At 44.5% G+C, this 72,089-nt stretch overlaps 1 protein-coding gene across 1 annotated transcript; it reads right to left on the bottom strand.

Annotated features, from left to right (window-relative positions):
- Window positions 1-43,238: 43,238 nt before the first annotated feature.
- On the bottom strand, window positions 43,239-71,409 carry SPP2 (secreted phosphoprotein 2). The gene is made up of 8 exons (XM_006053727.3): window positions 71,201-71,409; window positions 70,976-71,100; window positions 62,972-63,094; window positions 61,766-61,873; window positions 54,999-55,053; window positions 53,742-53,792; window positions 51,276-51,368; window positions 43,239-43,346 (listed from the first exon to the last, which is right to left on the bottom strand). Exons 1-7 carry the CDS (start codon window positions 71,265-71,267, stop codon window positions 51,286-51,288), a joined length of 612 nt encoding a protein of 203 aa, XP_006053789.1. The 5' UTR covers window positions 71,268-71,409; the 3' UTR covers window positions 43,239-43,346; window positions 51,276-51,285.
- Between the last annotated feature and the right edge of the window lie 680 nt (window positions 71,410-72,089).

The raw sequence follows: 72,089 nt of genomic DNA, 5'->3' as shown, positions 1-72,089 counted from the left end.
CTGGAGAAGGGAATGGCAACCCACTCCAGTGTTCTTGCCTGGAGAATTCCATGGACAGAGGAGCCTGGCAGGCTACAGTCCACGGGGTCACAAAGAGTCAGACACGACTGAGAGACTGAACAACAACAAATCATTAAAGCATCCTTAAAAACCGTCTGGGGGATGCAGGGTAGCCCACTTGGAGCTCAATGCCTCATCAGGGTTCGCAAGCCCTTCATCTCCCAGGCTAGCGAGACCGATGCTGATGGCTGCAGAGGCGGGCGTAGACCGGCTCCTCCAATCCCGGCAGCACGCAGAGCCCCTGCCCTCGCCTGGTTCCCAGCCCTGCTCACGGGTTGGATGCGGGCTAAGAGCCATGAGGTCCTCATGCGACCCCGCTGACCCTCTCTGGTCTCCTGCCCACGGTCAGGATGACAATGCCCACCTCTCCGGGGTCATCGTGGGGGCGGCCCCAGCCAAACTGAGGCTGTAGATCCCAAGCCTTTATTGTTGGGCCCTAATTGTTGCCTGGACGCCATCTAGTGTCTAGAAGAGGAACTGAGGGACTCAACAGCTCCGGTCACAGGAGCCTGAGGACCCTGGAACGTAGGCCTGGAAGATTCCACGAAAATTGTCCTTCCAGGGGCCACTCATTGTAGGAATCCCTTCTCCAGATCCAGCCTCCAAGGGACTCCTGGTGCGTTTTTTGAGCAACTATTGCACAATTGTCCCATTCCTTATATTTTTTAAACTTGCTCTTTGACCTCAAATTTTCCAAATATGAATAGCAGTAGGAGGTAGAAAGCGTAAGATTTAGCTGATCCTGACTCTTGATATATATATATCCCTGTTTCCAAGCTTCCATTTTATTTTCATTTCTTTCTCCTGGTTATTAAGCACTTTAACTGTTCCCTATCCAGCTTCCAGGGTGGCTCTGTGGTAAAGAATCTGCCTGCCAATTCAGGAAATGCAGGTTCGATCCCTGGGTCCCAAAGATCCCTTGGAGAAGGAAATGGTAACCCACTCCGGTATTCTTGCCTGGGGAATCGCATGGACAGAGGAGCCTGGCGGGCCACAGTCCATGTGTACCTACTAAGTCGTGTTCGACTCTTTGCAACCCTATGGACAATAGCCTACCAGGCTCCTTTGTCCATGGGATTCTCCAGGCAAGAATACTGGAGTGGGTTGCCATGCCCTCCTCCAGGGGACCTTCCAGACTCAGGGATTGGACCTGCGTCTTCTGAATTGACAGGCAGATTCTTTACCACTAGCACCACCTGGGAAGCCTGGGCCATAGTCCATGGGGTCGCAAATGAGTCAAACATGATTTAGTGACTAAATAATTGTTCTCTACGTGATACTAAGGTCTAGGAAGAGAAAGTAACAAATACACACAGCCTCTGCCCTCATGGTGTTGAGGCAAGTCTGGCTAGGAGCCAAGTGCACTCAGTGGACAGGAGGTGAGGAGGGCTTGGACCGGGGTCCTCATCCCTACTGCCAATCACCATTGCCTGGGAGGCCTGGAAACTCACAGCCAGGCAGCCACAGACGCTCACATTCCACTCTTCCCAGTCAGACATTGTGCTTTAAAGGTCTTTGGGGTGTGGTTGCCCCATGGAAGGTGGGCTCAACTCCCATTCTAAGTTGGTTAGGATAATAAGACTCGGACCCAAGAGGACAGGGAAGAGTGTATTGCTCACATCATAAGACTTTGGGGAGATCGGGTTGGTTGCAAGCCAGCCTAGGGGCTGGGGGGATATAGGTGGTCACTTTGGTTGAGGGAGTCAGCAGACTGGGGTTCCCGCACATGGGCTAGGATTTGAACATCCCCACTGTGCCAAGCGGGTTTCCCTCATAGCTCAATTGGTAAAGAATCCACCTGCAATGCAGGAGACCCCGGTTTGATTCCTGGGTTGGGAAGATTCACTGGAGAAGGGATAGGCTACCCAATCCAGTATTCATGGGCTTTCCTTGTGGCTCAGCTGGTAAAGAATCTGCTTGCAATGCAGGAGACCTGGGTTCAATCGCTGGGTTGGGAAGATCCTCCGGAGAAGGTAAAAGCTACCCACTCCAGTATCCTCGCCTGGAGAATTCCCTGGACTATACAGTCCATGGGGTTGCAAATAGTCGGACATGACTGAGTGACTTTCACTTTCACTGTGCCAAGGGGAGGTGGAGGGCTCAACCTTCTTGCCAGCCTGCCCAGATGTTGGCAGAGGAGGAAGGAGCAGATGGTGTCCGAAGGTGGTCAGTGACCAAACATCACCAACAGAGGCTTCCTTTATTTCATTCCCCCAGGCAGCCAAGGCTGATCACACTGCCTGTGACCACCTGTGTTTCTCCACTCCCCAAAGAGAAGACTCATGGAGGGCACTTGTTTAAACACTGATTCCTAGGCCCCCACCCAAGAATTCCCAGGAAAGAGGCTGGTAGTCTGAGCCTCTATCTGAGGTGCAAGAAAGCTGAGCTAGATGCTGGCCCCAGATTATGCAAGCTGTGTCACTTGACCTTCACACCAGCCCTGAGATAGGGATTCATCTTTTTATTCCCCAAAGCAGACCTTGTGGTTTCTGTCAGGAAGTTCAGTTCAATTCAGTTCAGTTCAGTCGCTCAGTCATGTTTGACTATTTGTGACCGCATGGACTGCAGCATGCCAGGCCTCCCTGTCCATCACCAGCTTCTGGAGTTTGCTCAAACTCATGTCCATTGAGTTGGTGATGTCATCCAACCATCTCATCCTCTGTCGTCCCCTTCTCCTCCTGACCCTCAATCTTTCTTTCCCAGCATCAGAGTCTGCTCCAGTGAGTCAGCTCTTCGCATCAAGTGGCCAAAGTATTGGAGCTTCAGTTTCAGCATCAGTCCTTGCGATGAATATTCAGGACTGATTTCCTTTAGGATTCACTGTTTGATCTCCTTGCAGTCCAAGGGACTCTCAAGAGTCTTCTCCAACACCACAGTTCAAATGCATCAATTCTTTGGCTCTCAGTAATGTCTCTGCTTTTTAATAAGCTGTCTAGGTTGGTCATAGCTTTTCTTCCAAAGAGCAAGCATCTTTTAATTTCCTGGCTGTAGTCACTACCTGCAGTGATTTTGGAGCCCCAAAAAATAAAGTCTGTCACTGTTTCCACTGTTTCCGCATCTATTTGCCATGAAGTGATGGGACGGGATGCCATGATCTTAGTTTTTTGAATGTTGAATTTTAAGCCAGCTTTTGTACTCTCCTCTTTCACTTTCATCAAGAGGCTCTTTAGTTCTTCTTCACTTTCTGCCATAAGGGTGGTGTCATCTGCATATCTGAGGTTATTGATATTTCTCCCGGCAATCCGGATTCCAGCTTGTGCTTCCTCCAGCCCAGAGTTTCTCATGATGTACTCTGCATATAAGTTAAATAAGCAGGATGACAGTATACTGCCTTGTCATACTCCTTTCCTAACTTTGAACCAGTTATTTATTCCTATATGGTTTAAGTCCCCATGAATCAAAAGTCATTTACCTTGGACTTAATTAGAAAGAGATAGGATTGGGAACTGAGAATGTGGTAGAGTTGATAGCTGAGACATAGTGGAGAGGTTTACAAAGAGCCTTGGAGAAGATGAGGGAAATGAATCCAAGCTTTGGGCACATTCCTGAGCAGTCTACAAACGGTGCCCTTAGCCTGCCTTGCCATGAAGCTCTCTAATGAGCACAAAAGGAGCATACAACCCTTTACCTGCTGGGCTGCTCTGAGAAATACCAAAGGGGGGCCAGAAAAACTCATTGCTGAGCTGTTCACTTCAGTGAGGACCCTTACACCTCTCTGTGCTGTGCTTAATCATTTAGTCATGTCTGACGCTTTGCAACCCCATGGACTGTAGCCCACCAGGCTCCTCCGTCCATGGAACTCTCCAAGCAAGAATACTGGAGTGGGTAGCTGCTCCTTTCTCCAAGGGATCTTCCCAACCCAGGAATCAAATTAGGGTCTCCTGCATTGCAGGTGGATTCTTTACTAGCTGAGCTACCAGGGAAGCCCCCGACTCACCATGGCCAACCTTAACTCATATTCTCACTCTCAAACCTGTTCCTCCTCATCTTGTGAATGACTTACCACCAATCCATTTGCTAAGCACAGACCCACAACCCATCCGTGACTCTTCTCTTGCCCTTATGTTCAGTCAGTTGCTGAATCCCTTTGGGTCTGCTCTTCAGATCTCTAGAGTCTTCTTCACCTCTCTTTACCCACCCCATGATCACTGCATTAACTCAGGGTCCCATTTTCTTTCTCCTGGATAACTGCCCCAATAATCCCTCCTCCTGCCTCCCTTCTTCCCCCAAGATCCATCCTCCACCCAGCCAAAGGTTTCCAAAATGCAAATGTGATCACGATGTTTCTCTGCTTAAAACATTTTAATGACTCTCATTGCCTAGAGTAAAATTCAAATTCTACACCATGGATTACAAGGTCATTCATAATGGAACAGGGATAAAATAAAACACACTAGGTAAGTATTTACATTCCTTCTCCCTTGTGAGCCCGCCTGCTGTCCTCCACATGCACGCACACCTTCTAATGAAGGAGGCTACCGTGATCTGAGCTTTAATTCACTGCTCCGGGTGATGAATGAGCCGCAGAACTGAAGGAAACCCAGGACTCCTAGACCGATTTGAAAAAGAGCAAGTTGCTAAGGATTTCAAAGATGTGCCCCTGGTACCCAGGGAAGCTGGGTTTGGACCTCTGGCTTTAGGTTCCCCGGGAAGAGCAGCCCATCACATTGCAGGACTTTCGATCCAAGGGCAACACTGAAAGAGGCACCGTTCCAACGAGAACCCATTACCACACATACCAAAACCAAGCCAAAACCACTGCCCGGAGAGCTTGCATACTCATTTTAGATGTGAAAGAAAGCACATGTGAGGGCCCTAAATGTTTAATAAACATATTTCCTTGAAATCTGTACCTGTATTCTCACCTTTCCTTTTGGAGATAATATAAACAGCTAAATATCTCAGACACTTTCTCTATGATGTACATTATGCATACCCTCTCTCTTTAGTTCTCTTACCTGTATGGCCCTTTTGTGCTTAGTCACTCAGTCGTGTCTGACTCTGCAAACCCATGGGCTATAGCCTACCAGGCTCCTCTGTCCATGGGATTTTCCAGGCATGAATACTGGAGTGAGTTGTCATTTCCTTCTTCAAGGGATCTTCCCAACCCAGGGATCAAATCCGGGTCTCCTTCATTGACAGGTGGATTCTTTATCATCAGCTCCACCAGGGAAGCCCAGTGAAACTTTTAAAAGAACTAACTCTTAAACCTCAGGGTTAGAACAACAAAGGTAAATTGGCTGAATTTTAAATGGCTTTGTCCTTGTTGTTCATTTGCCCAGTCATGTCTGACTCTTTGTGACCCCATGAACTGCAGCATCTCAGGCCTCCCCATTCTTCTCCATCTCCCAGAGTTTGCCCAAATTGCATTGGTGATGCCATCCAGCCCTCTCACCCTCTGACACCCTCCTCTCCTTCTGCCCTCAATCTTTCCCAGTATCAGGGACTTTTCCAATGAATCAGCTATTCGCATCAGATGACCAAAATACTGGAGTTTCAGCTACAGTATCAGTCCTTCCAATGAGTGTTCAGGGTTGACTTCCCATAAGATTGACTGGTTTGATCTCCTTGCTGTCCAGGGGACTCTCATGAGTCTTCTCCAGCACCACAGTTTGAAGATATCAACTCTTTGGCATTCTGCCTTCTTTAAGGTCCAACACTCACAACCATATGTGACCACTGGGAAGACCATAGCCTTGACTATACGGACCTTTATTGGCAGAGTAATGCCTCTGCTTTACAATACACTGTTGAGAAAACGTCTTGTTATTTCATGGCTGCAGTCACCATCCTCAGTGATTCTCATTTTAAAAACTCACAAAGGTAGTCAAATATAGAGACAAAAAGCCAAAGATCAATTTCAAGGTGAAGTTTCTGCCATAGGATAGACTATGTTCATGGATTGCTTCTCAGTATCTTGGCTAAGGGCAAGTGTAGTATGGGGGTTTCCCTGGTGGCTCAGTGGTAAAGAATTCGTATGCCAATGCAATAGATGCAAGAGATGCACGATTGATCCCTGGGTCGGGAAGATCCCCTGGGGGAGGAAATGGCAACCCACTCTAGTATCCTTGCCTGGGAAATCCCATAGACAGAGGAGCCTGAAGGGTTACAGTCCATGGGGCCACAGACAATTGGATATGACTGAGTGACTGAGAACACACACATGTAGATGAATTAGAAAGATACACTCCATCTTCTGAACTCAAAAAAAAAAAAAAGAAAGAAAAGATTCTCCACAATTTCCTGCTGCTTTTTTTTTTTTTTAACCAGAAAAACAAAGAGAAGCCAAAAAGCCAGAGAGGCATCAGCCAGCTCAGGAGAAACTGTCTCCTGGACCAGGTAGGTCCAGATCCCATCACTCCCCACCAAGCCTTCACCACATCGCTTACTCTCTCCACCTCCTGTCTCAGACTGGAGCTCTCAGCAGGCAGCAGGGACAGCAAGAGAGGGGATGTGCTGAGGCTCCTGTGGCCTGGGAGGCCCCAGCCTGTGAGGAAGGGGTAGCTCCAAGCAGAAGAAGCCAAGGCTGACATTCACTGAACTCGTCAAAGAACTTCAACTCAGCACCAGTGTAAGTAGGAGAAAAAGAGTGACTGATGGAGCAGGCCAGGAGTCAACCTTAGCCCCGCACTAGCAGCAACAGGAACTTGTCTTTACTGAAGCTTATTCTGACCTGGTAGTGGTGTGTGCTCAGTCGTGTCCGACTCTTTGCGACCCCATGGATTGTGACCCATCAGGCCCCTCTGTCCATGGGATCGTCCAGGCAAGAATACTGGAGCGGGCTGCCATTTCCTCCTCCAGGGGATCTTGCTGACACAGGGATTGAACCCAAGTCTCCTGTGTCTCTTGCATTGGCAGGCGTGTTCTTTACCACTGCTCTGGACCTGGAGCTATGCTCTTCTGGCTAAGTCACGGTCTGACTCCACAGCCCGGACACCTAACCTGGGGGCCCAAAGAACTGGAAGTACCTAGCTGCTAAGTCACTTCAGTCGTGTCTGACTGTGCGACCCCATAGACGGCAGCCCACCAGGCTCCCCCGTCCCTGGGATTCTCTAGGCAAGAACACTGGAGTGGGTTACCATTTCCTTCTCCAAAGCATGAAAGTGAAAAGTGAAAGTTAAGTCACTCAGTCATGTCTGACTCTTAGCGACCCCATGACTGCAGCCTACCAGGCTCCTCTGTCCATGGGATTTTCCAGGCAAGAGTACTGGAGTGGGTTGCCATTACCTAGAAGGCTTTGCAAATTGGCCATGGGGATAGATAGATACTTAGATAGATAATAGATAAATTCATAAAGGGACAGATGAATAGATGGATGAACAGATGGGTAGATTGATAGATAGATGATCAATAGATAGATAGATTGACAGATAGACAGACATAGACATAAATCAAGCTGCGTTTATGTTGAGATCTGAGAGCTAGAAGCTGCCAGCCTCCCAAAGAAGTGGGAGAGGGGCAAAGCCTACTCCAGCCATCCTGTCTATTGGCAAACGCATAGCCTGTATGGCAGTCTCCTCATTCCCGAATGAATGAGAGAAAAAAAAACCCAACAGCCTCAGCCCTCTGCAGTGTCTGCCTCATAATGGTATGCAAATGATGATGCAAGTAATTAGCATCAGTAATTAGAAAATGTGTTGGAGATACTGACGACCTCTCCCAGAGACGCAGTTCGCATCCAGAGCAGCAAAAAGATTTGTTCGCAAATTACTTCCCACCAAGTCTATTAGAATTTCATTTCTGGGCCATTTATTTATTTATTTACACCGCACAGGATATTCAGGAATCAGCTCATTGCTCTCTGGAGATGACTTCCACTGATGAGGACAAAGACATCTCCCTGTCACTCCTCACACCTTCATTAGCATCCGTCCACATCCCCCTGTGGCTCTCCCTGTTGTGTGATTTCCAAATTTCACCTTTGCATCTAAGATCTCACAGCCTCTCCCCAGGAAGGGCCTGGGAGACCTGCCAGGAGAGCCTCTGGTAACAAGGCACATCTTCTCTTGCCCACATCACCTCTGGGGTCAGGGAATCTCGACCCCATCTCTGCAGCCAACATGCTCCTCGATTCCTGAATGATCCAGAGAACAGTTCTGGGTGTTAGGACCCTTTTCTTTTCAATTATTAATGGTGTCCTTCAACCACACTCACAGTAATTCATGCCCTGGAATCCTAGTTCTGGAGCCTTGCAGAACATGCCTGGGCAACAACTGGAGAAGCAAAAAGGGGATACAACTTGAATTCGGAGGCCAGTTGAATTATTTGGTACAAGTCACATTCTCTCTGAACACATTTCTTTCTCTGTGAGGACACCGTCTAGTTAATATCACAATCATTTTAGAAAATTCTGTCTCTCAATTTTGTCTAAATGCTCTCCCTTCCAAAGGGAAAACTAAATCACATGCTTTTATTATAATATTTCTTTTAAATATGCAAGTAGAAGGGAGACACTAGCTTGTTATGTACAGTATCTTCCTATCCTTTACAACCAAAACAAATAGACAATATGATGAAGGGAATGTCCTGAAAACCTGGTCACACAGCCTGGTGTGGAGGCTGGAGGAGGGACATGGGGGAACCAGCAAGTGGCCAGCAGTGTGAAGAGCCTTCCTTCCTGAGCCAGGGACCCCAAACACAGACGGGGATGCACAAGGTGCTAGACACCCACCCAAGGCTCTAAAAGCAGCAGCAGGACCATGTGAGACCCACTTTCTGTTCCTACCATGGACTCCAAGGAGGAGTGATTGGGCAAGAAAACATCACAAAGAGACTGCTAATCCAGCAGGTGGGGGTTCAGAGTATAGCAATTGATGAGTGCCTGCGTGCTCAGTCGCTCGGTCGTGTCCAACTCTTTGGGACCCCATGGACTATCGCCCGCCAGGCTCCTCTGTCCATGGGATTCTCAGGCAAGAATACTGAAATACTGGAGTTGGTTGCCATTTCCTCCTCCAGAGGATCTTCCTGGACCAGGGCTCAAACCCGTGTCTCCTGAGTCTCCTGCATTGGCAGGCAGGTGGATTCTTTACCACTGAGCCACCTGGGAAGCCCATCACTATTGATGGGATTTCCCTAAAGTGTTACCTCTGATGGGTGCAGCTGAAAAACTAGCGGCCTCCCTTCTTACTAATTACTCATAGTTTCAAAAAGATAAGCCTTCAAGTACGGAAGAGTTAGTTTTGAGTCCTGTGATCTTTGTTTTATAGAACGATCTAATATATGCTGTTATGTAAAGTGAGAATTAAAATACTCCTGCTGTATCAGTAAACAAAGGCTGTGCAGCCATTAAGCCATCGCATTATAGCCGCTGCAGCTATACAGTTCCCAACAGTGAACCTGAGAAAACTCGGGCGAGAAAAGACGACAGGGCCCCAGATAGCTGGGGTACATATCAGAGGAAAGATTTCAGTGAGCTCAGACTGTTGAATCTTCCCATGCACAGAGAAGCACTACATTCCTTATCTTGAGATACCTGTGTTTTTTCCATTAACAGTAATCTTTTGATGTTTCAACTACTTGGCCTTTGTTGCAAAAACGCCTACTTATCCTGGCTTCCTGCCCTCTCTTCAGAGCAATCTCTCAGCCTTATTTGAGATGCTATCTCCCATGCTTGAAGCCCTAAGAGTGTCCCCCAAATAAAACACAACTGTCAACATTTAGGGGGTGAATTTTGTTTTCAGTTGACAAAAGGCTTTTAAAATGTATTATTAATTTCCTTCCCCCTCCTAACTCAATCAAAAAAGGTGGCCTTCGCTCCTTTCTACTTCTCACTCAGAGGAATATGGGTCCTTGGCAAATACTTGTTCAATGGATAAATGAGGGATTTAATAAAACTCCCGGCTTGCAAATAAAAACATAAAATCCAGCTAGCACAAATTACCGCTTTGTAGGCTTTAAATTAATCAGATTTGACTGCAGAAAGCTGCCTACTCCAATCAGGAAATGAAAGAAATGAGACTGGAATAGGACTCAGAGGGGTGCTTCAGATTCTTTTTTCTCCTCCTTTTCTGGTTCCAGCTTTTCCCAGGCTCTTGCTGTTTATCGGGGCATGTGTGTGTATGTATGTGTTTAGCAGTCAGATACAATGAACCAAACAGTATTAGAAAGAATTCCGTATGATGAAGCATGGATGCTGTTTTCTATACCAGTCACAGCCAGCTCTCCATCATGACAAAAGATGAGGTTTCTCAGCTACAGCTTGATTCTTTTTCCCATTTTTATGCTCCTGGTTTTCCATCTCTCCCTTTCTCCAGGGATCCTCTGATTGTTTATGTAATTCCAGGATCGCTTTGCAACATTCACATTACTGAACATCACGGGAAGGGGTGTCTCTGAGGAACATCTTCCATCAGAGCTCTGAATTGTGATCTTTTGTTTCCCGACTTGTAAATCATGGGGATGTGTTCACACACATAAACTAAGAGGAAGGCATATCTGATCTTTTATTTCATAACATTGTTTGCACAATTCATTAGAGAGTACCCATGCCTTCAGCATTTCATATGGATGTTACAGAAAATAATTCATATGTCCATCTTTTTAATATTCAAAACAAGCTTCCCATGGGCACTTTTCCACTTTAAGATTTAAGCCAAAAGTCAGGATAAAAGCGGAAGAAGGCTAAGAGTGAGAAATAGAGCAGAATTTGCTGCTTGGGTTGTCCTTTGTTGAGGGGCTTTCTTTATAGTCCAACTCTCACATCCATGCATGACCACTGGAAAAACCATAGCTTTGACCCCACGGACCTCTGTCAGTGCAGTAATGTCGCTGCTTTTTAATATGCTCTCCTTTGGTCATAGCTTTTCTTCCAAGGAGAAAGCATCTTTTAATTTCATGGCTTCAGTCACCATTTGCAGTGATTTTGGAGCCCAAAAAATAAAGTCTGTCACTGTTTCCATTGTTTCCCCATCTGTTTGCCATGAAGTGATGGAACTGGATGCCATGATGTTAGTTTTCTGAATGTTTAGTTTTAAGCCAGTTTTTTTCACTCGACTTAGTAGTAAACAGTAATTCCTGGCAGGTGTTAATGGTCTAAAACTAAAATAATGGAAAATAGCCATTGTTGCCATTCCTAAGCCCCTTCCTCATTCTAGACACTATGCTAAATGCTTTGCAGCTATTAGCCTAATTTATTCTCTATTCTGTGGACGTTTATACTCTGTGCTGCCCAGGAGGAAACTGTGACCCAGGGAAGCCACCCAAGTTTTCCTGAGGTCACACAGACACCAGCACCAAAGCACAGAGGCCAAGCAGCACTGTGGGACCCTTGGGCCAGGGCCCACAAGGAAGGTGGCTCGTGGCCGACGGATGGTCGGAGGGGTTCCCACCCTAGAATGGGGCACAGGCTGGCTCCACTGACTCGGGAGTGTGTCTTGAAGCTGCTAATTTTGAAGAAAACCAAACTTCTCCCACTTAATGTCTTTTTAGTCTAATAGTGCCCTTCTGAAATTGTCCTTTATATTAAAATGTCCTCTCTTTGGTCAGTTGATGATGCTAAGACAAGGTGGTGTGTTTCTTTTACTGTCATTAAAAAAAATAAAAATCTGTCAACATATATGGTCTCCCAAATACATGCTGATAAGCCATTGTGAACCACGTCCTCCAAGGGTCTGTGAGGGACCCGTCCAGCATCTGCCTCTATCACATGCTGGCAGAGGAAGGGTGGAGTCAGGACCTGGGTCAGGGCAAGGGGGAGATGTCCACTGCTGTCCTGGCCTCTAGGCTGTTCTCAGCCAGTCCTTCTCTATTGTCACCTGGTCAGAGGGTGAGGTTTACACTTCACAGGCCATTCCTGGGGCCAGGTGGACGGATTCCACCCTCTACTCAGAGGTGGGATTAAGAGGGCCCTACCTGTAGGACCAGAAGTTGTGTCAGTGGGGTCTGTCCTGAAGAAGGCTACCTGGCCACTGCATCCCTTCCACTCTGCCCTCTGGATGCCTGCTGGTCCTCCTTCCTCCACACTGGGAAGATTCTGTCCCTTCCTCCTCTTTCCACCCCTTTCCAGCATCTTCCACTCCCCCAGCTGACCTTTCTAGTCCTCACAGTGGTACACTGGTTCTACAAAAACCGTGTGGGTTTGTGCCTAGGTTACTCTCTTCAGAGGTTTCATTGAGTCTGTCTCTCATCTTGGTGTAGACTGGGTTGGCCAGGGTGCTGGAGAAATAGCGGAGGAGAGGATTAAGAGTCCAGTGTGCTGTGGATGGAATTTCTGTGTCCTGCCCTCTAAATTATATGTTGAAGCTTAAATCTCCAATGTAATGGTATTTGAAGGTGATGCCTTTGCAGGGGTGATATGTCATGAGAATTAAGCCCTCATAAATGGGACTAGTGTTCTTATATATAGAGGAGGAGATTTGGGGTCTCTCTCTCTCTCTCTCTCTGCTCTCTGCTATGTGAGGAGACCTTGAGAAGATGGCCATCTACAAACCAGGAAGCAGTTCCTCACCAGACCCCAGATCTGGGGCCTTGAACTTGGACTTCCAGCCTCCAGAACCGTGAGAAGGAAATGTTGGTGTATAAGTCCCCTTGTATGTGGTAACTCATTATAATAACCTGAGCTGACTGAGGCATCTCCCTGCCACAATCCAGATGCACATCGCTCTTCTCTGGGTGGTTGGAGTATTTGCTGGCAGATTCTCAGTGCTCACCCAGCACTGAGTGAAGCTCTGGACTTCCACTCCTCCATTTGATCCTGATAACAACTCTTTGTGGGAAGTTTTATTGTCCTGACTTTGCAGATGAGAAGGCTGAGATATAATGACTTTGAGTCAGTTTGTCCAAAGGGTCATATAGTTGGTGGATCGGGGTCAAGTCCCAGGTCCATCTAACTCCAAAGTCAGCTGGTCTCTCTGTCCACACCAACACCTGTGCAAGGCAGGGCACTGTGCCAAGTCCTGTGGTGTCAGCCCTCCTCCTTCTACCTGGAGGCACTTCCCTATGCAGAACACGTGCCTCTCTTCAAGGCTAGCTGAGCAAGTTCAGCTCTGCCCCCTCTTATCCAGAGCCCTTCCAGAGGGGATGTTTCCATGGTGAGAAAAGAGGAGGTTTTCTCTCTCTTTCTTAGGAGGAGGCCAAGGGTCGGCCATCCAGACTGGGGTCACAGCTTCATGATGTTCAAGGTCCCAAGCCCCTTCTCTCTTCTTCTTCTATCTCCCTAATCCCTGGCTTCCATTTTATTTTTGTTTCATAGTCTGAGACGGACAACTACCAGAGCTCCGTCAGTCTCAATTCCAGGCTATCATGAAGAAGGACAAGCAGAAGCAAAAACTGCCGCGTACCTCCCCGTGGAGCATCTTGTAAGTCCCCAGCGATGCTTCTGTTCATATCACATTGACCAGGGCTTAGTCCCATAGCTGTGTCTACCTGCAAAAAGAGTTGGGAAATGTAATATTTATCCTAAGTGACTAAAATCAGGGTTATTTCTCTGATTTTCTAAAGAAAGGCAGAAGAATAGATATTGCTCAGGAAAATAGCAGTCTCTACCACAATTGGCAATCTTTATAAGGCATGATGTATGCACTTACAAAAAAGATTGGCAAATTAAAAATATCAAAAAAGCAAAAATGTATCATACTAGGACTACCTAATATTCCCAAACGTGTTGGTTTGTTTATTATAGTAAGGACTGATTAAAAGTCCTTATTAAACAGAAAACTTTTTAATAGTTGAAATATTTAAGCTTATTAAATAGGTTTTCAATGATACAAGTGGCCATTGAGTGAAGTGGTTTATAAACATTGGTATAAATTAAGATTGTCATGTTTTTACCAAACACTGTGTTAAACTTTGAAAATATGATTCAAAGAGAAATAATAGATAATAGACATTTTCATTGTTTTTGAAAGGAAAAGAAATGCTGTGTTTATGATTTGAGCGAGATAATAAAATTTCAAAGTAACTTGGGGAGAATAAAAGAGTTACACAAAAGTTAATTTCTAAAGGATTTTGAAGTCATAAAAGCCTTTTCTTTAAAAGGGATGAAATATTGGGGAAGGATGAATGAGGATTATAGTACAATGTGCTTAGTGGATTAAGAGAACAGCATGAAATTAGTGTCCGACTTTGCAACCCCATGGACTGGGGCTCGCCAGGCTCTTCTGTCCATGGGATTCTCCAGGCAAGAATACTGGAGTGGGTTGCCATTTCCTTCTCCAGGAGATCTTCCTGACCCAGGGATAGAACCCAGGTCTCCTGCATTGCAGGTAGACTCTTTACAATCTGAGCCACCAGGGAAATTCTCTCAGAAAATTTCACCAAGTCCTCTCTAGCTTCCCTTGCAGGGCTTAGGCACAGGGCCTTTTGAGTTCTCAGTGAAGCCAAGTCAGAAGGGTAAGAGAAAATGGAAAATGTTCATGGAGAGGGTTGTACCCAGATAGTGGAGGCAACTCAAAATATTTGAAATCAGTACACACTTCAATACAATCAGTACCAATGTTTGGATACTTACTGTAAAACTAAAATTTACATTTTAAGCTAACTTTCTGAAAAAAGAAAAACAGTTATAATTATATTTAAACAAAAGCAGCCAATAAATGAGGCATAAAATAACGTATGTGCAAAAATTTTACAAATTCATTGTGAAATACAATGCCAGAAATTCAATATACATAGAATTCTCTAATCACTTCTCTGTTGCTATCTAAGTATTAATAATATTAGCTGTTTGTTATATGGTCTTCAAAAGAAAGTTACTGGGTTGTCAGCACTATTAGATTTGGGGTTGACCTAGTCCATCACTACAGTAAGGACAAAGGGCTCATTTTCAATTCTACTTCCTAAAAATAAATTTACACAGCTCAGGGAGGAACAGAGGCTAGAAGCTTACTGATCTGACAGATTCCTATGGAGTGGAAATTATAACCAAGTTCATGGAGCTTGAAGGATTCACTGTTGGTGCACAAAACTGAGAAAAGGTGATGGTTTATTAACTTAATTTCCCCATGAGAGTTTTATACTTCAGTTACTGTGAGTTAAAGTTAGAAATGTAAACTAGAATTCTAAGATTACTCATGTAGTTGTAATTATGTCTTTATTTCTTTGAAGTAAAAAATTTAAAAAATTAAAAATTCATTTTATAAAATATTTTTATACTACCCAGAACAACTGCTGGACATTTCTAGCCAAGATGTATTAACAGAGACCTTCCTGCCTTAAATAGCTAAAGGATGGTCAGAATATATGACATAATGTACTTTTAGAGAGTAGGTAATTGAAAACACAGTTTCCCTGAGAGGAAGAAAACAAATGAAATAAGCCCTAAGATTGTCCCAACTTATGAGCTAGGAACAGTTTCTAGGCTGCAGGACAGAAGTGAAAGTTGCTCAGTTGTGTCCGACTCTTTGCAACCCCATGGACTATACAGTCCATGGAATTTTACAGGCCAGAATACTGGAGTGGGTAGCCACTCCCTTCTCCAGAAGATCTTCCCAACCCAGGGATTGAACCAGAGTCTCCTGCATTGCAGGCAGATTCTTCACCAGCTGAACCACCAGGGAAACCCAGGAATACTGGAGTGGGTAGCTTATCCCTTCTCCAGGTGATCTTCCTGACCTAGGAATCGAACTAGGGTCTCCTGCATTACAGGCAGATTCTTTTCCAGCTGAGCTACCAGCAGGATCAAAGGGGAAATCCCAATGGAGTCCAATGGTCTCCCTGAGTTGAGGAAAAAGACATCGAAGCTTGGAAAGGCAAAAAAAGTGACTAGAATTTTCCTGGTAAAATACTAGAAGGGAAAGAGCTACTGAGAGAAAGAGAATTCTGGAGACTGCCAAAGGAGAGCCTTCAAACCTTGGGCTGAATGTTGACCAGTGGGGGCTTTGCAGGTGGCGCTAGTGGTAAGAACCTGCCTGATGTGGGAGATGTAAAAGACGTGGGTTCCATCCCTGGGTTGGGAAGGTCCCTTGGAGGAAGGCATGGCAACCCACTCCAGTATTCTTGCCTGGAGAATCCCATGGACAGAGGAGCCTGGTGGGCTACAGTCCATAAGGGCACAAAGAGTTGAACACGACTGAAGTGTTCAACACTCGCACGTTGACCTGTGAATATGTGAGAAGAAACTGTGTCCAGGATAAGAATCACCAAAAGTGGAGGCAGGAGGATTCCCCAAGTCCACAGAGTTGGGACTAGCTTTGTTCCCCTCCCCACCCCACCCCCCACCATGCAGAATGGAAAGACTTTGTGACGTATGGGGCCTTGGGTAAAATCTTCAGAGTGTTGCTTTAGTATTTAGTAAAGTTTATACTTTACTAAAGTATATACTTTAGTATTTAGTAAAGTTTCCTGGATGACCCCTAACAAAGCTTAAAAGCAGGCTCAGAAATATCTAACCAATCCCAAGCAATCTAATCAACTGATAGAATAAAACGCAGCACTAATAATAGAATACAGAAAAAAATCTAGCACTCAAGAACAAAAAAATGATAATGCCCTGTGTCCATCAGAAGCTAACAGACAAAGAGCATGAGAAAACGTAATCAGTAGAAACTGAGCCAGAAATGAGAGCCATATTAAAACTAGCAAAAAGGATGATAACATGGCTATCATCAATAGTCTACACATGTTCAAGAAGGTATTAGAAAACAAGAGTGTGATGAGGCAAGAACTATAACGTATCAAAATACCCAAATAGAACATCTGGAGATGAAAAATAAAATATCTGAAACGAAAAATGCACTAGACAGAATTAATATCAAATAGGTGCTACAGAAGAAAGGATAAATGAATGTGAATACAAAGCAACAAAAACTATTCAAAGTGAAACAAAAAGAAAAGGGACAGGAAAAAAAAGTTCAGGCCATCATTTACTATGGAACAAATTAGCTGGTTTAATACACAGGCATGGAATCCCAATAGAAAATGGCAGAGGGCAGAAAAGATATTTGAAGAAAAAATGGCTATCTATAATGTTTTCCAAATTTGATGAATATTATAAACCTTCAAATTGATAAAAGCCAAGCAAAATTAACTTGAAGAAAATCATAACAAGGTACATAATAATAAAATTTCTAATGACAAAGAAAAATACATATTAAAAAACTGCCTAAGAGAAAAGATAGGACTTCCCAGGGGGCCCAGTGTTAAAGAATCTGCCTGCCGATGCAGGAAACACAAGAGACACAGGTTCAATCCCTGGGTCAGGAAGATCCTCTGGAGGAGGAAATGGCAACCCACTCCGGTATTCTTGCCTGTAAAATTTCATGGACAGCAGAGCCTGGCAGGCTACAGACCATGGGGTCACAAAGAGTCAGACACAACTGAGCAACTGAGCTCTACCACCAAGTGGAAAGATACTTTATGATCAGAGAGAAACAGATAATAATGACATCAGACTTCCCATCTGAAGTTATACAAGCCAAATGACAGCGAGGCAGTATTTTTATAAAGCACTGTAAGAAAAAAACTCTCAACCCAGAATTTTTCACTCAGTAAAAGAATAAATAAAAAAATATTTTCAGAAAAACAAATACTAAGTGAATATATTTCTATCAGAATTCTATTGCAAGAAATATTAAAGGAAGTCGTTTGTGCAGAAGGTACCAGGTGAACACTTGGTTTTATCAAAAGGAGGACAGAGCACTGAATATGATCATTACTTGAGTAAGCAGAAAAGGCATTTTTCTATCTTTAAAATATAATTACCCATTTATTAAAATTAATAGCATGCTATTGGCTTGATAGCATATCTGAAAGTAAAGTGGATGGAAATAACACAAAGTGTAAGAGAGGGACTTCCCTGGTGGTCCACAGTGCCTAAGAATCCGTCTTCTCATGTAGGAGACATGAGTTCTATCCCTGGATGGGGAACTAGGATCCCACGTGCCACTAGGGAACTAAGCCTGTGCCCCACAACTACAGAGAAGCCTGCACACCGCAACTGGAGGAGCCCAGGCCCTGCAACAAGAGCATGCGTAGCAAAACAAAATATCTCACAGGACGCAACGAGATCCTTCATGCCGCAGCTAAGACCCAACGCAGCCAAATAAATCCGTATTTTTAAATGATAAAAAAAAAGTGCAAGAGACAATGGAAATATACTGTTGTAAGTTCCTGCATTATATGTAAAGAGCATGAGCGCATGCTAAGTAGCTTCAGTTGTGTCCGACTCTACGACCCCATGGACTGTAGCCTGTCGGGCTCCTCTCTGTCCATGGGGATTCTCCCAGCAAGAACAGTGGAATGGTTGTCATGCCCTCCTCCAGGGGACGTTCCCGACCTAGGGATCGAACCAAGGTCTCCCACGTTGGCAGGCAGGTTCTTTAAAACTAGCGCCACCTGGGAAGCCTCATATGTAAAGAGGTATAATATTATACATATTTGCCAATATTACATATTTTTATATGTGTATAAATGTATACATATATATTTTTACATAAGAGAGTAGGCATGTGTATCAGAGTTCATCAGAAAGGGAGAACTACTGCAAGTCTATATATCTGCATGTCTGTATTTGTTTCCATGTATTTCTAAGGATGCTATCTTTGTGTTTGGTACTGAAGGCTGAGTCAGAAAGGTCAACTGACTTAAAATTGAGGTGATCAAGGCTGCAACCCCACAAAGGTAGACAGACGGCAAGTCTTCAGAGAGCAGCGGAAGTCTGCAAGTCATAGACTCACAACATTCTTGATGCCACCAACCTCGTTAGAAGCAGGAATCCTGCAAAAACCAGAGCCCTAACTGAACACGCACCCAGCCAAGGGGTCAGAGAAGCCGAAGGAGGATCTTGGGGAAGGTGAAGGGCTTGCAGCCCAGCATCCCTCATGCGGACAAAGTGAGAGGTGAGCCTACTGCTCAGGGAGGACACACAGGACCTACAGGATGACTGCTGCATCCTTCTGCCTTCAGAGCCTCCCAAGAACGTCCTCTGTGGTCCTCTCTAATCAGAAACCTGTAGGAAAGGGAATTCTGGGAAATATAGATCAACCTAGCCAAGTTGACACGTTACAAAGCCCCAGCTCCAAATTGTTTTTAAAATTTTACCTTTTTACCTCTAAATACTTCAACTTTTATCCCAAATTCCATTCCTAAATGGTAAGAGAAAACAGCCATATGAGGAATTATCATGACAAATGCTCAGCTTCCCTGTGTCATATGGATTTAAATGTCTGAAACAAGCCCCCATGAACTGATGCAGTCTGATTTTACTCTTATTTAATAAAATATCTGTGCTTTTAAAAAAAGAGTTTGTTCAATTTATCTGGCCCAGTCTAGCATTGATTTTTATTTTGCTCCATCAAACACAGATTAAGATTATCAGGCCCATTTTGACAACAGCTAACCTTTTTTCTTCAGGAAAAAAAAAAAAAAAACAAGTTAACATATAATTTCCAATGGGGAGACTGCCACCCAGCTAACAGCTTGAGTTTTAAAATGAATCCATTGACAAATGGCTTTTTCTTTCACTCTCAAGCTGTTACGACAAAAATTTCCATCCCTTACACAGAAAGCATTCCAAATCATTCTTCTTAAAGATCTGTGTTGGTGTACATACGAGATAACTCTGTTTCCAGTTTTGTTTTCATCTCTTGGCACTCCTTGGGTAGGCCCTGCTATAGTGAAGATTAAAACCATTAAAAAAATTTTCGTATGGTCGCCTTGTCTCTCAGTAAAGTCAGAATATCCCTTCAGCCTCTGAAATTTCAGCTGAATTAGGAGCAGCAGATGAAGAATTTATAAGCAAGCAAAACTTCATAGCAACAAGTAATTAAAGTTGGTTCTAATTGTAGGACATTTACTTGGTGATTGTTGTTGTTCTTAAGAAAAATACAGCATGAAAGAATGTCTCAGAGTTTGGAGGCACCCAAGGTGGCGATAAGTAAGACACATTCATGCTACATTCAGTCATTCAAAAAGTGGGTGCATGTGTTATATTTGATTAAAAACTTTGCTTTGAGAATGACAGCAGAATCAGCTCTTTGGTTAAGCCTGGGTTGAACTCCACACATGTGCATCTAATCTGCAAGCACCCCGGGTGGATTCTTCCCTAATGATCCTCTCTATCCCTGGTGGTGTGGTTTCTGGAATAGATCACAAAAGCTTGTTTTACCCCCAAACATCCAAATTACAGCTGTAATCATACTGTTACAACTACATTTAGCTGTGTTGTTTTGCAGAAAGTGAATTCTGAATTTCAAGTTTGATGCCAAGAACACATCTTCCCCAAACCCAAAAGCCAAACAGGCAACTGTAGAGGGTTTAAATTTTACTTAGTAAAATATAACTCTAGGTTGCTGCTGCTGCTGCTGCTAAGTCGCTTCAGTTGTGTCCGACTCTGTGCGACCCCAGAGACGGCCCACCAGGCTCCCCTGTCCCTGGGATTCTCCAGGCAAGAACACTGGAGTGGGTTGCCATTTCCTTCTCTAGGTTAGCACTTCCCAAACCTTCCTCTGTGAAGCCTCGCAAATGAGTGGGGGAAGGTGAAGACTGACCAGATAAACTTGGGAAATTGCAGAGAAGGAAAAATCATTTCTCCTCTACTCATCTGAATTGAGACCCCTGTAATAAAAGACAGATTACAAGGGAAGAACAAACTGAAGTCTATTAACATATGTATCTCATATACATTGGGTTGGCCAAAAAGTTGGGGTTTTTCCATCAGTTCAGTTCACTCACTCAGTCGTGTCTGACTCTTTGTGACCCCAAGGACTGCAGCACACCTGGCTTCCCTGTCCATCACCAACTACCAGAGCCTGCTCAAAGTCATGTCCATTGAGTCAGTGATGCCATCCAACCACCTCATCCTCTGTCGTCTCCTCCTACTGCCTTCAATCTTTCCCAGCGTCAGGGTCTTTTCAAATGAGTCAGTTCTTCACATCAGGTGACCAAACTATTAGAGCTTCAGAATCAGTCCTTCCAATGAGTATTCAAGACTGATTTCATTTAGGATGGACTGGTTGGATCTCCTTGCAGTCCAAGGGACTCTCAAGAGTCTTCTCTAACACCACAGTTCAAAAGCATCAATTCTTCAGCACTCAGCTTTCTTTAGAGTCCAACTCTCCCATACATACATGACTACAGGAAAAACCACAGCTTTGACTAGACAGACCTTTGTCAGCAAAATAATGTCTCTGCTTTTTAACATGCTATCTGGGTTGGTCATAACTTCTTCCAAGGTACAAACGTCTTTTAATTTCATGGCTGCAATCACCATCTGCAGTGATTTTGGAGCCCAAGAAAATAAAGTCTTTCACTGTTTCCATTGTTTCCCCATCTATTTGCCATGAAGTGATGGGATCGGATGCCATGATCCTTGTTTTCTGAATGTTGAGTTTTAAGCCAACTTTTTCACTCTCCTCTTTCACTTTCATCAAGAGGCCCTTTTGTTCCTCTTCACTTTCTGCCATATGAGTGGTGTTATCTGCATATCTGAGGTTACTGATATTTTTCCCGGCAATCTTGATTCCAGCTTGTGTTTCATCCAGCCCCGCGTTTCTCATGGTGTACTCTGCATATAAGTTAAATAAGCAGGGTGACAATATACAGCCTCAACATACTCCTTTCCCAATTTGGAAACAGTCTGTTGTTCCATGTCCGGTTCTAGCTGTTGCTTCTTGACCTGCATACAGATTTCTCAGGAGCCAGCTAAGGTGGTCTGGTATTCCTATCTCTTTAAGAATTTTCCTGTTTGTTGTGATCCACACAGTCAAAGACTTTAGTGTAGTCAATGAAGCAGAAGTAGATGTTTTTCTGGAATTCTCTTGCTTTTCCTATGATCCAACAGATGTTGGCAATTTGCTCTCTGGTTCCTCTGCTTTTTCTAAATCCAGCTTGAACATCTTCAAGTTCTCAGTTCATGTACTGTTGAAGCCTAGTTTGGAGAATTTTGAGCATTACTTTGCTAGCATGTGAGATGAGTGTAATTGTGTGGTAGGTTGAATATTCTTTGGCATTGCCTTTCTTTGAGACTGGAATGAAAACTGACCTTTTCCAGTCCTGTGGCCACTGCTGAGTTTTCCAAATTTGCTGGCATATTGAGTTCAGCACTTTCACAGCATAAGCTGTTGCAGAAATATAGATGTATATATGAGATGTGCGTGTGCTCGGTCGCTCAGCTGTGTCCAACTCTTTGCAACCCCAGGAACTCTAGCCCACCAGGCGCCTCTGTCCATGAGATTTTTCAGGCAAGAATACTGGAGCAGGTTGCTGTTTCCTCCTCCAGGGGATCTTCCCAAACCAGGGATCAAGCCCGAATCTCCTGCATCTTCTGCATTGGCAGGTGGATTCTTTACCGCTGAGCCACCTGGGAAGCCTCATAGGTGAGATTTTTGTTCTTGTTGTTCAGTCTCAAAGTCATGTCTGACTCTCTGCAGCCCCATGTACTACACCAGGCCTCCTTGTCCCTCACTATCTCCTGGAGTTTGCTCAATGTTCATTGAGTCAGTGACACTATCTAACCATCTCATCCTCTGCCACCTTCTTCCCCCTCTGCCCTCAATCTTTCTCAGCATCAGGGAATAAATCAGCTGTTCACATCAGGTTGCCAAATATTGGAGCTTCAGCTTCAGCATCAGTCCTTCCAATGAATATTCAGGGTTGATTTCATTTAGGAGTATGAGATATACATGTTACATATACACACTCAGGGAAAAGTAAGTAATTTCTGAAGGTGGCCTAAGCCACCAGCTTAAATACCATCTGTAGCTAAAGAGAGTGTATGTGGGGTGGGAAAGGCTAGTTACAGAGAAGATCCTAGTTATTTTGAATATTCGGCTCAGAGTCTTCTCCACTGATAGAAGTTTCCTGTGAAAGATTTAAAGCCATCTCTCTCTTCCTGGTAGAGAAAGCGAGACAAATTTATAAATAGCAATTTCCTTTATACATGGAAATTTCCCTTTCAAAAGGATAACTTCCATTCCATTTTCAGAACTTCTGCTGTATCTGCTCTTTCTCAAAATACTCAACTCAAAATAATCCTTATGCCAAAGAGGAATATTTTGGGGTAGAATATTTTGCTACTCTTCAAAATGCTGCATACCCTCTCAGGAAATTTCAGTTCATATTAGTAAGTGGTAAAAAGTAATTAAAGAGGACAGTTATGTGATACCAGCAAACTTTATTCATGATGTGGACAGTTTCCTTTTGGAGAACTGGAAAATGAGCAGAAGGCAGGAAGCTTTTATGGGATAAATGATAAAGAACAAGAAAGAGGAAATTAGATAATATCTGATTGATGAAGACCATATAGTAACCTTGTCTGAGGTAAGAAGGTACAAGAAAATTAGAGCTAAGAATGTGCTTGGCTTTGGAGGAATACTGACCAGATACATTGCTCTCTGGTCCAGTGGGGGGACTTATAGAGACGCTAAACTTATCAAAATTTCGGTTTGCTGATGTGGCACCCTGGACTGGAGTGGCTGTATCTTGGACCTAGAAATTTATTTCAACAAATATCAATTCTCCCAGGCATGCCAAAATAAAGGCAACTGCTTTACTTTTATTTTTATGTTTCCCGAATATATTTGACTCCAGAATCCCTTTTTTATAGGGAAAATCTTTCAACGAGCCTTGGCAAGGTCAAAGTTTGAGGAACCAGGGCTCCGTGGAGTGAACCCTGTGAAACAAGGCCCTACAGTCACTCCCTGGGGGAAACTGAACCACTGGGTCTCAAACTTGGACGCACCTTGAAATCATGAAGGGAATTTTCAACACCCAGCTGATGCCCACGAGTCCTGGCTGCCTGGGCATGGGTGTGGTCTGGGTATCAGGACTTGTTCTGGCTCCCAGGCCATTCTTAGGAACAGCAAGCCCTCTAACTTGCTCCACGGGGCAGACTTGAGGCCAGAGTTGTTGACTTTGGTTCTGACCATCAGTGTTGACAGCCCATGGCCTGTGCCTAAGTCCGTCCAGGCTACATAAGATGCCTGTCGGGGTTACGAGCAACACTGGCAGATGGTGATTCATAAACCAAGTCTTTGCTGTTGCTTAGTCACTAAGTCTTGTCAGACTCTTTGAGACCCCACAGACTGTAGCCCACCAGGCTCCTCTGTCCATGGGATTCTCCAGGCCAGAATATTGGCCTGAGTTGCCATTTCCTTCTCCAGGGGATCTTCCCAACCCAGGGATCACACCACATCTTCAGCATCAGCAGGCAGTTTCTTTACTACTGAGCCCCCAGGAAGCACAAAACCAACTCTGTCAACCAACAAAGTTTTAAATCTCACAAAAAGTACCATCGTTTTGCTTTCTATGATGTCATCTACTAATTCATGACCTTTAGAATGTGACCAAGGCCACATTATGATTTTCATTGGCCTTTACTCCATTAAAGTATTAAAATTCATATTTTACAGCTCCACTGAAATGTGTTAGTCACTCAGTTGTGTCTGACTCTGTGACCCCATGGACAGTAGTCCGCAAGGCTCCTCTGTCCTTGGGGTTTCCTCCAGGCAAGAATACTAGAGTGGATTGTCATGCCCTCCTCCAGGGGATCTTCCCAACCGAGAGATCGAACCCAGGTCTCCTGCATCTCAGGTGGGTTCTTTACCATCTGAGCTACCAGGGAAGCCCCCGATATATTTGAAGTGTTTATTTAATGCTGGAAATTCACCCTAGGGGACAGAAGGATGTGAGAGGAAAAGGCACTGCAATTAAGCCGATCTTGGAAATGATGAGGTTTCTGTTTTTTTTCCTCTCTCTCTCAAATACCTTTACTTTAATGTAACTGAACAGTCTGGTGGCTATGAAGGACGAGAGGCAGGATGCGCCCAGGAGGAGCGGGGCCCTGGGGTCTGGCCACTCCACTGACTATAGCAAGGCCTCCAACACGAGAGCCCGAAGCAGCTAGAAGGCAAAGGTCTCCTGAGGTTCCCACATGAAGGCACCATGTGTGTCTAAAGGGCTCCCCTGAAAGCATCTCTGAACAGGGCTGGGCAGAGCCACTCCAGAGTCTGGCTCAAGACAGTGACCCAGAGAAGCAGTGTCCAGGTCTCGAGGCCACAGGGGTCCCTCTCGCCCAGCCCAGCACTGACTCCACACAAGTAAGACACGTGGTCGGTCTCAGAGAAAGAGGGACTTGCCACTGAAATAAAGACAACCGCTAATACAATTGCAACTGAATTAAAAACTAAAACATTTTATCCAACACTAAAAGTTCTTTTTAAATATTTTTTTTCTTCTGCTTTTAACAGAAATGTAAACATTTTCCTGGGTCCCTAAAGTGCAACGTGCCCTATGCCCTCTATTGTCTAATGAAGAAACCAAGCCTGATACAGCTTCATTAAAGGAATGGGGAAACCACATGTTAGATTATGCGTGGTACATTGGTAATGTGTAACCAGATGCGTAACAGCTTACCATTAGGTTTGAGTAAACAGGACTCAAAGTCACCATCAATCTGAATTGCAGACTCATCCACTGACCCAAAGGAGGGGCAGAAGACCAGAGCAGTACGAACTGGTGTCTTAAATACTAAGAAGTAGAGGCCTTGTTTGGCTTTAGGTGAAGTCATTTAATGAGGTTTTTGCTACTGTTGCAGCAGCGTTAGTGCTTCTCTCGTGTCCAGCTCTTTGCGACCCCCATGGACTGTAGCCCACCAGGCTCCTCCGTCCATGGGATTCTCCAGGCAAGAATACTAGAGTGGGTTGCCGTTTCCTTCTCCAGGGCATCTTCCTGAGCCAGGGATGGAAACTGCCTCTCTCGTGTCCCCTGCGTTGCCAGGCGGATTCTTTACCACAAGTGCCACCTGGTGGAAGGGTAGAGATTCCTGTCACTCAAAATGTGGTTTTCCTCCCAGGAGTACCTGGACTCATCATTTGGAAACTTGTCAAAAGTGCAGATTGATGGGGTGAAGGACACGCTACCCTCAAATATGGAACCTTGGCATATTGAGTTTTTATTTTTTAGCTGGAGGAGCTTGAGAAAGCAGCAGAAATGGCAAGGTCACTTTGACCTTCCCTCTCACCCATCTGCCCTGGACACAGAACCTTCATGTGAGAGATGATTTCCCTATGTCTGGAGCAAAGAGCATACTTGTCTCCAAAGGCACAGAAACACTGAGAAGAATCTGAACCAACAGACTTTGCCAAGTTTCTCCTAGTTTGTGTCGTGGTCTGTGTGCGGCTTGGAAAAGAACGTCCAGACAGGAGACAGAATGAAAGGAGAATAAAGCTTATTAGAGTGGAGGAGGGGACAGTCACTGCCAGTATCGTGGGCCAGCTTCCTGACACTCAGGGAGAACCGACCTTGGACGTGGGTTCTTGGTTTGTTTCTATTGCCAGGGGATAAGGAGTGGGGTAGGGGTCTTGCGAGTCATTTGCTGATTGGAGGAGCTATGTGCACTGGGCGGGAGAAGAGTAAGGCAAATACCTTTCCCTTATATGGGGATCTGGGGTAGAAGGGGAGACAGGCCATACTACTCAGATCAGATCAGTCACTCAGTCGTGTCTGACTCTTTGCGACCCCATGAACCGCAGCATGCCAGGCCTCCCTGTCCATCACCAACTCCCGGAGTTCACTGAGACTCACGTCCATCAGTGATGCCATCCAGCCATCTCATCCTCTGGCATCCCCTTCTCCTCCTGCCCCCAATCCCTCCCAGCATCAGAGTCTTTTCCAATGAGTCAACTCCTCGCATGAGGTGGCCAAAGTACTGGAGTTTCAGCTTTAGCATCATTCCTTCCAAAGAAATCCCAGGGCTGATCTCAGGAGGGTCCAAAAATTCCTCAATAGTTACAACATGGCTTGGGGGTGGGGGGAGAGCGATAGCATCTGGTTTTCTCTGTTCCTACATTCCAAGACCCTTCTCATTCACCTTGTTCTTCCATCCTTGGGACACCACAGTTGGTACACTTGCCTCACACTTTTTGATTTATATTTATTTCTACACAACTGTCCACTCTTCACCAAACCCAGAAAAAAAAAAAAAAAGATTCAGGTTTAACTGTCTCTTTGGGTCTTTGCTTCCTCATGAAATTTCCCATGTTACGTAAAATTTATAATAAATATATTTGTGTGCTTCCCTCCTGATCACCCATCTTTTTCAGACCCAGTCAAGAACCCCAAGAGGGTCAACATTTTCCTCCTCAGAAAGAATCTCAAGTGCAAGCTCAGACCTACACGAAACAGATTTTATATTTTAATAAGAACCCTGGGGTGGTTTGTATGCACATCAAAGTTTGAGATGCACCCTATGAATGAAAAATATTGCTTGCCACATCAGTAAACAAAGGATGTTGTAGCCCAAGTCATCCCATTATAGCCGCCCCAGTGGTGAGCCCTAAGGGAACGCAGGATGCAGGCAGTATGCCTCCCTCCATCTAGCAATTAGCAGTTGCTGCCATGCCGCACCCCTCCCTTGGTGCATCTGAAGAAATTCAGGATGAGAAAACACAGGATGCTGGCCCCAGATAGCTGAGGTACATATCAATGAAATGATTTCAAAGAGACCAGACTCTTGCATCTTCACATACACAGAAAAGCACTAAGTACCTTAACCTGGGATGTCTGGTTTTCCTTAATTAATAGTAACCTTTTGATGTTCCAACTGCCTGGTCTTTGTTGCAAAAACTCCTCTGTATCCTGGCTCCTCACTTACCTCTTCAGAACAGTCTCTTCAAGCTGAGATGCTATGTCCAGGCTTAAGCCCTCAGGTTTGCCAAATAAAAGATAGTTCTCCACTTTTAGGTTGGGCATTTTTTCAGTCAACAACTCTATGAATAAACCATTTAATGAGGCATAAGAATTGGTGATTTCTTGTTCTAACAGAAAGCAAGGGAAGAGGAGGGGGAATTTCAGAGACAGAAAACCTATTCATTCAAGTCAGAAGCCTATAAGGTTAACTTGGCTCATGGAGGAGCTTTGGGTGGTCAAGGGAGTTTTCAAACAGTATCAACCAGAAACATAATGTGAAAATAGCACAAAAACTGTAAAAGAAGGTTGAGGTGTCCCTGTAGGGGATTTTGACCCAATGAGGGGCAAGACATCATCTCTTCCAAAGGTCTTGACCTCCAGGCTGGGATTCCAGGAGGAGGCCATGATTTCTTGGTTGAGGGGCTGGAAGGAGTCAGAGCAAAACAAACTGACACAGAAGCCCCAGGCAGGGAGCTGAGGGCACAGACATCACCCAGGCTGCAGCACAGGACATGGCAGGCTCCAAGGGCGGAGAAGGCATCCAGGGCTGAGGCGCTACAGGTCCTCCCTGAGGCTCAGATTCTATCTGAAATACCCCAGAAGCAGGACTAGGGCAGAACTATCAGGAAATGGGCAAGGAAGGCTGGCGTGCTACAGTCCATGGGGTCACAGAGGGTTGGACACAACAGAGCAATTGAACAACAACAATAACTTCTACTCGGTTTTCAGAGCTTTTGCTACGTCTGTTGTTTCTGAAAAAATAACCACATTTTGGGGAGACAAACTCTGCTCCCCTTCACGGTCCATGAGGATACACAGGAGACAGGGGTAAAAACCACAAGTCCATAGGAGATGTCACTTGGACCTGAAAAGTCTCCTCAGCCACCACTTGCTCTTAAAAAAAAACAAACAAACAAAAAAAAAAAACAAAAAACAAAACACCACTACACATCGACATAGTATGCTGAACTTGCAAAAGGATCTTTTGAATGTTTGCCACAAGAAAAGTACCAGGCTAATAGTTACTCCCAATACAAAATTTTACACTTCCTTTGCTTTTCCTTCTCTGCCTTCTTTTCTGGTTTTGTGAGCAATTAGATGGCTTCTCTCCACCCCCATGAGTTGTGGCTGAGATGGTACAAAACTCTGCCTCATCATTTGGCTTCTAGTTGACAGAATAGTAAAGTATCAAATGTTGGCCCCTCTTATTTCATGTTATTTTTTAAAATGCATTATTTATTTTTTGTGTATGTCAATGCACCTGGGATGAAATTAAAAGAAAAACAGAAAATGTTACATAATAAAGAGTAGATCCCTCCTTCACTTTCTCCAGCTACACAGTTTCCATCTTTGTCTCCTGGTTTTCATTGATTCTATAATTTCTAATGCCCGTAACCAAGTGCTTTGGTCTTAACCCCAGAGTGTAATGAATTCAGCCCTCACGGGTGGTCTTTTTGCTTTATTTTTTCCCATTGACCTTTCAAGTAGCTGAATGTCATCTAGTAGTTTCTTTAAAAGCAACTCATGGGAACGCTATTCTCTAAGCTCTTGCAGTTCAAAGATGCTTTTCTGCTGCTTTCATTTGTGACATAAGGCACAGGAGGCTATAAATTCTTGTGTCATGGGGTTTTTCTTTACTACTTTGTAGGCTTTGCTCTGTCACTTCAAGGATTGATTGAGGCTGTGAGTTCTCTGAGCAAGACTGATTTTCCCCACCAAGAGGTCATTTGATCTCTTGGTCTAAGTGTCCAAAGGGTTCTTTCTTTCTAAAGTTCAGTAACTTCACTAAGATGAGCCTCCACATTGATGGTCCAATGTAAATGTTTTCCTCTAGGACAAATGCTGTGATCTTTTGACCTGAAGAGCCACTTCTTTCTTTAATTCTGGAAATTGGGCTTGAATTGCAACTTTAAATATCCTTCCTGCCCATTATTTTGTTATCTTCTTTTGAGGCATCAGTTACGTGTGTGTTTGATCTCCTTTGTCTGTCTTGCTTATTTCTCACTTCTCTCCAATTCTTTACAACTCTTGGCTCATGTTGGTTTCATTTTTCCTGTCTTTCTCAATCCTGTCCACGTAAGCTTTGGTCTGCTTTCATCGGCAATGCTTTCTTTCTGTGCGGCTCCCAGTTTGCTTTTCTCTTCTATTGTCAGGTGGAAAAGCTTTCCTTTCTTTTCTTCTAGGTTCTTTGGCTGGTCTAATAATTAAACTGATGTGAGACAGAGTAATGGGAGAAAAAGCAAATTTAATTTCGTACATACAGGTTCTAAAAATATAAGAACTAAGGCAATGTGCCATCCTGAGCTAATGAAACAGAACAGAGCCCGTGGTCCTTCCCCCACCGGCGGTCCCATGTCCTCAGCCTGCCTTTGTCTGTGGAGAAACTTTCACCAAAGAGTAAGTTTGATCAGAGAAGTGAGAAAATGCAGAAACAAAGGAAAATAGTCAAAGGAGACCGAATAATAATAGCTTAGTCTTTAAGTATAGTCAAGGACCTCCTCAAGGACTATAGATAACATTCTGAGCCGTATTCTGTGAGCTCTCCTGTAGGTACTGAAACCCCCACCAGATGAAAGTAGTTAACTACATGATGACCAGACTGTAGCCATAAGGGAAGCTGCCACAATTCCGAGAACTGGCCTCACGGAAACGGGAACAAACCAAGTCTGGAACTGAAGATTGATTGCACTTAAAGCAATCAAGAAGACATTGGTCAGACCACCAATGATCAATTTCAAGATGACTGTCAGAGCTGACTGTGCTGTTTCTGCATATAGCCCCCTCCCTCTGTCTATAAAAGTTCTTTCCCACTGATTGTCAGTTGTGGGGAGGGGTGTCAGCCTTTGGACAGGAGTCTACTCCTGCCTCCTCACCCCAGTCACTGGCATCCAAAATTAAGCAAACTTTCCTTTCCACCATCCTGGCCTCTCTATTGGATTTTGGGCAGCTAGCAGCCAGACCCCACTTTCGGTTACACTAAGGAATGGGATCTGGGCCTGGGGCTCTGAAGAGGACGAAGGCCATTCAAAGGAGAGGAGAGGAGCAGATGCAATTAGATGTTGCCCTGCCATACCGACAGGCCATTCAGATAAGAGAAATGTCCCCATCGATGAACCAAGCAGGAGGCCCTCTCCTCCAATGTTCCCCACAGAGACCCACAGCTCTGACGCAGTATTAACCAGGAGCCAAACCTGCAACAACCACCCAGCTGAGCCCTGTCCACCTCACTGGCCCCCTGGAAGGTAGGAGGGCATAGTCTTCAAGTAAGACATCCTCTCTCTGTTCCTCTGTGTCTCTGTCTCTCTCTGTCTCTCTCCTTCTTCCCCCTCCCTTTTCCTTCCTTCTCCTGCCCATAGACCACAGAGATTCTCCCATCTGTTGCTGCCCTGGGCAGAAATGTTCACCAGGGTCTCCACTACAATTTGGTGGACAACCAGGAAGATAATTTTTCCAATCCATTGGTAACAAGACAGGAGTTTTGATTCCTAGTTGATACTTGTGTTTCTAAGTGAAACTATTTCAAACTCAGAGTACAGGGCACTGAATCATTCACACCATTTTAAAGCTCAACCAAAAACTGGTTTCTCACTATCTTTGTATCCCCAGTGCCAGGCACCTGACATACAGTAGATGTCCAATAGGTATTTTAAAGGCTGTTTAAATATATGCATGAATAAGTTTCCTCTGGAAAAGTAATGCAGTAGGTCACACAGGGCAGTTGTGTAATAAATTTGTCCTAAATGTCAGGTCTGCTGTTGTTTTCCTTTTCCCTTCAGTTCCAGGATTTGAGAGGACAGAGATCTCACCACTGATTTCCCCAAGGTGCCACAAAAGGAAGTCATAAGACAGCTTAATTTCGTTAATCTTTCATCAAACCTATTTTGGCATAGTTAAAAACATCACATTTCAAAAAAACAGGTGGTCCAGAAAAAGATAACCAAACATGTAGTCGTATATATATATATATATATATATATATATATATACACACACACACACATAACTTCTTATTTTGTATTGGGGTATAGCCAATTAACAATGTTGTGATAATTTCAGGTGAAATTATCACAAAGGGACTCAGCCATACATATACATGTATCCATTCTGCTCCAAACTCCCCTCCTATCCAGGCTGCCACACAGCATTGAGCAGAGTTCCATGTGGTATACAGTGGGTCCTTGTCAGTTATCCATTTTAAATACAGCAGTGTGTACATGCCCATCCCAAACTCCCTATCTCTTGCCCTCATCTTTCCCCCGGCAACCATGAATTTGTCCTCTAAGTCTGTGAGTCTCTTTCTGTATTGTAAGTTCATTTGTATCATTTCTTTTTAGATTCTACATATAAGGGAAGTCATATGATATTTCTCCTTTTCTGTCTGACTTACTTCACTCGGTATGACAATCTCCAGGTCCATTAATGTTGCAGCAAATAGCATTTTTTCATTCTTTTTTAATAACTGACTAATATCCCATTGTACCAAACATGTAGTCTTCATGGAGGTAACAGTTGGCATCAAGAAATAGGTTTTCAAGGTCCTAGTGGTGTGCTTTTTCCTGTTGTGGCAAAACGCACATCTCAAAATAGCAGAAGGTAGGAGCCGTGAGAATATTCACACAACGTAGTGAGAAAAATTCCATGTTATCAGTGTCTTTCTGAGGGAAGACAGGCACTCCCTGCTTCCCGAGGATTTCCCCTGGAAATGATATGGAATATACTGAGGAATTCAGCACTATGATGATATGAGGCATTTAACTCTAAGAAGAGAAAAACTGACTGAGATGAGAACATTTTAAGCTGTGTTCAAGAGTAGTTTCATTATGTAAATAAACTATACCCAGCCCATATTTGGTTCAAAACAATATTCTTTTAAGAAAACAAGAATTCTTAATATCTAATTGTGTTTTTAAGACTCTGGTAACTCAATTGTCAAAACTGTTTTCCTCTACCAAATAAAGGTCAATACCTGTAGTTGAAAAAAAAAAATACACTTTTTATTGTTTGTCTCTGAAAAATTCACTCGTTTTATCATGATGAGCTCTCTCTCCTTCTTGAGTACCCGAGGCCAGCATCACTGGTCTCCGGAGCTTACCTGAGACCCGTCTGCTGCCCACACACTACCTGCAGCTGGGACCTTGAACCACCATCAGTTCATGATGGACCCTGCCTCAGTGAACCTTCAGGTGAGACCCCAGCCCCAGCCGACACCCTGAGCGCAGCCTGTGCGGGACAAGTCAAGCCACACTCGGGTTCCTGACTCATAGAAACTATGAGATGACAAAGGTGTATTATTTTAAGTTGCCAAGCTTAGGTAGTCTGTTACCCAGAAATAGATAACAATACAGCATCATTTGGAAGCTCTCTTTTCCCCACATGTCTTATATACTGTATTCATTTTCTAAGACTGTCCTAAAAAGGTTCCACAAACTGGATGGCTTCAAACAGCAAAAGTGTGTCCTCTCACAATTCTGGGGGCTGGAAGTCTGAGATCAGTGTGTCAGTAGGGCCAGGATCTCTCTGAAATATGTAAGGAAATCCTTCTTTGCTTCTGCCTGCCTCCTGGCAGTTGCTGCAAGGCTCGGTGTTCTCTGGCTCGAAGCTGCGTTACCCAGTCTGGGCTTCCATTGTCGCGTGGCTTCCTCTCTGCGTGTCTCCGCCTTCACATGGGAATCTTCTCATAAGGACCCCGATCACACTGGACTCGAGCCCACTCTTCTCCTGGATGACCTCACCTCATCTTAACTAATCACATCTGCTCTGACCCTCTTTCCCAAACCACACTACATTCTGAGTCACCAGGGCTGCAGACCTCATGTATCTTTCTTTTGGAGAGGGGGACACAGACAAAATTCAACCCATAACCTAGAAAAGGATGTTTCTAACTAGCATGATGCCATTTTCAGAGTTAAACAACTCAGAAGCAGCTTAATCTCTTTTGACTACCACCTTACACAGAAAGTAAAGGTTTGTGTTTTTTCTGATCTGTGTCTGACTTATTAAGTAGAAAACAAAAATTGAGAATTATTGGGGACATCAATCCCTTATAATATTTGATGACACTCAAAAAAAGAATACCCAATGATGCAGGACTGCAGAATAAACGTTTCAGCCAGTGACCTTTCTGATGTTTCCAGTTGACACGGTTATTGCTCAGTGAGGAAGGTGACAGGGCATGAAAGGATGGCATTTTGTCTTTACCACTAATGTGGGTAATAGAAGAGCTGGGGGGTTTATGGATGTGGAAGATGACAGTAGTTGAAGAAGAAATAAAATGTTTGATGTAGTTTCCAGATGAGTGTTTTTATAATGGTACCAAGACCTGACATTTAGATAATGCTCTACACTTTACATTTGTATCTGCCCCCTGGCATTGTGCCTTTTACGTAGTAGGCACTCAACTAATCTAACTGGTCCCCCATAACAAGCTGGGGCGCAGCTCAGGCAGAAAATGTGCTGGATGGGGGTTATTGCCTTCATTTTCAGATGAGTGAGCAAAGGCCTGGGGACACCAAGTTTTTCAGAGTGACATTGAAATGACCTGTTCAAACCTGTATAGATAATATGGAGAAACAACAAAGCTCTACTGTATAGTATAGGAAGCTCTATTCAATATACTGTGATAAAGCATAGTGGAAAACAATAGGAAAAAGAATATATACATTTATAACTGAAATTCTTTGCTGTAGAGCAGAAATTAACACAACATTGTAAATCAAACCTACAATAAAATTAAGGGAAAAAAAAAAAAAAGAAATGACCTGCTCAGGATCTTTTCCAGGTGTTAAAACCAGGTTGTCTGATTCATGACTTAGTAACTTTGTTCATTAATGTCCAGAACAACAACAAAAAGAGGCGTGTTCATGTAGGAAGGAATCGCGGGTTCCCTGAAAATGAGACAAAAAAGAGTGGTCTACACTCTTAGAGAAAAGTCTAGGTATGTGGCGGGGAGGGGAGGGGAGAGACCACAGCTTTCTCTTATCTCTTTATTTTCTTCCCTATAATGCACAGGATGGGTTTCCCAAGTATTGCTAGTGGTAAAGAAACTGCTTCCCAGTGCAGGAGATGTGGGTTTGATCCCTGGGTTGGAAAGATCCCCTGGAGGAGGAAATGGCAACCCACTCCAGTGTTCTTGACTGGGAAATCCCATGGACAGAGGAGCCTGGTGGGCTCCAGTTCATGGGGTCGCAAAGAGTAGGACAAGACTTAGTGACTAAATGACAAAATAGTAACATAATATTAAGGAAAAATAAATTTAAGTAATTTAGGTAAATTGTCCCTGGGTCTTAGGATTACAGTGGGCAACTTGAGGACCAATGTGTACTGGCTGTTCATCAACTTCAAAAGGATGTTATGTGGAAATGTCATCTTTATTGATGATAGTTTTACTGCATCAGACCTTTCCTCCCAATATACAGCGCTATTAACTTTTCCCAAAAAGGGGATGGTGGCACAAAGATGCCAAGAAGAAGCAAGCGGGGATGTTACTCTGCATCCATCATAGTTTTTGGCGTGTGTGCCTTTGAGTGCTGATACATTGTGTTGTACATGTGTGTATCAGTTCAGTTCAGTTCAGTCGCTCAGTCGTGTCCGACTCTGCGACCCCGTGAACCACAGCACGCCAGGCCTCCTTGCTTGTCACCAACTCCCACAGTTTACCCAAACTCGTGTCCATTGAGTCGGTGATGCCATCCAACCATCTCATCCTCTGTCGTCCCCTTCTCCTCCTGCCTTCAACTTTTCCCAACATCAGGGTCTTTTCAAATGAGTCAGCTCTTCGCATCAGGTGGCCAAAGTATTGGAGTTTTAGCTTCGGCATCAGTCCTTCCAATGAACATCCAGGAACGATTTCCCTTAGGATGGACTGGTTGGATCTCCTTGCAGTCCAAGGGACTCTCAAGAGTCTTCTCCAACATCACAGTTCAAAAGCATCAATTCTTCAGTGCTCAGCTTTCTTTAGAGTCCAACTCTCACATCCATACATGACCACTGGAAAAACCATAGCTTTGACTAGATGGACCTTTGTTGACAAAGTAATGTCTCTGCTTTTGAATATGCTGTCTAGGTTGGTCATATCTTTCCTTCCAAGGAGTAAGCATCTTTTAATTTCATGGCTGCAATGATTTTGGAGCCCAAAAAAATAAAGTCTGTCACTGTTTCCACTGTTTTCCCATCTATTTGCCATTAAGTGATTGAACTAGATGCCATGATCTTAGTTTTCTGAATGTTGAGCTTTAAGCCAACTTTTTCACTCTCCTCTTTCACTTTCATCAAGAGGCTCTTTAGTTCTTCTTCACTTTCTGCCATAATGGTGGTGTCATCTGCATATCTGAGGTTATTGATATTTCTCCCGGCAATCTTGATTCCAGCTTGTGCTTCCTCCAGCCCAGCATTTCTCATGATGTACTCTGCATATAAGTTAAATAAGCAGGGTGACAATATACAGCCTTGACGTACTCCTTTTCCTATTTGGAACCAGTCTGTTGTTCCATGTCCAGTTCTAACTGTTGCTTCCTGACCTGCATACCGGTTTCTCAAGAGGCAGGTAAGATGGTCTGGTATTCTGATCTCTTTCAAGTTCTAATTATTCAATAGCTAATAACAAGCTGATAACAAACTTCTCATGGATCTCCTATTTGATTGCACTGATCAGTTTCTTTCTACATTAAATTTTCAAATCATTTTCAGATCCTAAGTCAGAATTATATAGACATGTTTTGTAAGCTTATGGCAGGCCACAGTCTCTTATAAACTCACAAATGACACACCACAGCTAGTAGGGTAATGATGCCATGGTTTACTTTAGTGTCTCTAATTATAATCTTGTGTATCAAGATAGCAGTTCAAATAAAAATTAAATGTTTTAGTCAACTGAAAAAAAAAAATGAGACTCCTGGTATGATTGCATTAGTTTAATTTGGTTGTGATATTTGTAGTTGTTATTCTGGCAAGGTCTTGACTCCAAAGACCATCTCCAAATGATGTATGGAGACTTCATGTGGTTCAGACACGTTTTCCTCAATCCTTAGAAATAAATGTGCAAATGCGTTTCAAATGGTTCATCTAAACAATAGCATGAGGGTAGAGTCTTGGCAATCTTAGAGTTTGTTTAGCCCACTACCCTCATGATTCAGAATGTGTCACCAAGGTTAAGTGATGCAAGCATTTCTAAGGTAAAAATAATTATTGCTGTTGTTTAGTCACTAAGTCATGTCTGACTCTTGCGACCCCATGACTGTAGCCTGCCAGGCTCCTCTGTCCATGAGATTTTCCAGGCAAGAATACTGGAGTGGGCTGCCAATTCCTTCTCCAAGGGATCTTCCCAACCCAGGGATCAAACCTGAGTCTCCTGCATTGGCAGGTGGGTTCTTTATCACTGTACCACCAGGGAAGCAACCAAAAAATAATAATAATTATATGCTAGCAAAATGCAAGTTGAATCCCAGATCCTTTGAGTCTAGATAAATACAGTTTTCAGTGATTTTTTTTTTTTTCTATGCTGATCTCCTCACAGCAGAGATGCCCATAGACTTTTTGTGCTAACATTACTTCCAGCCTCTGTTACATTGATGTTTTTAAGCATTCAGGACGGAGCAGGAACCTGACCCAAGGCACATTTGTTCTGGATGCTTAAGGATGACTTGCTATGTTTCAGGGTTTGCTTTTAGAGTTGAGACCAATAAAAGAGAAGGCACAAAGAAACACATTTTGATATATATCTGGTGGCAAAACTGAGGGATGTGTACTAATTATGACTAAAATATATCAGATGGGTGACCGGAGAGGTAAGTACTAGGTGGTACCTTGTTTATAGAAGGTTGTGTTTCAAGCTCACAAGGACAGCATTTGTGAGCATTGTTATGTAAGTGAGTCACAGGGTTATTGAAAGTTTTGTACCAACTAGCATAAAATAATATTTGCAGAAATTACAGGCCTTGAGTGACAGGCTTCCTGCAAAATAGGCTTATGCAGACTGAAAGATGTATGCAGTCCAACCCCCAGAAGTCCCACCCCACCCCCCATAGTCCCATCCCTGGGAAACCCTCCTACAGAAATGATCACATGCTCAAAACGAATATTCACGTGCATGTAATGCTTTTTATTTAGTTAGCTCAATTTTCAAATATTAAATATTTTACAACAGAGAATTGATTGGCTTCCTTATACTACAGAATAGTGTGCTGTCATTAAAAACAATTATCACAAGATCTAATAGCATGGGAAAATGTTTATAATATAATTAGTGTCAGTTTTCTCAGACTGTCATGACAAATTACCCCAAGTGGGCGGCTTAAAACCACAGACATTTATCCTTGCACACTCGTGGAGGCTGGAAAGAAGGGGTCATCCAATCTGTTGGCAGGGCTGGCTCCCACCCAAGGCTCTAAGGGAGAACCACTCCCAGCAGCTGGAGGTTCAACACATTTGCTGGCTTGGGACTATATGGCTCCAGTCTCAGCCTTGTCTCCACATCACCTGCACCTCTGTTTGACCTCATCCTTCTTATAAGGCCACCTGTCACCAGGATTAGTTGTTGTTTAGTCACTAAGTCATATTCGACTCTTTGCGACCCCATGGACTTCAGCACCCCAGGCTTCCCTGTCCTCCACTATCTCCCAGAGCTTGTTCAAATTCATGTCCATTGAGTCAGTGATGCTATCTAACCATCTCATCCTCTGCTGCCCCCTTCCCCTCATTCCCTCAATTTTTCCCTGCATCAGGGTCTTCTCCAGTAAGTCAGCTCTTCCCATCAGGTGGGCAAAGTATTGGAGCTTCAGCTTCAGCATCAGTCCTTCCAATGAATATTCAGGGTTGATTTCCTTTAGGATTGACTGGTTTGATCTCCTTGTAATACACCAGGTTTAGGGCCCATCCTCAATTTATGGCAATTTCATTTTGAGAAACTTAAATGAATAATGCCAGCAAAGATATTTTTTCCAAATAAGATTATATTCATGGGTTCTGTGAGGACATGTCTTTTGCGGGGTGGATGGGAGCATAATTCAACCTATTACAATTAGAAAAGCAGTATATAAACTTTATACCCCTTCCCCTGTGGCTCAGGGGTAAAGAATCCATCTGCTAATGTAGAAGATGCAGGTTTGATCCTTGGGTCTGGAAGGTCCCCTGGAGAAGGAAATGGCAATCCATACCAGTATTATTGTTTGGGAAATCCCATGGACAGAGTGGGCTACAGTCCATCAGGCTGCAGAGTTGAACACAACTGAACAACTAAACAACAACAACAAATACAAACTTTATACAGTCCCCCCTGAACAACATAAAAATATTTATATACATACATATGTATATGTGCATGTGTATATATATATATATATATACACACACACACACACACCTGTAATAGGATGTTAGAAGGGAACTGGGGGGACCAAATGACCATGAAAAAACCCCAAACTGCCCCCAGATGCACAACTTCAAAGGGATTGAAGGAACCTGTGGTCCAACACCTGGGCCTTTTAGCAAGGAGGGGTTTTTTAAGCATCAGAGAGAGGCCTTGTGGAGGCGACTGGGGAGAGGTCTCTTTGGAGAGAAGGGTGGCCTTGCTATGGGCACCCACCCTTGGGTCAGGGGATAGAGGATGCTAATTCTCAGCCCAGAGCCCAGGGAGAGAGTCAAGCTGAGGCCCGAAGTGAAGAGAAGGAGCCAGACTTTGGACTGGGTCCTATTGCCCCCAGGAGGTGAAGAGAGCAGAAGTGCTGACCCCAGGCTTTGGGGGCAGGGTCAGGGGAGGGCTTCCCTGGGGGTCTTTCGGCCCTGCAGGGTTGACGGGGGCAAGCAATGTGTGGGTGTTTCCTGGGACCTCACATAGACTAAGGGGGGAGGCCGGGGCTGCCACAACAAAGCTCCGCACTCGGGTGGCTTCACACAGCTGAGGTTTACTGCTCACAGTCTGGAAGCGTCTGCAGGGCGGTTCCCTGTGCAGGCTCTGAAGGGGGCTCTGTCCATCCTCCCTCCTGCCTCCTGGACTCCAGCGATCCTGGGAGATCCTGGGAGATCCTTGTGGACAGATCACTACAATCTCTGCTGCATCATCACGTGGACATCTCCCCTCTGTCTCTGTGTCTTCTCTTCTTATAAGGACACCAGTCACTGGACTAGGACTGTTACCAAGTAACAGCTCAGTCTGCTCGCCACAAGATAAGTCAATGAATCCAAGACAAGGTGCTGGGATCAGGAAGGGACTTTATTCCGGAGCTGACTACCAAGAAGATGGCAGGCTAGCGCCTCAAAATAACCCTCTTGTAGGGGGCCTCATTGCCAGGTTCTTTTATGGATTAGAGATGGGGGGAGGTGAGGAAACAAAGTAAAAGTCTATTCAGTTCTTCCAAATGTCTCCTAGAGAATGGCAGGCCTCAGGCAAGGGATGTGTTAGTTTCACTTCCTTACTGTACTTCACAGGTGGGCTCAGGTTATCTCCCTGAAGCAGGCCATTATGTATGTTTATAATAACAAAAAAGAGTTAAAGTCACAGAAGCTCAGTTCAGTTCAGTCTCTCAGTCATGTCCAACTCTTCGCTACCCCATGGACCACAACACCCCAGGCCTCCCTGTCCATCACCAACTCCTGGAGTCTACTCAAACTCATCTCCATTGAGTCGGTGATGCCATCCAACCATTCCATCCTCTGTCGCCCCCTTCTCCTCCTGCCTTTAATCTTTCCCAGCATCAGGGTCTTTTCAAATGAATCAGCTCTTTGCATTAGGTGGCCCAAGGATTGGAGCTTCAGCTTCAACATCAGTCCTTCCAATGAACACCCAGGACTGATCTCCTTTAGAATGGACTGGTTGGATCTCCTTGCAGTCCAGGGACTCTCAAGAGTCTTCTCCGACACCACAGTTCAAAAGCATCAGTTCTTTGGTGCTCAGCTTTCTTTATATATATATATACAGAAGCTGATCCATCATAAATTCAAAATTAACCCTTCCTGGTTACAATAGACTACCCTAACCCTGAACATTCATAGGAAGGACTGATGCAGAAGCTGAAGCTCCAATACTTTGGTCACCTGATGCGAAGAGCCAACTCATTGGAAAAGACTCTGATGCTGGGAAAGATTGAAGGCAGGAGGAGACGGGAGCGACAGAGAATGAGATGGTTAGATAGCATAACAGACACAATGAACATGAGTTTGAGCTAACCCTCGAGACAGCGAAGGACAGGGAAGCCTGGCATGTTGCAGTTGGTTGTTTCACAAAGAGTTGGACACGACTTAGCAACTGAACAACAACAAATCCAGCATGACTTCATCTTAACTGTTAACATCTGCAAAGACCTCGTGTCAGACTAGAATCCATTTTGAGGCTTTGGGTGGACATGTATTTTCAGGGGACACGATTTCAACCCAGCACAGCTGGCCCAGGGCTCATTTGGTTCCTTCTCTAAGTCTGTGAGTCCGTTTCTGTTTTGTAAGTTCGTTTACATCATTTCTTTTAGATTCCCTATATAAGGGATGTCATACAGTGTTTGTCCTTCTCTGTCTGACTTACTTCACTCAGTATGACAATCTCTAGATCCATCTATATTGCTGCAAGTGGCATTATTTCATTCTTGTTTTATTTTTTAACGTGATGCTTCTTTTAACAAAGCTATGCACTTTCTTGAAAATGTGGATTCTGCTACCACAAAAGCTGTTTTAAAGCAGAGTGTGCATAGATTGGAATGGGAGGCAGGAACCACACCATCTGAGTCACCAGTGTTGAACTGGGTGACATCCCAGCAGGTCTTGGCCCAGCAGGAGATGAAGGAGAGAGAACGAGAACCCTCATGACACAGCAGAGCAGAGAAAATAGGAGGGAAAGGGGACAGCAGGCCGCCTGCAGCAGCTGCCGGCCATGCACAGCCCTGCCTTTGAAGAAGCAGCAACAGCCCCTGAGCTTCTGTCCACAGGAGCTGTGGACCGAATTTAACTGTGACCTAGTTACAGGGCCCAGGCAAAAACACCAAGCCAGTCCCAGCTGGTGGCCCACAGAGCTGTGCTGAGCAAATTCTGCCACCTAGTGCTTTGGGGAGCCTAGAGAGATGGCTTGTTTTTCTTTCCTTTCTCCTCTGCTTTATTCAGGCTTCTCTTATGGCTCAACTGGTAAAGAATCCGCCCCCAATGTGGGAGGCCTGGGCTTGATCCCTGGGTTGGGAAGATCTCCTGGAGAAGGGAAAGGTTACCCAGTCCAGTATTCTGGCCTGGAGAATTCCATGGACTGTTATAGTCCATGGGGCTGCAAAGAGGCAGATGCGACTGAGCAACTACTTTATTCACCAAACTGTGTGTGTGTGTGTGTGTGTGTGTGCGCGCACACGCACGCTCAGTCGTGTCCAACTCTTTGCAAGCCCGTGGACTGTAGCCCACCAGGCTCCTCTGTCCATGGGATTTCCCAGGCAAGAATACTGAAGTGGGTTGCCATTTCATTTTTCAGGGGATCTTCCAGACCCAGGAGTCGAACCTGTGTATCCTGAGATTGCCAAGAATACTCCAGAATTCTTGCCTAAAAAATTCCGTGGACAGAGGAGCCTGGAGGGCTACAGTCCATGGGGTTGCAAAGAGTCGGACATGACTGAGCAACTGATCTCACACACACAGATGTGATTTAATTAAGATCTCGAGATAGGGGTATCATGAAATATCTATTTCACAATGTGTGTGGAAGTGGCACAATGATATTTTGACTGACAGGTTGGTCTTGTACCGGGTTCCCACAGAGGTCAGAGCTGGGAGGGAGGCTAGTGGTGGCCACATCCCTCCACCCACAGTTGAGCACAGGGCCATGCCAAAGGAAAGCCACGAGGTCACTTTGTTCTCAGGAACAGACTTGGCGAGCGAGCGGAACATGTGGGTCCCACACTCAGCCCCCATCTTTCGTGAAGTCCCCATTGCTGCCAAGAGCTAGTGAGCCCTCTTGCCCGCTGAGCAAAGTGAGCTTTCTGCCAACACAGGAATCACCAAGAAAGAACCCAAGGGACTGAGGTCTTTGTCCCACAAGCTGCTTACTTAGAAACAGGCCCCAGTTTGGTGCCCTTCCTCGAGCCAGGCTTCTTTGCAACCAGCGTGCTGTAGTTTTAAACAAACACTACACGGGAAATGTCCAGTCCTTGCCTAGCAGTAGTCTCGGACCCTGAGGCGGGAGTCTGTCAGGTCGTGTCTCCAGCACCAGAAACGCTCTGATTTGTGCTGTCAGCGTGCACGGGGGAATGGTTCAGCCCTCCCCCTGCTCGAGCACAGCCACACGCGCTAGCTCAGCCCAGGTGGCCGCCAAGTGTGGCCTTCCTTTGGGGGTCAGCAAGCCCATGGGAAGAGACACATACTGAGTGAACTGTCCTCATGACATTAGCTTCTCCTCTAAACACATGATGATAGATAGTGTTAGCTGCTCACTTATGTCCCACCCTTTGTGACCCCATGAACTGTAGCTCACCAGGCTCATTTGTCCTTGGGATTCTCCAGGCAGGCAAGAATACTGGAGTGGTTTGCCATTCCCTTCTCCACGGGTCTTCCCAACCCAGGGATCAAACCCAGTTCTCTCACATTGCAGGCAGTCTTTACCATCTGAGCTGCCAGGGAAGCAAATACATGACAGTTACTTGGGGGGAAAAAAAGCAATGAAAGAGGAAAAGTAAGCCATTTATTAGGGACTGAAATTGATCAAAAGAAAATTACACAATTCATAAGGTATCTTTCTTCATTGGAACTTCTATTCCTTCCCGTGCATTTTGCTGTTAAAAGAGACAAGAAGAGGAGGGTTAGACCCTGTGGCACATATTTCACACTCTTACTATGGAGGCACAGGACCCAGCATTCCTGGGCGCTGTTTGAAAAGGGATCCAAGATGGACCAGACACTAGAGAAACTATGCAAAGTAGCCAGTTCCCTGAACAAAAAAAAAAAAAGAGGAGGGGTGTGGCATGAAAGACACCTGCTGGGAGAAGACGAGATCATGGAGTCTATGCAACAGAAATGCAGTCCCATAAAGGAAGGTCAAGTCTCAGAGAGGGAAGGTCCCCGAGGAAAGGCTGCAATCAGATCCTGGACTCAGTCTGAACTAAGGAGGTGCTGGTGATGAGAGAGGGAGGGAACCAGTCAAGTCAGGTAAGGAGGAGACTGGCTGAAGCCGTGGCCATGTGAGGACCTGGGTCATCTGAGGCGGGATATTCATTCATTCATCTGCCATTCATCCATTCGATAAACATGTATGCACTGAGTATCCACTGAGGGTTGTGGCCGAGAGGAGGGCCAAGGAGGCCACGTCTCAGGAGCCAGAGGATTTCAGGGAAGAAGGGAGTGCTCGTCAGCATGAAATTCAGCTACAAGGCTCAGCAGGAAATGGATGGACAACGGCCAGATGGAGCCAAAGGGTGGATACAGAGCCAATGCCTGAGAGAGGTGCTGGGGACAGCAGGTGCAGACACCAGGTGGGAAGGAACAAGGGAGATTACAGAGAAACTAGGGATAAACTGGGGTGGGGAGCCCACTGTACTCACAGAGATTTGTCTCCTGGCTGGTATTTACTTGTAAAGTGAAAGTCAAAGTGTTAGTTTCTCAGTCGTGTCTGACTCTTTGCGAGCCCATGGACTGTAGCCCACCAGGCTCCTTTGTCCATGGGATTCTCCAGGCAAGGATTCTGGAGTGGGTAACCACTACCTTCTCCAGGGGATCTTTCTGACCCAGGGATCTAACCCAGGTCTCCTGAATTGCAGGTAGATTCTTTACCTTCTGGGCCACTTTTTTAGTCATTCTAGAATGTTCAGAGTAAGAAAAACTGCACCCATTCCCAAGTGAGCTCGTACAAGGCCGTTTGCCCAGGTTTGGCTCTCATGCTGTAAACGAGTGTCTTCTTGGGTCGATTTGGTGCCATGTCTTCTGTTTTTCTATGATTTTTGTTGGCGATTTTGCCATTTAAAATGGCCCCCACATATAGTCCTCAAGTGCTGTCCAGCGCCCTGAGCATGAGAAGACCGTGCTGTGCCCGGTGGGAAATGTACATCCATGAGATAAGCTTCCTTCAGGCAGGAGTAACAGTCCCATGGCTGTGAGTCCCATACTAAGAAATCAACCATATGTATTAAATAAGACACCTTTCAACAGAAACACACATGAAGGATGCATACAGATAACTGGACAAAATGTGACCCAAGGCTCATAGGAACTTAACCCTGTATTTCCCACAGGAGAAATCAGATGGTTCAGTGTTCACTGATGCCACTTCTGCAGCATCTTTGTAGCACATCGCTACTGCAAGTAGTGGGAACACACTGTGCTTGGTGGGGCAGTCAGCAAGCACGTGCAGGGGACGTGTCACAGCAGAGGGTGAGGAAATCTAGTTTTCCGCCTCCAGATTGACTCGGCTCTTCTATCTTATATGGGAGTCTGTCTCTCCCGATGGGCAGGCTATCTTGGAAGATCATAACAAGAGGTTATGACTAGTAAGCCTGACTCCTGAACATTGAAATCACTCAGCAGGCTCACCGTGGTGGCTCAGGTTTTTGGGTCGCCCTCCATATGTGCTTCACCCAGCGCATCACAAATATTTCCTAAACAAATGATCCTTGAGGTTCTGCTCCTTCATGCTCTTTTCTAAGTGTGGAGATATTGACACGAGTTCGAGTATCGCAGGAAGAAAAGGAGGCACTTTGGAGACAGACAGACAGACAGACATCGGGAACTAAATCTCAATTCAGCACCAGCTCTGAGAGGAGGGGCCTCCAAGGCCTCAGTTTTGTCATCTGCAAAATGTAGGTAATAATGATGATGCTTCACGTGGACAGTTGCAGGATTTAAATAAGGCAGCGTAGGTGGAAACGTACAAACAAAACACAGACCCAGGCACCTTGAGAGTTCTGATCGTTGGTGTAGGGCCAGGCACAAAGCGGGCATTTGGTGAATATTTGTTGGACAAAAGTCAGGAGGCTGATTCCTTCTTACCAGTTACTGACAAAAGATCCCACCAATAACTGCCTCCTCTGCTGCTCTTGGCCATATAGGATAGGTGGTGGTGGTGGTGGTGGGTTAGTCGCTTAGTCATGTCCATCTCTACACTCTCACAAATTGTAGCCCACCAGGCTCCTCTGCCCACAGGATTTCCCAGGCAAGGATACTGGAGTGGGTTGCCATTTCCTCCTCCAGGGAATATTCCTGACCCCGGGATTGAACCCAGGACTCCTGCATTGCAGGAGGATTCTTTTACCTCTGAGCTACCAAGGAAGCCATAGGGGAGGAATTCCATGCTAATCCACACTGCAACCTTAAGAAATGCTCATTGCTCACGTGACCATGGTTTGGGTACAGGCAGTATGGTTTGTAGACTTTGGACCATTGCCTCATGCAGAAGTCAGAACTAGGCCAGCTATGGAGATCAAGACAGTGTGAGCCTCTCAAAGAAATTCCTTTCAACATGAGAGCTGGGACCTGCTTTCCCCGATTCCTATTTCAAAGTAGCAGATAAGAAAAAGAATCTCAGACCTCTTTGTTGAAATACTCTCTTTCACTACCCACTCCTACATATTAAATAAATCTTCTAGCAGTCTGAAAGAATCCCAAAACAGTGGTTAATAAATTACAAAAATATTTCCTCAGCTCCTCATTTGTTCCAGAAACTAAGCCAGGCTCCGAGGATTCTGATTCTAGATGAACCAAAGGCTCTGCCTCTGGAGCCCTTTCCCCACCGGAAGCATATCATTCACGATTTGAAAAGAGTACTGTATTTGATCCTGCATTGGTTCATTCCTTTCTTTCAACCTGAGGGAACTCATTGTATTACAGACATTATTTTTAGCATTAGAAACTAGACATAGGATATTGTTATTAATAACAGTACAGGCATATTATTAATCATATTCTCTTGTTACTAAACTAGAATAATAAGGATAACAAGGTAACACATCCTCAAGGAGCTCATGGTCTAGCAGGGATAAAAGTAAAAATAATAATCGTAAATGTTTGAAAAACTGAGCCCGAGGAGTTGAAGGAGTGCATCATCCTCACCCCTCCTAAAGCGGCAGAGAAAGCTTGGAACCAGACTCCAGACACGGTGGACTGGCCTCCTCTTTGGGCCCCCTAGGAAGGCCTTATCTTAGGACTGTAGGGATCCTGCCCTGCTGAGGGTCATGGGAGTGCAGGGTTATAACTGGGAGGATAGGCAAGGTCAATGTCCAGGCCAGGACAGCAGCATTTGCCCTTTGGTGTGTATTGCCTTTAAAGAGACATTTCTTAAGTGATCAATTTCTTTACAGAAATCAAATCATTACATGTACGGCTCCCAGGTGGCACAGCGGTGAACAATCTGCCTGTTAGTGCAGGAGATGTAAGAGACCCGGGTGTGATCCCTGGGTTGGGAAGATCCCCAGGAGTAGAAAATGTCAACCCTCTCCAGTATTCTTGCCCGGAGAATCCCATGGACAGAAGAGCCTGGTGGACTGCAGTCCATGGGGTCGTTCAAAGAACTGGATGTAACTGAGCGCACACACACACACATATATATACATCCAGTATAATCATTATTAGTCATTATATATATAATATAATCATTATATATATTGTATAATATGTATAATACAATATATAATATAATCATTAAATATATGCATCCAGTATAATCACTAATAAATAACAGTCAATCCATTGAGAATTGTATTTTCTCCCCTTGAGAATGTTTTGTAAAGCAAATGATATGATTTAAGTTTATAAAAAAGGAATCTGATGAGTCTGTTTCTTTGTAATGAGTACTCTTCTGATCTCAGCCTGAAGTTAGTTATTTTTAGGGTGCGCATAGACTCAAAAAAAAATCTACCATTTGCGCATTTCATCCTATACAGCTTTGCTGGTAAATTTCTCTTCGATTTTAGTTAAAATGTCAGTTGACCTCTTTCAAATTCCAGTGGTTAAAAATTAATCACACTAAGCTCAGCTGACTTTTTTTATAACAGAAGCTCAATATCCATAATGAAAGATTTTGTCATCCACACACACACACAAAAAAAAGTACTTTCTGCTGCTTGCTGGGTGCCCGGCTCTGTGTTGGGCCCTGGGAGATGCTGGCAACAGAAGTTATCTCATCCCTTCCTTGGGGGACCTGGGGGAGTCAGGTGAAGCAGAGAAGAAATGGGTAATTGCAGCGCCCTGTCATGGGGACTTCAGTTCAGTTCAGTTCAGTTGCTCAGTCGTGTCCTACTGAGAGAGTCATTTCCTAGGCAGGTTGATAGGGAGTCTAGGGGTCCCCAAGGAGAGAGGGGTCTGGAATTCTCAAGGAGGAAGAAAGGACAAACTTTTTTTCTTTCTCCACATTCCTTAGGATTATATAACAATAATGTATCCTGCCTAAGGACAGTTTCTGGATCAAACCTTCTGGCTAATTCTGTTATCTTAAAATGTAAATCATGGGAGTAGGTCTGATGAGGTCTTTACAACCTCCAGACATTCTTTGGATTATATAACCTCATTGTTAACACTAGCAAGCGGGTACTCTTTCTGCCCCCTTCTGATGCCTATGTCATAAGCTTTCTCTATCTCCTTTATACTTTAATAAAACTTTATTACACAAAAGCTCTGAGCAATCAAGCCTCGTCTCTGGCCCCGGATTGAATTCTTCTCCTCCGGGGGCCAAGAATCCCGGTGTCTTCGCGTGATTCAACAACAACCTTTCACTACTCTTTGCGAACCCATGGACTGCAGCACGCCAGGCTTCCCTGTCCACCACCAACTTCCGGAGATTACTCAAAGTCATGTCCATCGAGTTGGTGATGCCATCCAACCATCTCTTCCTCTGTTGTCCCCTTCTCCTTCCACCTTCAATCTTTCCCAGCATCAGGGTCTTTTCAAATGAGTCAGTTCTTTGCATCAGGTGGCTAGAGTATTGGAGCTTCAGCTTTAGCATCAGTCCTTCCAATGAACATTCAGGATTGATTTCCTTTTGAATGGATTGGTTGGATATCCTTGCAGTCCAAGGGACTCTACAGTCTTTTCCAACACCACACTTCAAAAGCATCAATTCTTCGGCACTCAGCTTTCTTTATAGTTCAACTCTCACATCCATACATGACTACTGGAAATACCATAGCTTTGACTAGGCAGACTTTTGTTGGCAAAGTGATGTCTCTGCTCCTTAATATGCTGTCTAGGTTGCTTATGAGCAAGCTATGGCTTTTCTTCTAAGGAGTAAGCATCTTTTAATTTCATGGCTACAGTCACCATCTGCAGTGATTTTGGAACCCAAGAAAATAAAGTCTCTCACTGTTTCCATTGTTTCCCCATCTATTTCCCATGATGTGATGGGGCCAGATGCCATGATCTGCGTTTTCTGAATGTTGAGCTTTAAGCCAACTTTTTCACTCTCCACTTTCACTTTCATCAAGAGGCTCTTTAGTTCCTCTTCACTTTCTCCCATAAGGGTGGTGTCATCTGCGTATCTGAGGTTATTGGCAATTCTCCCAGCAATAGTGGAGCCCATAAAGGGACATTATTCTGACCTGGGGAGACCCTTAAGGGGAAGTAATGCTGAGCTGAGCTGAGATGTAAGAGAGGAGGAGGAATTAGCCAGGTGGATGTTCCAGGTAGGTCTTCCCTGGCAGCTCAGATGGTAAAGAATCTGCATGCAATGCATGAGACCCAGGTTTGATCCTTGGGTTGGGAAGGTCCCCTAGAGAAGGGAATGGCAACCCAATCTATTATTCTTGCCTGGAGAATCTCATTGACGGAGGAGCCTGGTGGGCTACAGTCCATGGGGTCTCAGAAGAGTAGGACATGACTGAGTGCCTAACACTTTCACTTCACTTTTTCATGTTCCAGATAGAGGTCTCAGCAGAAGAAACCGCAGGCACTCCAGTGTCACCAGAGCTCCAGGGCCGGTAGCCTTGGCAGCGATGAGGCTGGAGAAGCAGGCAAGGGATGGACCACAAAGGCCTTTGTGGGCTGCACTAGGGAATTTGGACTTTATCCTGAAAGCATACAGTGTTATGTAAACTTAAAATCTGTGACAGCCCAGGCTTCATGATTAACTTATGAGTGTCTGTGTGTGAAAATGAATGTTCTCTGAGTCTATAAGTATAATTTTATCCAAAAATCCCTTTTAAATGTACCTTCATCACATTCCTTTAGTACTTGGGAGGCTTTAAAAAGACAAAACTGCCTTTGCTCCAGGCCCTGGTAACTGGGAGTTTATTTATGCACATGCATGAGGCCCAGTGGTGCCCAGTGTGGGTTTGTGGAACCAGGGCTCAGCCTCCAGCACAAGGACAAGTGGGCTGTCCTTTCTCTCAGCTCAGGGTCTGTCTCTACTTTGTCCTATAAGTGAATTGAGTGTGTGGCGTTTGCATGGAGAAGGGTCAGAGTCTCTGCACTTCCAGATAAACCTGAGGGCCATGTGCAGGGTGGACAGTGTGGAATCAGGAGCTGAGGCAAGATGGCGTGATGTGAGTGGTGACGGAGATGCAATGATGGGCTAAAGCCAGAGAAAACGTGTGGGCAAAATCCATAGGATCAGACCCCTGTGGATGTTGGGAGGAGATGAAGGGTAAAGAAGAGCCAAGATTGTATAACCTATGATGGGAAAGAATCTTTTAAGAAATAGATACATATGTATATAATTGAATTATTTTGCTATACATCTGAAATTATAATAACACACACTGTAAACTGACTATACTTCAACAAAAATTTTAAAGAGCAAATGACACTATAAAATTTTGAACAGGAGAAAATGCAGTGGGTCGTGATGTCTGTACTAAGACTGAAGAGGAGGCCATTTGAATGTCAAGGGCTCAAGGATGCTTACCGCAAGTGCATGCAGTGGGCAGCTGTTGTAAGAGCCTGGATCTCAGGATACAGAGAGGTGAGCAATGTGTGTTTGGAAAGCAGGCACATGGAAGAGGTAACAGAGGAGGGAAGAACTGGGTGAATGAGATCGCAAGAACGGGCGTCAGGGTTTAAACAACTGATCAAGAAAAGGAAGGCAGATTAGACATCAGAGATTTGAAGGGCTAATATTCAGTTGGCAAAAAGCCAAAAAGTGAATGGGATGTGGGCAGGTAATGGCAGCAGCCTTGGACCACAATTTTGTCAAGAAGCTTAGGGCTTTCCCAATGGCTCAGTGGGTAAAGAATCCACCTGCAATGCAGGAGACAGAGGAGACATCTCACAGGTTCCATCCCTGGCTCAGGAAAATCCCATGGAGAAGGAAATGGCAACCCACTCCAGTATTCCTGCCTGGGAAATCCCATGGACACAGGAGCCTGGTGGGCTACAGTCCATGGTGGGGGTTGCAAAGAGCCTGATACGACTGAGTGACTAAGTACAAATACACACACATCATCAAAAAACTTATCTGACGAGGAAGGAGGGAGAGACGGAGGCAGCTGTTAGGGTGAAGAGGCCAGGTCAAAGAAAGGGGCTGTTCTATTTGTTTGCTGTTTAATTTTTGCTCTTAAAGTGGAGAAATATGAACACATTGGCAGCAACACACACAAAAGCCACGGGGAAAAGAGTGAAGGGACAGTTGAGGATCAGGATCCAGGAGGAGAGAAGAGAAAGTGGGAGGTGGGATGGGAGCTGATGAGTGGACTGCAGACATTTGGAGGTGCAGTGGCAGCAGCTATAAGGCATTCCTTCCAGTAGCTTCTATTTCTAATTACACGTTTTTAGCCATGTTCCCTTACCTCAAGGCTGTCACTCAAAGCCAGGGTTTACTCTTGCTCTGGGCCACGGGTTCGAGTACCTTCTATTTCCAAGAGGAAAGTTTCTTCTCATCTCTGAAGACAGAAAGGGAATATACGGGCTCTGTCATTCACATCTAGACCTCAGACAACGCAGACTGTGTGACTATGTGTTAATGAGAAGGATTGTGACCGGCACCACCTGAGCCCCTACTGCCAAGAGGCTCCCCAGGAACACGATGACCTCATCTTCCTTGTCAAGCCTCCCTCACTCTCATCCGCCTGGCGTTAAAGCTGAACGCGTCTCTGTAAGCCCTCGAGGGCAGGGACTGTCACACTGATCCCTCTGTTCTCCGTGGGATCTGCCCAGGGCCCGTCACACACGTTAGTTGAATTAAATTGAATTGTCATGTTCAAAGCAATCTCCGAGATGGCTGCACTTCCGAGTCAATGATGGTCCCAAAGCCCAGAATGTTTCTAGAATTCAGCTCTGGGATTATCTTCCAAGGAATATAAAAAGGATCCGTCACATTAATTTATATCCATATATATGGCAATCCACTCCAGTACTATTGCCTGGAAAATCTCATGGACAGAGGAGCCTGGTAGGCTACAGTCCATGGGGTCGAAAAGAGTCAGACATGACTGAGCGACTTCACTTACTTACTTAAATATATTTGTCCCAAATGACATTTTCCCAGTGTGGTAGCCAGCCCCCAAGATGGACACGTGGTGGTATTCACAGTCTTGAGTATTATCCCACATTGTACCAGGGTCAGTGTGTGTGGCTAATAAACTGTGCAGAAGTGATGCTATATCACTTGCAAAATCAGGAAATAAAAGACTGTGTGTCTTGGACGCTCTGTTGCTTGTTTATTGCTCTCTCTCCCTCTCTTTCTCATCATGTTCTCTGGCAGAAGTCAGTTTTCACGCTATAAGAATACTCAGACAGCCGTGGAAAGGCCCATATGCTAAGAAACCAAAGCCCTCAGTCCAATAGCCCCAAAGAATTGAGCCCTGCCAACCACCACCTAAGTGACCTTGGCAGTGGGCCCCTCAGGCCCAGTCAAGCCTTCAGATGAGGTCTCAGCCATGGTCAATATTTTCCCTGCCACCTTCTAGAGACTCTGAGCCAGAAACACCCAGCTAAGCTACTGCTGGGTTCCTGACCCAGAAACTATCCGACAATAAACGTTTGCTGTTTTAAGGTGCTAGGCTGTATGGTCATTTGACACACCGCAATAGATGGACATGAATTTGAGCAAAACTCCAGGAGTTAGTGGAGGACAGAGGAGCCTGGCGTGTTGCAGTCCACGGTGTCACAAAGAGTTGGACACGACTTAGCGACTGAACAACAATAGACGACTAATGCACCGAAGTTGGTTATTAATCTAATTAACTGAATTTATTTCCAAAAGTAAATCCAAGAGCACATGCTTTCCACTACTATAGACACTCAAAATAATGGGCCCTAGAATCTGCAGATAATTTCAAAAACAAGTGTTCAAAACTGTTCTCAGTAGAGGTCACGTTGTTAGAATAACTGTATTTCTTTCAAAACGGCACACTGAAGGAGGCCTAAACTTAGGCACTTCTTGTAAGCAAGCCTCATGCTGTAAGCTTTAGAACTTCAGACAAATTGGGAGTAAGCTGAAGGGTGGTCAGACACTGAGTGCAATGAAACATTAATACCTGTGTTATTGTAATAGAGAACTCTGATCAGAGAGTAAATTTCACAATTTTTCTGGCACGTGGCCTGGATAAAACAGAAGCTTCAGAGTCTGACGGATCTCTCTCTAGGTCCTGTGTCTGCCACTCCCCACAGGAATCAAAGTTCTACACTGGCCGTGAAGCCTTGAACAAGTTACAGAAGCTCTCTAAGCCTCAGTTTGCTCATCTGCGAAATGGGAAGGAATGTAGTGCTCCGTCGAGATGGTTGTGAAGCTGAAGGAGAAAACTGTCAAAGAATCAGTAGAGGGTGAGCATTTTGTATCACAACAAACATCATGAGTTGTTACTCACCTCTTCTGTGTAAACAGATAACACTCCCGGTTTATAGCGCCATCATGATGGTTAAATGAGAACACTTATTATAAAAGGGAGAAACTAAATAACTGATGGCTCTGTCTGCTGCTGAAAAGTACAGCTGAAGGGGGAGGGTAACGAGGAGCTCATAAGAGCTTGGGATTTTTAGAAAATGCTGCAGACTGGGACAGGAGGGAGGCCAGTGCTAATTTTCTCAGCCAGATTGGATACTTTGAATCCTGATAATTTCAAGTGAGTTTTAATGCCTCAAAGTCAGCTTTTCAGTGATGTGCAAAACAAGTTTATGCAGGACTGTTCTTCTCCTTTTCCTTTAAAATATTTTGTATTTCAGGGGTTTATCTCCTATGACATGGCTTCAGTGCATTCTGGCTTGATCAGAAGGGGATGTGTTGGTATCTGGCAAGAGAAAACGGGACCACTTACCACGTGATCGTTCATAAAGCGGTTCACCTCGGGATCTGTCAGGAGTGAGGCCTGTAACACAGTAACGCTCATAAGGCAATTATGACTGCCCACTTCTGGAAGGTTCTATGACTTTATTACTGAAGCCACAAGTACACCTTTCCCACAAGGAAGCGGTGGAAGATCACCAAAGAGTTTCACTGCCATCAGCTCCAATAGGGAAAATCCTCCCGTTTATCTATTTTATCAATAGGTAAAAATGGTTTCTGCTTCCCTGATGGCTCAGCAGTAAAGAATCTGCCTGCAATGCAAGAGATGCCGGAGATTTAGGAGGCTCTGGGTAGATCCCTGGGTCAGGAAGCTCCCCTGGAGGGAGAAATGGCAGCCCACTCTGGTATTCTTGCCTGGAAAATTCCATGGACCGAGTTACCTGGCAGGTTACAGCCCAAGGGGCCACAAAGAGTTGGATGCAATTGAGCACATACACAAAAATGCTCCCTAAGCCAGAGAACACTAACCTGACCCTCCTTCAGATGAGAGGCTGCTTATGAAGGGGAAGCGGAGAGCCCTCCCTCTCCCAAGCAAGATTCTTAAAGGGATGGCCAGCTCTGGTGACATGGCTGGAGGGTTACAGCCCCCGCCAGTCAGATGAGGCCTAGTCCAGAGCTTTCCACGTGGGCACTGCTGCATGTGCGTTCATGCTCAGTCGCGCCCAACTGTTTGTGACTCCATGTAGTGTAGCCCACAGGGCACCTCTGCCCACGGGATTTTCCAGGCAAGAACACTGGAGTGGGTTGCCATTTCCTCCTCCAAGGGATCGTCCCCACCCAAGGATCAAATCTGCATTTCTTGCATCCCATATTGGCAGGCGGGTTCTTTACCACTAAGCCATCTGGGAAGCCCATGTTTCATTGCATACCTGAGTCCTAAAACTTGCACCCAGGAAGGAACAAGCATGTTCAAGTTCGGGGACCCTCTTAGGGTGAAAACCAGCAACTGTCCTGCCTAACTGGCAGAGACGTTAGAGCCATGAAATGGAAATATGTCTGGAAAGTCTCTGCATAAATGAAAAGAGTTGCTTAAATGAAGAGCTGTGTTGCCTACTGTTAAGAAAGGGGCAAAAGCAAATGTTTATTTTCCATAATTTCTGTCATTGTACAAAGCTTATATAGAGCTATTTCCAGTTTTAAATGATTCCCTGTTAGAGAGCTTCAATATGAAGTTAATTCATGAAAAAAATATTAAAAAGATCTTAATATTAAAAAGGTCTCAACTCACCAAGCACGTAACTGTTTCTTGATGAAGAGGATCCCAAGATATCCCCAAAAAACATCTAATTCAAGCATTGGTATATATCAGCACATGAAAGAGAAAAAGGAAAGACACTGCAAAATATGCAACTATTAACTGGAAGACTCATATAACTTTTTAATGAAATAAGGCAGTAAGCTATATTAAATAATTTAATTAACATATGGTTTTGAATGTATTGGTGTTTAGTCACTGAGTCGTATCTGACCCTTTGTGACCCCACGAATGGTAGGCCTCCAGGCTGTCCTTGGGGTTTCCCAGGCAAGAACACTGGACTGGGTTGCCATTTCCTTATCCAGGGGGATCTTCCCATCCAGGGGTTGAACCCAAGTCTCCTGCTTTGGGAGTGCTGAGTCTTAACTACACTGGGCCACCAGTGAAGTCTGATAGACTCCTGGGCTTATGAAGCAAACTCAGGGATACAAATAGAGGCCTGTCCCCCTCTCCCTAACTCCACTGAACTCCACCCCACACCTCCTGCGTTGGCGGGCATGCCTGTCCCCCTCTCCCTAGCTCCACTGAACTCCACCCCACACCTCCTGCGTTGGCGGGCATGCCTGTCCCCCTCTCCCTAGCTCCACTGAACTCCACCCCACACCTCCTGTGTTGGCAGCAGGTTCTTAACCCTTGAGCCACCAGAGAAGCCGTGTGTGTCTACAGAAGTACACGGGGAAGAGCAACTTATATAAAGTTTAAATCATTTAAAAAGATTTCCACTGGACTTAAAATGACTCCCAGATGTGGACCAGAAAGAAGGAACTCTGTTACATGGACTTGCAGATAGACTGTGTTCAGGTCAAATTTGGGAGTTTTCTTTCTATGAAGTCCCCATATGTGTTCAATAGGAAATGGCGTGCACGAGAAGCCTTCATGAAGCCACTGAAAGCCCAGTGAAGTGAAAGTTGCTCAGTCATGTCTGACTCTTTGCAATCCCATGGACTTAGTCCATGGAATTCTCCAGCCCAGAATACTAGAATGGGTAGCCTTTCCCTTCTGCAGGGGATCTTCTTGACCCAGGGATCGAACCCAGGTCTCCCGCACTGCAGGTGGATTCTATCCCAGCTGAGCCACAAGGGAAGCCCATGAAAGCCCAGAGTCACAAAGTAAGGTAGCAGTTTGGCTCACAACTTTTCTTCCAGTTATCTGGACCACCTACCTGTCACCCTCTCCATCCTTAACAGCCAATAAGCCTGCTGACCTTTGTCAGAGTGACTGGTCTAGGAGGTGGCACAGTTCAGTGGGAGAAAGAATAACTTTTCAATAAATGGTACTGAGACAACTGGATATCCACATGCAAAAGGATGAAGCTGGATCCCTTCCTAATCAAAGTGGGCCATGAATCTCAATGAAAGACTCATACAAACAACAAGATAAAAAAGTAGATCAATTTGACTTCATTAAACTTTAAAACTTGTTCTTCAAAGGGCACCATCAAGAAAGAAAAAAAACCTTACAGATGGGAGAAAACATTGGCAATTTTTTGGGAACTTATATACAAAATATACAAAGAACTCTTCATACTCAACAAGAAGACAAATAACCCAATTTAAAATTGAAAAAGGACTCAAGTAGACCTTTCTCAAAAAAAAGATATACAAATAGCTGATCATTACTTATTAGTGAAGTGAAGTCACTCAGTCGTGTTCGACTATTTGCAACCCCATGGACTGTAGCCCACCAGGCTCCTTCATCCATGGAATTTTCCAGGCAAGTAGGTGGAGTAGGAGTAGGTGTCCATTTCCTTCTCCAGGGTATTACTCATTAGGATAAAGCAAATCAAAATCTTAATAACATACCACTTCACATCCACTAGAATGACTCAAAAAAAAGACAGACAATAACAAGTGTTGATAAGGATGTAGAAACTGGTACTCTCATATACTCTCATATACTGCTGGTGGAAATATAACATGGTATGGCTATTAGGGGAAACTGCTTGGCGGTTTCTCTAAAATTAACACAAAAAGTTAGTTTATGCTCCAGAAATTTCACTTGTAGGTGAATATCCAAGATAGATAAAAATACATGCCTGCACAAAAACTTGTACATGAATGTTCACAGAATCATTATTTAAAACAGCCAAAAAGTAGAAACAACCCCAATTTTGATTAACTAACGAATGGATAAATCAAATGTGGTTTATCCATACAATGGATTGTTATTCCACCACAGAAGAAGTACTGATACATGCTACAACATGTATGAACCTCCAAACATGCTGAGATAAACCAGTCACAAAAGAACACATATTGCATGCTTCTATTAATATTAAATGGCCAGAAAAGTAACTTCATAGACAAAGAAAATATCAATAGATTAGTGGTTACTGAGTGCTGGAAAGAATAGGGTAAGAGGAAGGGGTATTGGAGTTTCTTTTGGAGATGATAAAACGTTCAGGATTTAGATAGCAGTGATACTTGTGTGATCTTCTGAATATACTCAGACCACTGGGTGAACTGTACACATTAAATGGTGAATTGTAGGGTCTGTGAATTGTATTTCAGTAACAGCACTATTTCTTTTTAATGAGACACATGACCCAAGCCAGGCTAATGGTAGGGATGTCATGAGGTTAGAGACAAAGCCTCAGTTTCCTCGTCGGTATGGAGGATATGAATCTGGAGTGGCTTGTGGTCTTGCCTCCGGCTGCAAGGAGAAAACTCCTGAGCAGTAAGAGGAGTGGGGAGAAGGAAAAGATGAAGGTGGCACCAGTATTGTTGACGGTCCCTAAATTGAGTCATCCGCGAGCGCAACTCCTCTCATTTGTTCTGGGAATGTGAGCCAGAGAATCCTCTCATTTCAGCTTAGACCACTTCCAGCGGAAGTTCTATCATTTGAAATGGAAGAGACTAAATAAATGAAATACTTGTAACTCTCCTTCCCCGAGTTCAGAATTCCTGTTCATTCTTTCTCAGTTTCTCCTTTTGGACTGTTTTGGGTCTCAAGGCTGAACTCTAGTCAAACTTCATCCCACCCACTCCAAATCAGAAAGATTTGCCCAAAGTCAAGTCCATTCACCAAGTTACAGATGTTAGCATTGCAATCGGATGGTTGACTGACGTGCCATATAGAAATTGTTTACCCTCTACATACTTCTCTTACAAATTTAAAAACTATAAAAATACATAAATATATTTAAGAATAAAAATAATATTGAAATATTTTAAATAAAACGACCCATAATTTAAATATTTATTTTAAATATTAAAATATAACAATATAAATATTTAAATATTAAATACTTTATAAAATAGTAAAACTATAAAAATAATTAAAACTACCCATAATTTAAGTATTTATTTGGTTAAGAGAGAATATTAGCAATTTTAGAAATTTATTTTTTCAAACATTTTAACAAAGCTTTTATACTTATTATAACTATATAGTGGAAAACCCAAGTTTTTTATATTAGAGACACTTTCTCTTACTGTATTCTTGCCAGATAATTTCCATTTGAGCTAAGTCTTATTTCATAATAAAAACTTATTTATTATATAAAATGTTATTTACTTTTATATAAATAAGGCATTTCATAACAATATTTCATAATAATTGGGATTTTTCGGTCTTATTCTCTATTTTTGGCTTCCATCTTTCTTTACATTATATTCCTTTCTCTGGAAATTCTCTTACGATCTACATATATTTTTTAAGTGGTCTTTATATTCATTACTCTGAGGGTTTTTTTTTTTTCAGTTTTCTTTTATTTCCTACTTTCAATAACGATTTATTTTTTCTTTGTCTAAACTCATCGCAATCAATTGTCTTTCGCATTTGTAGTACCCCCATTTATTTCACTGAAAATGGCTAACAGCTGTCATCTAATTTTTCTTTCTCGTTCATAGAAGAAACCTATTTTAGAGTTTCCAGGAATTACTTTAAACTTCCATCTGCTTTCTCCTCTCTCTTTCAAGTTGCAGAATCCTTTAATTTAAGGAATTTTGTACTTCCTCATAATTTTTTACAGTTTCCTAATCTTTGAGGGAAAGAAAGCTGGGAGTTTGTTTTTAAAATTGGGTTTGTTTCAGCGACTGACTTTCTATCAGAGCCTTCATACAAAAGTTGGGATTGGAAGAAAAGTGAGTAGTTTTCAGTCTGCGATGAGAAAGTTGCTACAGGTTTGTGGGCTGTGCAAGAATCAACTTCGCAAATCAGAGATGGAGGAGGGATTAAACGGGGGCCCACTGTTAAAGGTCGCAGAAGAACTGGCATCCCTTTCTCGGGACGTTCACCACTAACTCCCAGCTCTCCCTAGCATCCTGCCTCACCTGCCTGCCAGCCTCCCAGTGCTCCGTTCTTACTGAGGGCCAGTCTGTTCTCCATCTATTCTGTACCTCCCTACTTATAATTCTCAAGTAGCCCCAAGCCAAGGATCCTGACAAGACCCATGAGGCCCAACCTGACTGGGCTCGGGTCCTCTCCAGCCCCACCTTCTGCCTCTCTTCTCACATTCTGCTCCCAGTTACAATGGATCTCTGTCCATTTCAACCCTTCAGCTTGGCTCCTCTCACACTCCGGGAACTCCGTCGTGCCTCCCCTGTGCTTGAAATCTCTCCCTCCCGCCCCTCCACACCCTGTGCCCTTCATCCTGAGGTCACCCACCCTCTAGTTTCCCTGGAAAACCTGCTCTGCCCACATGCATCCATCCTCCCACTGTGTGTTCCCAAAAGCCTGTCTGGTAGTCTGGGTAACCGCTGCATAACGGATACCCCAGACTGGTCTGCAGACCCCACAAGGGCCGGAGATGTGTCTTTCTTGCTCTTGGCTGTCTCCTGGCTTTCCCCACATAAACCACAAACTCAACACAAAATGCTTGTGACATGATGCTTGGTCCTTGTCACTTCTGGCTTAGCTTGGCCAGGCATGCACCAGTGTGTCAGCTGTGAAGCTGACCTCACTTCCTGAATTCTTTACTGGAGTCAAACAGGAGGCCCTGGGTACCTGAACTAGCGGCAGGGAGACAGGAAATCACCCAGAAATCACCCGGAGATTGACCCCCAAACATTGCCAGTGAGAACGAGATCGATCAACAAGGTTACGCTCAACTGAACATTTTTGCACAATTCTCCTTCTAACGGTAAAGCCACCCCTGTGGTGTCAGAGAAGACTCTTGAGAGTCCCTTGGACTGCAAGGAGATCCAACCAGTCCATCCTAAAGGAAATCAGTCCTAAATATTCATGGAAGAGCTAATGCTGAAGCTGATCAGCCAATCCTTTGGCCACCTGATGCAAAGAACTGACTCATTTGAAAAGACCCTGATGCTGGGAAAGATTGAAAGCAGGAGGGCAAGGGAACGACAGAGGATCAGATGGTTGGATTTCCTCACTGACTCAATGGACATGAGTTTGAGCAAGCTCCAGGAGTTGGTGATGGACAGGGAAGCCTGGCGTGCTGCAGTCCGTGGGGTCGCAGAGAGTCAAACACGACTGAGCGACTGAACTGAACTGTAACAGGAGTTCCTCAGTCATGAGTGTCACTCCTTCCTAGCTCTAAAATGGACTTCCATATAAAATATGTAAGGCCCAGGTCTTCCCTGGCAGTCCAGTGGCTAAGACCACACTCCCAATGCTGGGGTCATGGGTTCATTCTCTGGTCTGGGAATTAAGATCCCACATGCCAAATTATGAGGCAACAAATAAATAAACAAACAAACAAATAGGTAGGGCCTGGGTATGTTCATAACACAGGAACATTACTTTTATGTATAATTCTTGAAGTTGAAATTTTATACTCTTCTCATGTAATTTTCACTACAGATTTAAACCTTGAAAAAAATGAATAAAAGTATCAGCAGAGAAAGACATTGCTGTTCAGGTTTGGCTTTGTAATGGCAGAAACATTTTTAAATAGCAGTGAAGGATAGATTATCCCATTAATAATAAGCAAACATATACCAGTTATGCTTTTATTCTTCATACTATATGTATCATACAGCTATAATTTCTTCCCCAGCTTTATTGTATGTGTTTAATTATTGACTAAACTTCTACCCTGTATTAAACATTGTCCTAGACGATAAAACTGGAGAAGGAAATGGCAACCCACTCCAGTGTTCTTGCCTGAAGAATCCCATGGACGGAGAAGCCTGGTAGGCTGCAGTCCATGGGGTCGCACAGAGTCGGACACGACTGAAGCAACTTAGCAGCAGCAGACGATAAAACAAACATTCCCTGCCCTCATGAGATATATACTTCAGTAAGAAAATCAGACACTAAGTAATATAATTCCAAGTCAGAACTTTACATGTTATTGATTTCTCAGTATTATTGCAGATGATTATCAATGCAATTGAGGGGGAAAAGATGTGTTCTTTCATTTACTGAGCATCTGTTATGTGCTAGACTCTGGACCAGATCTTTTATATCCATGAACTTACTTGGTTTCCTCAACATCCTATTGGGTGATCTTTATTACTGGTATGTAACAGATGGAGAAGCCTCAGATTCATGGAGATTAAATATCCTAACCTAAGTTGCAGAGCTGGTAAATGAACACTGATCTGTCCAAAATGGCCCCCTTCATTCCACTAAACTAGAGAGGCAGTGAATTACACACTTAAATCTAGAACTTTTGCTCATTGTTTTCTTAAGCTCATGTTCAAAATCTTAGAGAGGTGGGATTGGAAGAAGTAAGGGACATTGAATGTGAGTTTGCAGGTCCAGACACTTGCCCAGACGCCTGATGGTCCAGCTGCTCTATCACACCTCGAAGGATGCCAAGCCCCTGTGCATACCTCTTCACTGCTGCTGGACCCAGAGCTGGAGGACCAGTGGCAGCGAACCCACACGTTCTGCACCTGTTCAGCAGACATCCGCACCGTGCTTCTGCAAACAGCCACGGGCTGGAAAAGAAGAAATGGTGAGTTCTATGCCCAGCATCTTGGGTAAACCGCTAGGCCCTCCCCAAGAAATCAGGCAACATCATAGGGCTTGTCACAATGGTGCAAACAGGAAGGAAGAATTTGGTCATTTCATTTTTCCCATTTCATTTTCATTTCTCAAAACCTAAGCTAAAGCAAACGGTGACTGAAGCATCTCTTGAGCGCTTGCTACATTACAAGTCCCCTGGAAAGCAAACACTCCCTCACTGAGCACTGAGCTGGTTACCTTGCATGGTTTCCCATGAGAACAAGAATTGGGAAGATCCCCAAAGGCCTCTGCTCTGCTCTCCCTTGGTCTCAGATTTCCTTCAGATGCTAGTGACACTCGGGTTTGGGGTGTTTGTGAAACAATCACGGCAAAAATTTCCACGGAACAACAAAACAAAGGGTCTTCTTTTCAGAATTGATATTGCTATCTAGCAACACAGACGTCATCACACCAGTAACATGACAAAACCCTGACACCCATGGAACAACACCTCGGAGAGTGAGTCTGGGGTGGTGGTGTTGGCCTGTACAGGCGGTCTCCTACCCTTGGCGATAACCAAGCGTGGGGCCATGTGCTGGTCACTGGAGAAGCAGAACTGACCAGGCTACAGTCCTGACCCCCGTGGACCACAAGCTGGTGAGGGAGATGGATTTTTGCATGACAGTCAACACTAAAACATGCACCTCACCCCAGGAACACAGCTGGCATTTTGAATTAAGATAGAATTTGAAGTGTCTCAAGGATTTTTCTTTGTTATTGGCCCCTTTGTATTCACTTTGCCTGGCACCATCATTATGCCCATTTTAAAGAGCAGAAAACTGAAGCAACAGGGGTTAAATGACTTGCCAGGATTACTCAGGATGGCAGACTCCAGAGCTTAAGTCCTTGACCACAAAGTCACACTGCCCCCCAGGGAACAGCGTGAACACAGTTAATGGTGCCTCCGAGGGTGGCCGGACACCAGACACAGTCAAGACCTTGGTGTGACTTTGCATCGGCTCCGGGTGATGCAGGAAGGCAGAGCTCTCTCGCGTTTGTTTCCCGGCTGGTGGCCTTTGCCCCACACTCACCACGTGGTAGCCCCTCTGGAAGTCACAGGTGGCGGGGTCTGCCTCAGATTCCCTCCTGCACGTCGTCTCTTGAATCCTGAACTCTAAGTCCATGGTCAAGCTGTCCTCGTCCAGGGCGTTGACCTTCACAAAAACAAAGGGGCAGCTTGCTACAGATGTGCTTCTGAAGGTCACGTGCTAGAAATGTTTCTCCCTGCACAAGAAGAAAAGGTGCCAGAATCTCCCCCCACTAAAGCTTTCAACTGTCACCCTCATTCTGAAGACCAGGGCAGGAAGCACTCTACGAAAGTTCACAGGACTTCACTGAGACAACGGAACCTGGACGTGGGTGTCCTGACTCCAAGCTTATTCTAATGACCTCTGTACAGTGGATCCTCATTATTTACCAATTCCATACTTGCAAATTTCCTTAAATGTATATTCAACCCCAAGTCACTCCTGGGTGCTGTCACTGCTGCTCATGGACACACGCTGAGCAGCAAAGAACTGGAGTGGCCCGATGCACACGCTCCTGCCCAGGGGCAGACAAGGTGATGCTCTCCTCCTTGCTCCCAGACTGTACGCAAGTCATTTTTATGGTCCATTTTGTGGCATGTTTTTCTCATTTTTGTGCTTTTCCTGGGTGATCTTGCTATTGAAATTGGCCCTCAAGCCTAGTGCTGACAAGCTGTCTAGTTTCCCAAGTGCAGAAAGGCTATGATGTGCCTGCCGGAGAAAATACATGTGTTAACTGAGCTCCGTTCAGGCCCGAACTATAGCGCTGTTGCAGTGTGTGTGTGTGTGTGTGTGTGTGTGTGTGTGTGAAAGAGAGAGCGCACGCACCTGTGTTCAGTCATGTCCGACTTTTTGTGACCCTGTGGACTGTAGCCTGCCAGGCTCCTCTGTCCATGGAATTTCCCAGGCAAAAATACTGGAGTGGGTTGCCATTTCCTCCTCCAGGGGATCTTCCTAAACCAGGGATCAAACCCACATCTCCTGCATTGGCAGGCAGATTCTTTACCACTAACGCCACCTGGGTAGCCCCTACAGACCACTTACAGATGGAGAACAAAGGGATGCTTTGCTTTGGAAACAGGTAACAGGCTCCAGCTTGGGATGGGGCTGGGGGTCCTCATGTCTCTTTCTGACACAGAATGAGGAAGGCTGATACAAGCAGAGTTCTCTGAAAACAAGTAGGACTAAAACTCAGTCTTGACATTATTTCCCACCTTGTTTATTGATAATTTTTAAATATCAGATACTAAATATGAGTCTCATTAAACAAGTAAAACCTCGTTTATCAGCTGGAGCGCGCTGTTCAGTTTCTCTGCTCCCTCTGCCCCTACCTGCCCCCTGCTCCCCGCATCATCCCCTCCTCCATTATGCTTCCACAGTTTTCCTTAAAGCAATCTGATGAAAGCTGGCAGGACAAAGGCATAGTTCAAAAGATGCAAATGTGGGGGTTTGAATACTGATCATTTTGTTGAACTGTGAGATTATTTTGCAACCGTTTTTGCATCTCTAAGCACAACTCCAGAATATGGAGAAAAGCCTAATAGCTCTGTTTTTTCATTTGATTTCACTTTCAGCCAATTTCTTCTCTGTGTTTTTTGAAAAAGGTAGACCAACCCAAATACTCAACAGTAAGAAATCAATTGGAGAAAATCCCAAACCCAGCATTATGGCTGAAATTAAAAGGCAGTACTTTATAATCAGTGTTACAGCGTGGTCCTGTTTTTCTTTAAAAATGTATTTTATACCCACATATGAAGAGAAAAGATCCAAAAGACATCTGCCACGTGTCTGTAGTGGGCGTCTCAGAGGACTGAATGGTAGATGTTACTTTTAGTTTTTTCCTTCTTGTTGAGTCTTGTGACTCTATACTAAGTATATTCTGATTTTTTTTTACTCTTCAAAAAGAAATAAAAATATATAAGCCACAAAAGGCCCATAACAATTCCTTTTTGAGATTATAATGTTTAATGTTATGTGTCCACTTAGCTGGGCCACAGTGTCCAGATCTGTGGTCAAATATTAATCTGGATGTTTCTATGAAGGTGTTTTTGGATAAAATTAAAGTGGTGGGCTTTGAGAAAAGCGGATTACCCTTCTTCCTGTGGGTGGGCCTCGTCCAATCACTTGAAGGCCCAAATAGAACAAAGACTGACCTTTTCCTCAGCAGGAAGGAATTCTGCCAGCAGATGGCCTTCAGACTTTACCTGTGATGTCAGTTCTTCCCTGGGTCTCCAGCCTGCTCGCTCACCCTGCAGACTTTGGCAGCACCAAGCCTCCGCAACACTGTGGGCCAATTCTTTTAAATCAATCTCCCTGTCTGTCTGTCTCTCTCTCTCAGTTCTGTTTCTCTGGAGAAGCCCAACTAACACAGAGATCACTTGGGTTTTTCAAACTAAGCCCTTAAGATTGGACAAAGAGTAAATCTCGGGTATATCTGCCTAGAATAATGTATGAAGACAAAAAGCAAAAAATGCAAAGAAAAGGAAAGGTAAAAGTGGACAGGAGGACAGGAATGGGCACAGTCACAGAAAGGATCCCCAAGCTTCCGTGGCTTTGCCCCGAATGTCCCAGAATCCATCCACTCCCCACCCTCCTGGCACCAAGGGGCTCAGTGCAATCATTGGTCATTGCCTGTTTCCCACGGTCACTGTCTGGGCCTCCTCCCTTGCATTCCACTTCAGAGATCTTTGAAGGTCTTCTCTCACTTTATTTAAAGCCCCACCCCTACCCCCTCCAGGGGGTAGTTCCACAGATGGAGGTTCTCCTCCCTGAGTCTTAGCTCAAATATGGCATCTCCGTGGATACGTCTGTCCATCTGACAGCTGCCCCAGCCCAGATCCATCCATCCATCCTCCTGTTTTATTTTCTCTACAGGACTCTCCACTCTCTGAGACTTCCTTCACTTTTTTATGTATTTTCACCCCATTCTCCTTCATCGCCTTCTTCCCTCTCCCTCCCCTTCCTCTCTCTCTGCAATGGACTCTGAGCTCCATGGAAGTGTCAGCTACAACTTGGCACTTGCCATCTACCTGTGGACTGTAGCCCCCTAGGCTCCTCTGTCCATGGAATTTTCCAGGCAAGAATACTGGAGTGAGTTGCCGTGCCCTCCTCCAGGGGATCTTCCCAACCCAAGGACTGAACCCAAGTCTCTTAAGTCTCCTGCATTGGCAGGCAGGTTCTTTGCCACTAGCGCCACCTGGGAAGCCCATTATCTACCTCTGCTGCTGCTGCTGCTGCTAAGTCGCTTCAGTCGTGTCCGACTCTGTGTGACCCCATAGACGGCAGCCCACCAGGCTCCCCCATCCCTGGGATTCTCCAGGCAAGAACACCGGAGTGGGTTGCCATTTCCTTCTCCAACGCATGAAAGTGAAAAGTGAAAAGTGAAAATGAAGTCGCTCAGTCATGTCTGACTCTTCGCGACCCCATGGACTGCAGCCCACCAGGCTCCTCCGTCCATGGGATTTTCCAGGCAAGAGTACTGGAGTGGGTTGCCATTACCTTCTCCGTTATCTACCTCTACAAAGATTAAATCAAGTGTTGCTGCAGTGCTGAACTTCAACACCTCTTGAAGGAGTTAAGAGTGGAGAGCAGGAAGGAGGCACTCTGTACTCAGGATAAAACCAGCAGGACACGTCTTCAGAGAGTCAGATATTCTCAGGAGCTGATTTTACAAATCCAATTCTTGTATCTCCTCATCTCTAGAAAAGCACTAAAATTCTTCATGATTTTCATGAGAAAATCCTGTTTCTCCTGACTAGAAGAAGCTTCATGAGACCACCAGAAACTTTTGAAAAAATAAATGTACTTGACTGCATGTATTCCCCCTTTACCAAAATCACATATATACTGTCCTTCCCTGCTATCTCTTTGGAGCAGTTTCTCAAAGCTTTCGAGTTACTGTCTCCAGGGCTGCAGTCCTCTTTTTGCCCCAAATAAAACTTAACTCACAGCTCTCACGTTGTGCATCTTTTTAAGTCAACACAAGCCCAGTCTGGTCCATCCTGTCTTCCTCATCCCCAATACAGGATCCACGTCCACCTTGTTTTTCTCTGCTTGTGTCCACTGAGGGAATAGTCTGAATGAGCCTGATGTCGAGGAGCAAGGAAATCTTCATGACTGAAGTCCCATTTCCCCACGTTTCCCCATTCTTTTCTAAACTTGGAGTCCAAGGGATAAGTTATTCAAAGTCAATTGAAGAGTATTTAATCCAGGTCTGCTGGGCAAACCCAATGGTTCTTAACCCTGACTACACATCAGAATGACCAGGAAGCATGTGAGAATGTGAGCTCCACCCTCAGAGACTGGGACTTAATTAGTCACCTTCCCTCTTGGATGTCAAGTATATTTCTTTCTGTTTTTTAATTTAGATTCTTTTCCCATATAAGCTACCAAGAGGCATCAGGAATATTTCAGTCTCTCAGGTGATGCTGACATGTAGCCAGATCAAGAATCACTGGGTTTTTGAGATATTTTGTTTTTAAGCCACACCATGTGGCAAGTAGGATTAGTCCCCCCACCAGGGATCGAACCAGTGCCCCATGTATAGGGGGTATGGAGTCTTAACCACTGGACCACCAGGGAAATCTCATGAAGCACTGGACTTAGGAAGCAAACTCAGGGATAAATATCAAGGTCTGACCCCTCTCCCTGAGTCCACTGAACTCTATCCCAAACCTCCCACATATACACAAACATGACAAAACCACTTATTTCCTTTGGACATATTCCTAGAAATGAAACTATGAGATCAAAAGTTATATTTGCTATTTTTAATGTTTAACATGTTTATAAATATGCTTAATGCATGTTTCCAAATTGTTTCCCACTTATTTCCTTTAGACGTAGTCCTAGAAATGAAACTAAAAGATCAAAAATTATATTTGCTATTTTTAATGTTTAACGTGTTTATAAACATTCTTAACGCTTATTTCCAAATTGCTTCCCAAAGATAATCTTACCAAATTACCCTCTCTCTAGCAATGTTTGAGATTTCCCTTTTTCTTTTCTCCTTCCTTTTCACCTTGGTATTTTAATTGTGATTTTGTTGGCTGTTAGAGAGGTGACGTATTTTCTCCAATGCTTCGGGTGCATTTGTATTCCTTCTTTTGTGAGTTGTTTTGTACCCTCAGTGCCAGAGATCTGTTCCTTCATCTCTTTCCTGAGCTCTTTGCTTGACTCTGAGTGGATCTCTCAGGTCTACTGTTATGGGGGCGGGGGGGAAGCTGGCATATTTGGGGCCACATTTAGGTCATTTGTAGAAGGTATGACTAACACGTACTCCTTTCCCTATTTGGAACCAGACATGCAGATGACACCACCCTTATGGCAGAAAGTGAAGAACTAAAAGAGCCTCTTGATGAAAGTGAAAGAGGAGAGTGAAAAAGTTGGCTTAAAGTTCAACATTCAGAAAACTTAGATCATGGCATCTGGTCCCATCACTTCATGGCAAATAGGTGGGGAAACAGTGGTAGACTTTTTTGGGGGGGAGCTCCAAAATCACTGCAGATGGTGACTGCAGCCATGAAATTAAAAGCCACTTACTCCTTGGAAGAAAAGCTATGACCAACCTAGACAGCATATGAAAAAGCAGAGACATTACTTTGCCAAAAAATGTCCATCCAGTCAAGGCTATGGTTTTTCCAGTAGTCATGTATGGATATGAGAGTTGGGCTATAAAGAAAGCTGAGCGCCGAAGAATTGATGCTTTTGAACTGTGGTTTTGGAGAAGACTCTTGAGAGTCCCTTGGACTGCAAGGAGATCCAACTAGTCCACCCTAAAGGAAATCAGTCCTGAATATTCATTGGAAGGACTGAAGCTAAGCTGAAACTCTAATACTTTGTCTATGTGAAGAACTGACTCATTTGAAAAGACCCTGATGCTGGGAAAGATTGAAGGTGGGAGGAGAAGGGGATAACAGAGGATGAGATGGTTGGATGTCATCACCAACTCAATGGACATCAGTTTGAGTAAACTCTGGAAGTTGGTGATGGACAGGGAGGGCTGGCATGCTGCGGTTCATGGGGTCGCAAAGAGTCAGACACGACTGAGCGACTGAACAAAACTGAACAAGTATAATAAAAAGCAAAATGTGAACCACTTCTAAAAAAGAAAGAAGCGTCACCAGGACAGATGAAAAAGGGAGAGTTTTCCTTCCACTGGGAGAAGGGAAGTTTTCATGGCAGAGACATGGTGATGGAACTTGGCCAGTGAATTTGAATAATGAGAGAAGGCTGGAAAGAAACAAAATTAGGCAGAATTCCAGAGAGAAGGCAGCCTACTGGAGGTGGAGGGGCATCTCCTGCTTGTGTTCTCATCAAGGGTCCCACACACGGGTATGTTTATTTGCAGGTGCCTGTGTGTCTGGGCTCAGATGTCTGATACCAAGATGGCCCCATGTGCTGGAATGTGCTCTGGATGACAACACCTCATGCTAGCTCAGCCCCACTGGCCAGATTTCCATGGTGTCAGCAACTGGTTTTCTCAGGAGCTGTCCTCAGGCTCTTATTCACTTAATTAACTACTAACTTTCTTCTGTAGCAGGCACTAGCTAAATTACAAGTAAATCTAAACTGTCTATTTGCAAGCTTGGCAAAAGGACACAGATACCCACCCCGCCACGTACATGGATTTCATTAAAAGTGAAAGATGGAAGCCAGTACAGCCAGTGTGGGAGGGAGAGGTTCTTTATTCCGTCCAGTACCCCTCCAGAAGGAGCTCTCCCTTTGGCTTGGCAGCTGACCACATATATCTTCCAGGGTCTCCGCACTGTGACAGCCAGACCAAGTGACTGACTCTGTCTACAGCAGCCTAGTTCTGGGCACGGTGCCTTGCTGAACCATCATCTTCATTACCTATGACCCAATTAGAAAAGACAACTGGGACAATTCGATACATTTCCCGGGAATATGGAATGAGAAACTGAGCCATTTTCTGAAGAAGCAGGGTCAAGATGAATGTACTGATATTTTATCTGGAGAATCTGCCCACAAGGCAGGAGGCACAAGAGAAGCTGGTTGGATCCCAGGACTGGGAAGATCCCCTGGAGGAGGAAATGGCAAACCACTCCAGTATTCTTGCCTGAAAAATCCTATGGACAGAGGTACCTGGTGGGCTATAGCCCAAAGAGTCACAAAGAGTTGAACACGACTGAGCTATCACGCATACAAGGTGGTACCCCGCAGGGATGGGAGACGTGAGCACGAAGGTGGAGGGGATGCAATGGCCCTCTGACCTCTGTGAGAAAGCGGGCATTGCTTGCACCCCTGGTCATTTCTCCTTCATTCGCAGTTTCCCGGATGGCCTGGCTGCAACGAGTTCTCACTCTTAAGACCTGGAACCTTGTAGAAGCTCCCCACCTCTCATCTTAGTCTTAACTCTGCTGGAGGATATTTCTGCTCCCCCTTGCTGAAGACAACGTGCAGGCAGCGGAGCCACCCGGGGCCCAGCGAGGGGACAGACGACCGCTGACTAGTTTCTCATTTCCTTTGAAGGATAATTCTGTGTTTCTTTCTTTGCCAATCATGGTCTTAGTCATTGGAAGCCCATGAAAATTCATCTTTTCCCCATTTCCCCAAGCTAACAGGAAACAGATGATTACCAAATTGACAAAGGAAAGTGGATTTCTTTGGCTCAAAAGCCAGAATTTATTTCCTATAAGTATTAGGAGCAGAACTGCTAAACTTGAAAAGACCTCATTTCTAATAAAAAAGCAGTTTTTAATAAACGTCTCAGAAAGAACCATGGGGACTTTCGGTCTAGAAGCAGAGAGTAACATCTGGAAACAGGAAATGAGGCCAGAGGGAAGAAAACTGAAAGAAGAATCAGGCATCTGAGGTAGCTTTGAGAGCTTTATGACAATCGTAATTAAATCCTTTCTCTCTCAAAAAAAGAATGTGAAGAGATGAGTAGCTGTTATCTTTTTAAACTGGAAAAATTTTAATGTGTACCCCCAAAAAACGACAAAAGGAAAAAAAGCAAAACAGTATAGAGAAGATGTAACAGGCACTTACTCTTTTAATTGAGCTTCTGAACGCCCGAAACAGATAGGGGCTCAGTGACTGGGAATTCACTTTTGCCACAGAGGCGCTGAGAGCCTCCTTCAGGGAAGCCGGGTCATAGTCATACACCGGGAAACCTGGGTACACAGGCACACAGGGGCACAGTGAGTCAGGATCCAGGGTCCAAACAGAGCCACATCATCAAGGGCAGGCAACCCTGGTCCCCAAGCTCCTTACCTTTACAGGTCCAGTGGTTCATTCCAAGGACAAATATCACCAACATCTTCATCACCATCTTCTCCATTATGGGAAGAACAATTTCAGTGCAGAGACAGGGAGATTGTCTGCGTGCCTTTGGGGCTGACCAGTTGTCCTGAAAGCAGCTGTTTATCAGTGTGACCTGGCTTGGTCTTTCCAACTGGAGCAGACGGGGGCTTCAACAGAGACTCTAATTGATCCTAGGATCAATATTTACTTCTGGCTTTTCCAATGGATAAGGTCCAGTTGGAGGCCACTTTTGGAGTTTGGACCTCAACACAGGACTTCAGCCCACAGCAAAAGCCATCAAGAGGCGGGGACTCTGTGTGCACTTTTTGTTTTTCTCTATTTTAATTTCATCCAGATGGACTGTCTATTTCTCTTTATTTCATTTCATTTTTAGAGGGAGAGATGTAATCTTTCAACAAAATGCTTAATTTTTTATTTTTTTTAAGATTTTTTAAAAATTTTATTTTATTTAACTTTACAATATTGTATTGGTTTTGCCATATATCAAAATGAATCTGCCACAGGTATACATGTGTTCCCCATCCTGAACCCTCCTCCCTCCTCCCTCCCTATACCATCCCTCTGGGTCTTCCCAGTGCACCAGCCCCAAGCATCCAGTACTGTGCTTTGAACCTGGACTGGCGACTTGTTTCATATATGATATTATACATATTTCAATGCCATTCTCCCAAATCATCCCACCCTCTCCCTCTCCCTCTCCCACAGAGTCTAAAAGACTGTTCTATACATCAGTGTCTCTTTTGCTGTCTCGTATACAGGGATATTGTTACCATCTTTCTAAATTCCATATATATGCGTTAGTATACTGTATTGGTGTTTTTCTTTCTGGCTTACTTCA

This window comes from Bubalus bubalis, chromosome 6 (genome assembly GCF_019923935.1).
Source record: "Bubalus bubalis isolate 160015118507 breed Murrah chromosome 6, NDDB_SH_1, whole genome shotgun sequence".
NCBI classification, from domain to species: domain Eukaryota; kingdom Metazoa; phylum Chordata; class Mammalia; order Artiodactyla; family Bovidae; genus Bubalus; species Bubalus bubalis.
This window is presented reverse-complemented; position numbering and strand designations above follow the sequence as displayed.

Bases quoted from the DNA above. Each gene is read 5' to 3' on its own strand.
- SPP2 (XM_006053727.3), bottom strand. From the start codon at position 71,267: ATGGAGAAGATGGTGATGAAGATGTTGGTGATATTTGTCCTTGGAATG. The intron at 71,101-71,200 runs GTAAGGAGCTTG...CTGTGTACCCAG, and splicing joins GAACCACTGGACCTGTAAAG to GTTTCCCGGTGTATGACTAT. The intron at 51,369-53,741 runs GTAAGTGGTCCC...TTCTGTCTTCAG, and splicing joins GCTTTATGAACGATCACGTG to AGATGAGAAGAAACTTTCCT.